The sequence below is a fragment of the Hyaena hyaena genome, unplaced genomic scaffold (assembly GCF_003009895.1).
Source record: "Hyaena hyaena isolate Hyena2069 unplaced genomic scaffold, ASM300989v1 scaffold_1946, whole genome shotgun sequence".
NCBI lineage: Eukaryota > Metazoa > Chordata > Mammalia > Carnivora > Hyaenidae > Hyaena > Hyaena hyaena.
In genome coordinates, this window is record NW_024082580.1 from 9,047 (window position 1) to 81,135 (window position 72,089).

The following is a 72,089-nucleotide window of genomic DNA, read 5'->3' on the forward strand; positions in this document are numbered from 1 at the left end:
GTTTGCTAGTTTTGCTCATATTTATGAATATAATTTCTCCAACATATCTTCTTGCTGATTATTGACTTTATGAATTTTATCTTATTTTTTTTTTACAAAAAATTTATTGTTTATTTTTCAGAGAGAGAGAGAGAGCATGAGTGGGGTAGGGACAGAGAGGGAGACATAGAATCTGAAGCAGGTTCCAGTCTCTGAGCCGTCACCACAGAGCCCAACACAGGGCTTGAACTCACAAACTGTGAAGGCATGACCTGAGCCAAAGTTGGAAGTTTAACCAACTGAGCCACCAAGGTGCTCCTGGCTTTATGAATTTTAAAAATCTGTCTATGTGCAGTAAGTCTTTAGTGAGTTTTTTTATTGGATAGTTATTACTTCTTTTTTTAAGTTTATTTATTTATTTAGAGAGAGACAGAGAGAGGGTAAGCATGGGAGAGGGACAGAGAGAAGAGAGACTGAATCCCAGGAAGGTTCTGCACTGTCAGTGCAGAGTCCAATGTGGAGCTCGAACCCACAAGCCATGAGATCATGACCTGAGCCGAAGTCGGACTCAACTGACTGAGTCACCCCGTTGCCCTAGATATTTATTATTTCTAATAACTTTTTGATTATTTATATATGTAAAATGGAAGAAAGTATACCAAAACTCTGTCCCTCCTGCTCAGATCCCTCTCATCTCTGTGGTGGCCCCAACACAGAGCGCCTCCAGAGGTCCCCTTTGCTCCTTACAGATCACAACTTGAAAACCAGAGAGGTGAACAATCAGATCATTTCCTAATAATGGTTAGCTTACCTCTTATTATACCTATATCTTCTATTCTTTCACATGATAGTCATTCAATATTTATTGACTTAATGAATGAAAAGTGAATGAATATTATGGTGTCTAGTACTTCCAAAGGTTATTAACAATGTTGAAACACATCTTCATCTTTTTTCTGACTTTAAAGTGAAAGCTTCTAGTGTCTCTTTATGAAATGTAGTTTTTTTGTTTGAAGTAGGTTTTTTTTTTAATGTTTATTTTTGAGAGTAAGAGAGACAGAGTGTGAGTGGGGAGGGGTAGAGAGAGAGAGAGAGAAAGGGAGACACAGAGTCCGAAGCAGGCTCAGGGCCTAATGTGGGGCTCGAACCCATGAACTGTGAGATCATGACCTGAGCTGAAGTCGGACACTCAACTGACTGAGCCACCCAGATGCCCCTGAAGTAGGTATTTTTTATTGCATTCCGGAATCTCATATTTTTATTCTATTAAAATTTGTGTAAGGAATGGGTACTAAACTTTATAAATGCTTTAGTGATATCTATAATCATGTTTTCTTATTAGATCATTCTTTTTAAAAAAATGTTTATTTTATTTATTTTGAGAGAGAAGAAAGAGAGAGAGAGCAGGGGATAGGCAGAGAGAAGAGAAAGAATTCCAAGCAGGCTCCATGCTGTCAGTGCAGAGTCCAATGCAGGGGCTCAAACTCACGAACCATGAGATCATAACTTCAACTGAAATCAAGAGGGACGCTTAATCGACAGCCCCATCCAGGTGCCCTCTTTGATCTTTCAACGTCATGAATTTCTTTATTATTGGGCTATCCTCATAGTCCCTGAAGTGAACTACTTGATCCTAGCATCTTGTTATTTGAATACATTGTTGGATTTGCAATGTCAATTCCTTACTTTTGTTTTTTGTTTTTTTTACTAAGTAATACTGCCTTCAATTTTCCTTTTATGAAATGCTTGTTTGTCAGATTTTGTTCAGTGGTCATCAACTCCAGCTGCCACTCATCAAAATCACCTCTAGTGACATTAAAGTACAGATACCTTAGTCCAGTAGAAACTGTCCTTCTCTAATTTGTAAGTTTCTGTTTTTATTTTTAACAACACTTTTGCTTTCCTTTTATTCCTTACTGCACGAGTAGCTTAGTTTACTAGCTTCAATCTTTCTTCTTAAAGAGAAAGCTGGACCCCATGGTGTTCTCTTAGTTGTTAGTTTCATGTTAAATGCAATGTAAATTTAATTTAATTTCCCTTTTGATTCAAGAGTCTCTTAGGAAAAAGCTTTAAAAGCTTCTGGAGATTTTAAAACAAGGAATTGTTTCTAATTCTGTTATTTATATTTTAGCTTTATTTCACTGTGATCCAAGAATGTGACCTTTGTAGATTCTACTTTTTTGGAATTTAATGAGGTTTTCTTTGTTCATAGAACATAGCAAATTTTTGTGAAAATTCAATAACTATTTAGAAAGATGATAATATGTTTTAAGGCTCATAATTCAATATATAAATATTAAATAAAGCTCAATAATTAAATTGTTAGTGTCCTTTATGCTTTGTTTCTTCCTTCCTTCCTCTGCCCTTCCCTCCTTCCTTCCTCCCTCCCTCTCTCCCTCCTTTCCTTCCTTCTTTACTTTACAAAGACTGGGAGGTACATTGTGGTCATTGATCACTATTTTATTTTTTATTTTTCTTGTTTTGTTTCTAATAAGCCTATGGAATGTTAAATTGACCCACGTGACTTTCAAAGCCTCCCATAATTCATTATCTTAATTTCCAGGTGTACAGAAAAATAAGTATAAAATAAATTAAAAAAAATAAAAATAAACTATGGCTCTGCAGTGTAACTTGATGCATAGAGGATAGAGGAGTTGTATCTGTCTTCATTATGGGCTTTCCACATAATTTTTATAAAGTGAGTCTTGTTATGTTTAATGACTAATAACTTTAAGCTAATCTGCTTTCATTTTTGTTTCAGTTTGCACCACACATTAGGTTGTTTGTTTATTTTTTAAAGTTTAGATGCTTCTTTACTCTTTGGCTTAATTCATATGAAAGAGGAATGAACAGTTATGCATTTACTTTGCCCCAGGAATCGCTGCATTACATTTTCACTGTCCAGACAATATAGTCAGACAAACATCTTCCACATACAGAAGAATTAAATAGTTCTTTCAGATAAAGAAACTCAAAGATCAGTTGTGGAGATACCTTGCATAATGGAGAGATGACTGATTATTGGATGATGTTAATCCTCAGACACCATGAACCAATTTTTACACAATTCTCAATCCCAGTACTGAAAATCTAAAAATCTATGAAATTTTTTAATGTAAACAGCTATTCAAGTGACTTTCCAGCTAAAAATCTGGAGGCAAGCCATTGCAAAAAAAAGATGTTGCAAAACAGTGTCTTCAACCTTTGAGAAGCTGTTCAGTTTAGAGTTTGCAATATCACACACAACAAAACTCAAAAACTTCTCATCTTTCATGACATATTAACAAAATTATTAAGAAAAACTAGGCTGGAATTACCAAAGATGTGAGGCCTGGTACACAGTTTGAAGGAGACATCCCCAATCAAGAATTCCAACCAAAAATCCCCCAAAATATAAAAACAAAAAAACCCACCCATGAATATAGAAGATAAGAATTCAAAATGTTAGGCATTTTAACTGCTTGATTGTGACTCTGACTTGCAATGTCACTCTGCATCCTGTTTAGGATATTTAAAAAATGCACCATTCCCCCCATCAGCCTGGATGGAAGGTTAAATTGACCACAAGACAGTCAAAACCTCCCTAATTGTGCATGCATTGCACATGCAATTTAGCTTGCAGCACACCATTTCACAGCTGAAAAGCAGCATTTGCTGTTCTGTATGTGTCTGTACGTACGTGTCAGTTCTAATACTTGCAGGTGCAGATTGGGCAAACAACCTTACTCCTGGGCTCTCTCTTTGTTGCTCTTTTTACGGACTTGATCTTCCTCGTGGCCACTGAGTGCCTTGGTGGTGGCTGCAGCAGGCAGGCAAGAAGCAGGTGTCTGGCCATGATCTATCTTTCTACTTTTCATCCTTTGGAAGAACTTTAATTTACGTGTGTTTGTTTTTATTACACCACATAGTTGAGTTTGGGATTTTGGCCAAATCTCAATCGTTTGCTTTCATTGGGCAAATATGCTCTTCTTAACATATTTTCGGCCAACATACTGTGTGTGGTCTTCTATCCTCTGTGGTCTTCTATCCTTTCACGATGCTTTAAATACTTCCTCTTGATTTCTTTTTAGTTTAGTTTCTTATTTTGTAATATGAGTCTGTGTTATTTTCCTCCTTGAACATTGGAAACTATTTTTAAAAGCTCTGGGGAAGTACTCTTAAGTGATTAAATGTTCCTAAACTTTTATTTTGGGTTCCTTAAGAAGTATTTTTGGTTACTGAATTGGCAAGCCTTCATGGTCCCAAATTTTCATTGATAAGCCACTGGCATTGTTAAACATTTTCTTAAGACTAAATAGCCCCTGCTTACCAAAAGTTATTTGTATTTCTTGAAATAAATTCAGCACTACACTTCTAAAATCTTGCATGCTGTGCTAAAGGTTACCGTATATGTTGCAAAATACTTTCAAAGATACCCTGTTTATTTATTTTTTTGACTGCTCATATCCATCCTTGTTATCAGTTCTTCCTTTTGCCTAAAATCGGAGTGGGTGGCTTCTATTTTGCTCTCTCACTGTTTCCATGAAAATGGTTAAAATCTTCTTCCCAGAGCTCGAGCTAGAGACTAAGTGAGGTAGGTGAATGCCCAGCAATTCAGAAGGCTGAGTAATGGGAGAGAAAACTTAGGCTGCAGGCAGTCCAAACTGAGATCTTCATCTTGGCCTGGCTTCTCTGGGTTCAGTGAGTCTGCAGAATCAGGAACTCCTTTTCCAGATCTGGTCCCCCACAGGAAACAACCCACTGACCATGTCAGCCTCCCCCCCCCCCCCCCCCCCCCCCCCCCCCCCCCGCCCCGTTAGCTTCTGCTGGCTATGATTGGAAAGTGTTTTGTCTCAAATGTGTTTTCTGTCTGGTTCATTAACAGTCCTGGTGCTGGCTGTCACCAGCACCAGAAGAAATGTCCCCAAAGCTTACTGACCCCATGTCCTTCAGGACTGGGGGTATTCTTCCAGTCTCTGCCCACTTCACAAATGGGGCATCATGGGCAACCCAGTTCTGCTAAGTGATGATGTAGAAACTTCCTCTGCACTCTGCTTATATCTCTTGCCTCAAAATGAAGAGAAGTAAGATGCCTTTCTTAAAAAATCTGGGCACCCACTTACAAACTCTGGAATTTTAGCTAAATGTTTACTGAATATATGGATTAAAAGGGTTACTTTGTTCAACACGAATTATTTTTCATTGCATGGGTCAGAATAATTACATGTTTTTAATGCTCTTCTGCCAGTTGGTTATCTAAGAGGGGCACGTGGCTCATTTTCCATTACTGATAAATCCCTTTTTAGTAGATTTACCTTGTATTCTTAGACTGGCCTGAAACTGACCTGGGGAACCCTACATACATTATTTTGGATGGGAAACTGCTGCCACAGAAGAAGTTGGGCTGGACTGGGAGGTAGTATAGTTAATAAGCCGTGGGGGCACATCACTTAGTCTCTATGATCCTGTTCCTCCTCTAGAAGATGAAATAACATCACTTGTGCTGTCTCCTAGAGAAAAGGACTTTTGTAAAGAATAAATGAGATGATATATAAGAAGACAATGTGTCAGGAATATAGCAAGACACTCTAGAGGGGCAAGCTTGCATCACTTTTTCTACCTGAAGTGGAAAGGACTGGAAGTTTCTTTCTCACAGATTTCACTCTTTTGAATAAGAGAAATGTGTTTTGGCTAAGAAAGAGACAAATAGGCAGACAACTCGGCCAATTCAATCCCTCCCTTTACAAAGCTTATGTTTTTTAAAAAATTTTAATGTTTTATTTATTTTTGAGAGAGAGAGAGAGACAGAGTATGAGCGAGGAAGGGGCAGAGATGGAGGGAGGCACAGAATCCGAAGCAGCCTCCAGGCTCTGAGCTGTCAGCACAGAGCTCGACATGAGGCTTGAACCCATGAACTATGAGACCATGACCTGAGCTGAAGTCTGACACTTAACTGACAGAGCCACCCACGTGCCCCTACAAAGCTTATGTTTTAGCAGCAGCACTGGGCAATATCCAAATACAAAAGCAAGATCAATGATGGGCATCATTAAGAAAAGTGAAAGAAAGAGCAAAATCTAAATGAAAAGTTGTTCAATGGATATAAAATTTTAGTCATGAAAGAGAAATAAGTTTCAGTGATCTGCTGTACAACATAGGGCCTAGAATTAACATTACTGCATAGTGCACTGTAAAAGTTTGTTGACAGTGTGGATCTCATGTTCAATGTTCTTACCATAAAAAGTGGGGACACGAAAAACTTTCTGAGGTGATGGATATATTTATTACTTTGTGGTGATGATTTAAGGGTATCTATATATCTAAACCCATCAAATTGTATACATTAAAGGAGTACAGTTTTAAAAAGTATCAATTATATTTCATTAAAGCTGTTAAAAAAAAAAGGTGGGAAGAAAGGCCAGAAAAGGACCAGATGGAAGGGGCACAATAGTACTATTGCAGATAATGTGGTCAGGAAAGATCCATTTTTATTTATTCTGAAGAATTAAAGCTTGTAATAAATAAATTCCCTGGCAAGAGCATAATGCTTGAAATTTCCAAAAAGACCTTCAGATACTATTTTTCTTTTTGCATTTTATAACAGCTTTTTGAGAAACACAACCTAGATACAATCCAAGTTCAAGAAGTTACCACAAGGAATCTCAGACCCAAATGGACAAATTTCAAAATGGTGAACATACATACCCATTTCATGTCTGGTGCTGGCCACACCTAAGCCATATTCCTCTAAAACATCCTTTACTGTCTTCATAGATTCATCGTAACTGGCAGCTAGGCCAAGGAAGTTATATGAGCCCATGTTGATCACATCTTTAATGATTCTTCCAGTAAACCTGCAGAGGGAAGAGCACAAAGGGCTTTCTCATTTAACATCATCTAGTGTTCCATAAAAGACTCTTACAAGGAGATCTTGGGTCTGGCCCAAATCATGTATTTTCTTTTTTCCTTTCTGACATGCATTGCTGTCCACACAAAGGGGTCCACCCTTCAAGGACAGTAACCCCCTAATGAAGCTGGGCAGAGTGTTGGAAAAAGGTATCCTAAGTCGTGGAGTATTACTTGGCCCTGAATGTCCTTGGGCATTTGCTTCTGTGACACTTGTACTCTTATTTATTACATTCCAGCAAGAACTTTCCAAGTGAGAAAGAGCCATGGTCATCACTTGTCAACAAAGCTGAAGAGGCTCTTCTGGGCTGGTTCTGTGTGTCCCACACCTTCTGACATAGGCTTTACTTGAACCATAATATGAAACAGCCACCTTGGCAACTGAATTACCGTGCCTCCCCCACTGGCATTATGAAGGCTTGCAAAGGGCTCTATGATGGAAGACCAGTGGCTTCCATGACTTGGTTTTTGTCAGATCTGTAATCTGGGGCCCACGCCAGGATTTCCTGGAAAGGAACTTTTTCAACCAAGCACCTCCAGAAGGCTGCCTCACCGAAACGTCCAGTTGTAGTCGTCCGACACCCTCTCCATCACATCAAACAGAGCCGCTGGGGCGCTGCAGATGGGCCGGTTCCAGTTGTCTCTGATTCTCATGTAGAGGTTTCTCGTGTAAAAATTCTCAAAGTTTTGATAAAGCGGCACAAAATCCTGTTGTAACAGAGGCAGAAGTTTACCTTTGGTCTCCTGCTTTTTGTATTTTATCTGCAACCGAAAGCTGGAAGACCCATGCAAAACTCCATCTGCAAACAGTTTTTGAGCAATGACCTATCAGGTGGTCCACAAATAACTCTGTGAGGTCTCCATCCCCAGAGAGCTTACATTTTAATGGGAAGAAGTAAAAAAAATGTGACACATAAAGGTAGTAAATATGACAGTGCAATACAAGTCCCAAAATGAGTGATGGAGACAATAAATCCCTGCAGGATTCCATCCAAAAGGTGACAATAGATGTTTATGTCAAATGAATTCAGCGGGGGGAAAAAAAGCAGTTGGAGGATAATTTGGTCTTAACTTTTTTTTTAATTTTTATTTATTTTTTTAATTTATTTTATTTTTACAAATAGTTTATTGTCAAATTAGTTTCCACATAACACTCAGTGCTCATCCCCACAAGTGCCCTCCTCCATGCCCATCCCTCCTCCCCCCCACATCCATCAGTCCTCAGTTTTTGTCAGCATTCAAGAGTCTCTCATGGTTTGCCTCTCTCCCTTTCCCCCACCATTTCCCCTCTTCTTCTCCCCCTTATTCCTCCGTCAAGTTCCTCCTAATCCTCCTATACATGCAAACATATGATATTTGTCCTTCTCTGCCTGACTTATTTCGCTCAGCATAACACCCTCAAGGTCCATCCATGTTGCTACACATGGCCTGATTTCATTGTTTCTCATTGCCATGTAGTATTCCATGGTATAGATAAACCACATCTTCTTGATCATTCATCAACAATCCAAACTCTATGGGATGCGGCAAAGGCAGTCCTAAGAGGAAAGTACATTGCTCTCCAGGCCTATTTCAAGAGATTAGAAAAAGCGCAAGTCCAAAATCTAACAGCTCACCTAAAGGAACTAGAGGCAGAGCAACAAGAACGCCCTAAACCCAGTAGAAGAAGAGAAATAGTAAAAATTAGAGCAGAAATAAACAACATAGAGACCAAAGAAACCATTGAACAGATCAATGAAACCAAGAGTTGGTTTTTTGAAAAAGTAAACAAAATTGACAAACCTCTAGCCAGGCTTATCAAAAAGAAAAGAGAGAACACCCAAATAGACAAAATTATGGATGAAAATGGACTTATTACAACCAACCCCTCAGAAATACAAGCAGTTATCAGGGAATACTATGAAAAATTATATGCCAACAAATTGGACAACTTAGAAGAAATGGACAAATTCCTAAACACACACTCACTACCAAAATTCACATGGTCTTAACTTTTTTGAACATGAATATCCCCACTCATGTTTTCAGATATGTGGATGAACTTGATTTTGGACCTACTGGCACAACTCTTGGCAGTTGGCTGGTTGTCATATAGCCGAGGGCTTAGAAACCTAGTCAATGAGAGTGTGGGGGCACTTGGCTTCTCCCACAGTTCAAGTACTAGCACTGTTTTGTTGTATAAAAGCTTATCCATGCCTAAGGAGTTTGCAATCTGGTTGAGGCTTAAAGCAAGACATATCTAACTTTTGGTCATCTAACTCCTAACAGTACAAAGAAAGCAGAAAATACAAAACTGTGGTCCAAGCCAAGTACTATGGGTGTTTGTTAAGATTAGAGCAAGAGTGAGAGAGAGAGAGAGACAGAGTGAGTCACATCTTGCTGGAGGAATGAAGTAGCTTTATGTAGGAGAGGTCTTGGAGCTGGGCACTGAAGGTGGAATGAGTGCTTTTGGGATGCTGGGAAAGGGCACTCAGGATGAATGGGTCTGTGCTGGACATGTAGGGTGTATTTGAGAAAAATGAAAAATAAAACATGAGACATCTTGTTACTCTGCTCAGAACCTATAATGGCTCCCACCTCACTCAGAGTCAAAGCCAAGGTCCTGAGGAGTCTGCTCCCTCTTACCTTCCTGATCCCATCTGCTACTATTCCCTGAGGTATGTTAAGCCTGCAATATCTAGTTGGGCACAGAAAGTGGGAACCTCAAGTGTCCTGATAAAGAACTCACACATTATCCTGGAGGCAATGGGGAACCACTGAATAACTGGGAGGGAGATTTCTTATTTTCCCATTCTCTTTGAGTTCTTTGCTCTCCTTTCCCAAATGGAATAGAGCTGATATCCTGAGAGAACCAGGTGGGTCAGGGATAAGGCTCTGTGGAAGACCTTATTGTGCTATTGATTTGGTCTGCTTATCTCCTGATCTGGTGCATCCCAGAGGAAAATATATAGAATCTGCAGGTTTTGATGGCTGGTGGTTGCATCCAAGCGACAGTCTTTTTTGTCATATCATTAGGTTTTCAGTGGCTATGGCATCATTGATAGGGGGAAATTGTGATTATCTGTAAGAAAGAACGTTTATAACCATATACTGGGGGACTATCTATTGCATGCAAATTTGGAGGAAGAGAAGGCAACTCTACTGGTTACATTTGTAAGTTGAAAATCTAATACCAAATGCATTTGTCCTCAAGTAGCTAAGTATCCTGATGGAGGTTATAATTATACCCTTTTATGTTCTAACAGGGAAATGAACATATTTTTGAGAGAAAACGAGATTATGCAATTTCAGAAAAATCTTTTCCAAATGATTTCCTCTCTTTTTCAAATTGTTTACTGACTTATGGATTATTATATCCCTAAATGTTATTTGTGTCCTCCTCTTTCTAACTTTTATTTCTCATTTGAAATGACATCATATAAATTCATCCTATCAAGAGAAAAGAGAGATGTAGGTCTGTAAGTACTATTTTTGGACTCTGGATGGGATTATAGTTTTAGATTTTTTTGAGAAATCTTACTAAAAATAAAGTTAACAGTTGGTTTAGGAGAACACTTGGCTTTAGGGAAGAAAAACCCAAATATTATGTCCATAGTATTTTGTTTTAAACATTTTTGAAATTTTAGGTAGAGAGAGAATGTAAGTGGGGCAGAAGGAGAGTGAGGAAAAATCCCAGGCAGACTCCATGCTCAGTGCAGGGCCTGATCCAGGGTTCAATCCCACGACCCTGGGGTCATGATCTGAACTGAAATAGAGAGTCGGATCTCAAGTGACTGAGCCACCCAGATGCCCCTTATGTCTACAATATTAAAACAAAATTAATTTCAACATAGAACCACAAGATGCACACATTACCAGGGCAGAGGGGACACAGAAATCATTGAGTTCAAATACCCATTTGACATGTGAGGAAAATCAGACCCAGTAAGGTGAGTGACTTGAATTCTGGCCAGCCTCTGGCTTTGTTTACTTTCTCAGGAGTCACTTCAGAGTGACTTCAGGTTGGCATCTACCCCACTTGTCCAAGCTTCCCTCCAAAACATCAGTGATAACAAAAACCATGACACACAAAATAGAAAGCTAAAACCAACAGATTGCCAGACCATGGAGAAATGTCCACTCATCATAAGCAACTTGGCATTAACTTGAAGAAACAACCTAGGGCTTTTCATCATTGATGCCTCGTAGAGCTATGCCATCATAGCCCCTTGAGGGAAGGTGGAAAAATACTCCACGCTGTCCAAACTTTCTGGCTCTTGGCTCAGAGATCCAAATTTTCCACTTGTGAGGAAATAGGCAGTCAACTCTTCATTGAGATAAATGCTCTGAGGGCAAGATACAGGGATTCTAACTTATTCTGTGGAGTCAGAGAAGACTTTCTATTTAGCAAGGAATGATCTTCACGTTCAATAGAATTTTTTTTAGAAATTAAGTACTTGAGGGGTGCCTGGGTGGCTGTCAGCTGGGCGTCTGACTTCAGATCAGGTCATGATCTCACAGTCTGTGAATTCGAGCCCTGTGTCAGGCTCTGTGCCGACAGCTCAGAGCCTGGAGCCTGCCTCAAATTCTATCTCCCTCTCTCTCAAGAATAAAATAAAAACATGTAAAAAGAAATAAATTAAGTACTTGAAACTTTTCTGTGAAAGGGATGGGCCAGTTTTTTAACCATCTAGAGCCATTTCTTTGTGGGTAGGGTGAGTGCTACCCCAGATCTGAAACACAAGCTCAGCAGTCTGTGTATTCCTGAGAGGGAACCACTTAGAATTCAAGGTCTGGTTCAGGGACAAATTGCCTTCTTTTGCAGCACCTATGAGGCTTCCTGCCTCACATGGGTGTATTTTCACCCCACCCCATTCCTTTGAGGTACCAGTGAGGTTTCTTCAGGAGCAGTCAACACCTTCCAAAGGTCAATGTCCTCTAGTCTCAGGTAAGCCTCCCACACATTTTCGCTATACCAGAAAATGAAACTGGACTAGATTATGCAAAAACAGGAGCATTGCAAGAGAACATATCTTTATCCATCTGTAGATTCAACTTGTCACTTGGTCTACTCACTATCTTTATTTTTCTTCCTGACACAAATGGCTACATGTGAGAGTGAAACTTGGGCCATAAGGACACGATCATTTTGGGGGCGTGGACTGTAGGAGGGTTGAACAAAATCTAAAAATGCAGTAGACACAAAATGTCTTTGTGTCCACTGAAATATGGCAATCTTTCTTTTTCCACCTTTAAGCTTGTAGGATACTTTATAACTTTCTGAGTGGTATACATATTTCTAACGAACTTTTATAGATAAATCAATGGAAAGTCAGAAAATATGTAAAGAGTCATGAGTGTAACTCCCGAAAACCTTTTCTGTAATAATTGAGAATGTACCTCAATAAAACAAACAATGAAATAACTAAGAAGGTAGCCAAAAAATGACAGGAAAAGTAGTAAGAAAGTAATGGGATATGGTTTAGCCCAAGTAGTTTTGTATATGCAGTATAGAGAAACACAGCCTAAAAATTAATACATGAATAATAACCTGGAAAATGGGTATGTGGGAGAAGGAAACATTATTAAATTCTTCACCTGGTCAGTGGAAGACTCAAGTTACTGAAAAACTACCTAAATTCTACATATATGTGTTAAATATTCAAAGAGAACCATTAAAAAATAGTAGGGAGATATACTATATACAACTTCTTAACAGTGACAAGGAGGAAAAAAATTCACAACAAAGAAAATTCAGTCAAATGTATCAAAAGTATGAAAGGAAAAGTATTTAAAATAAAAGTAAAAAAAATGGAAATTGTAATGTTACATATAGAGATGGCAGGAATAAGTTTAAACACATGAGTAATTAAAGTATTAGGTTTAACCATAGAGGCTTGCCAATGTCTATTTTTGACCTACAAAAACAAAAATTTCCTATGGTTCAAGAAAGTAATTGCTTATAGCTTATGTGACTTTATTTTTTTAAACACAGAAGCTTTCACATGTGTTTAAAAATAAATCTATATGCTGCTTATAAGAGACCTACATTTTCTGAAAATGATGATGACTGGAAATAATGAGATGGCTACTGAAGAAAAGGTAGATATATTTATACTAATACCAGACACATCAGAGTACAAAGAAAAGCATGATCGAGGGAACAAATCCACCAAGAACTGTGAGAGCCAGGGCTTATGTATCTGACAGTGACACTGAAATGCATAAGAAAGAGAAAGCTAACAAATCCATACCTACAGTGGAAGACATTAGCACACACTTCTCAGAAATTATAAACTTGAGTAGACAAAAAAAGAAGTTAACTCTAGATGATTCAAATAATATAATTAGCACGTTTGTTCTAATAACCTTGGAAGACAGTACACAGTTTTTCATGGTGCATATGCAAAGTTACAAGAAATTCCAACACAACTATCTGAGGAGCTGTGGCAGCTAAGGAGAGATATTCATTAAGGAAGTAGTATTTGATATGAAAATATGAAAACCTCAACAGTGCTCCTATATGCCATTAATAACTAATTAAAATGTGGGATAGAGAGGGGCTCCTGGGTGGCTCAGTCAGTTAAGTGTTCAACTTTTGAATCGGCTCATGTCATGATCTCGCCATCAAAATCTTGCAGGATGGAGCCCCAAGTCGGGCTCCACACTAAGCATGGGAACTCTCTCTCTCTGCCCCTTCTCTGCTCATGCTCTCTCCCAAAATAAATAAATAAAAATTAAAAAAATATGGGATAGAGAAAAATGATAGTATTCAAATAATACCACCATCAAAAAGTTGTACCCAAATAACGATCATAAGAGGAAATATAAGACCTTAGAATAAAGAAAATTATAAAATTTTATTAAGGGACATGAGAAATATCTAATAAATGGAGAGTCATATCATGTTTCTGAACGGGAAGACTAAATATTACTAAGATGTCAAATTTTATGTAGCTCACTTATACCTTTATATTTAATATTACCAATTAAAATGGCAAAAGTTTATTTAAAAAAAAATTCAATCCCTGAATTCTAATTCTAAAGTATACACAGAGAAAAAATCTCTAAGAATTACCTATAAACTTACAAATTTACCTAAAAGAATAGACAAATGGATCAATAATTCAAATCAGTGGGTAAAAAATAATTCAATTAATTATATCGAGACAATTTAAAACTCTTTTTTAAAAAATCCTCCTTCCTCACACAATACATAGAAATCAATTCTAAGTGAACTTATGGGCTAAAGCAAAATAAACACTGCAAATCATGAAAGTACTAAATGAAATTGTGGGAAAATTTGTTTTAACTTTACGATGGAAAAAATGTCTTCCTAAACATGATTAACTCTCCTTCCAAAAGAACAAAAACTAATAACAACACAGAGAAAAGAAATGTTTGATACATAGGACTTAAAAAATAAAACTGCATGTATGTTTAAATATAATACAGAAAAATTAGAAGCCAAGAAACAGAATTAGGAAAATATCTAAACTTGTTTAATATTGATATAAGGATATATAGAAAGAAGGATCAGTGAGAAAAAACAATTTAATAAAACTACAAACAAGGGATATTGAATAGGCAATTCTAGAGGAGTAAGTCTAAAGCACTAATAATCATGGGAAAAGCAGTTCAGTCTCACTGTTAATTGGGAAAATGCAAATTAAGACAAGAACAAAAAATGTTAACCTATGAGACTGGCAAAAGTAAAAAATGTGTTGATAACATCAATGTGGCAAGTTCTGGTGAGGAGGCAAGCACTCCTAGGTACTGCTGCCTGGAGTCTAGCTAGGCAAGCTGTTTTGAAAGGCAATTTGCCAATCTCTCAGAATTTAAAACGTACATTCCTTGAACCCAGAAAGCCACATCTAGGAATTATTCTCAAGTAAATACATATGCTGTTCATAGAAGAATTGTTTGAAATAATAAAATAATAAAAAAGTAATATAATCATATATCCACATTATGTAATACAATTATGCAAGTATTAAAAGGAATGAGGTAACCCTGGTACCGCTTGAGGTACTGGCATGTAAAGATCTCCAGACATATAGCCAGGTGAAAAAAAGTAAGTCATCCAACATTGTGTATGATAAGATTCCATTTATGTTAAGGAAAGGACAGAGTAAGTGCAAATGAACCTAGGTGTAATTACATGCATGAAAAAGAGAGGAAGGAGGCACAAAGAGATTGCTTTTGCTCATTATTTCCATAATAAAAAGGCAAGGAAAGAAAGACACAAGTTTGAGAAGGGGCTTTTCATTAGGGCTTGTCGTAACTCACCCATTTCACACATTGGCTTAGTACTAGTTGGTATAATATAGCAAAGCTCTACCTTATCAAAATCAATTAAATCTCCCTGCCTTCTATTTGTAGATGCCTTCTTGCAAAGGGAAGCAGAGAGGTCTATATTGTAAAAGAACTAAAAAAAGATTTAACTAACATTTAAATGATGTTACATTGTGTGTGTAATGTGTGTGTGTGTATACACATAAGTATATATACATATGCATTTGTTTGAATAAATGTTGACCTGACTATTCACTGCATGGGGTGTGTGATCTGATTTTAACTGATGGTCTTATTTCACAAAATATTTCTAGAACTATCATTTTGGAGCCAACCTATGGCACATGCTTCTCTACCAGTAGCAATTGTGAAAAATATTCAACCTTTGTGGGGGTGCATTTGCTTTTTAGAAGCAGCCAGAAGATATTTGGAACCAATCCTATCTGGGGAGATTGGGGATTTCACTGTCCAGCAATTTCTGTTACATTTAAAGCTATTGATATCTTAGCGATATTTAAATCAAGGAAGTGAGGGAGTGACCATTTGTATGTACAAGAAAGTCTGAGAAGCATTATTCTAAAACACTGGTTTCTAACTTGGCTGTACTTTAGAATCACCTGGGAAGCTTTTATGTACCCAACCAAGGTTGCACCACAAGCCAATTCAATCAGAATATTTGCGGGCAAAGCCCACGTATTAGAGGCTTTTAAAGCTTCTCAGGTGATTCCAAGGTGCATCCTAGGCCAAGAACCACCAGTCTAATATTACCATCTCGCAAGTTGCTGGTTAAAATGTTACATTCCCAGGGAAACCCCCATGAAAGTTCTCTGAGTTTGGACTCACCCAGGTCCAAACAGGAAGACCAGAGCTTGGGCCATCTGTGTGGTTTGGACAAAACTCATACCCAGTGACCTTAATGGAACCCATCCTTCAAATTATTCAGAAGAAAGTCTCTCTCAGTGAATCCTGCTATCATATCAGGATGCAAAAGGGCCAATTTTAATTTATGTGAACATTTGGAGATTTGTCTTAAAGTTCTTTACAGTTACAAATTGCTGAACACTGTTTCATGTGGGAGTAAAAATCTCTGGGGATGGGCCAGAAATGTCTGGGATTTACTTGTAGGGGCACCGGGGACTCTCTGGATCCAGTGTGAATATGGAATTGCATTGAAATGTTTTGTAACAGGCTAGCGCAGTATGGAGTGGGTCTTGTTGAACCTGTTATTGAAACATAAGGATTGAGAAACGGGGCTGTGCTTGAGGTTTTTCAAGTCTCTGATGTTCCTTGACATTCATTGGGTTTGATTTGCTGACATCCTCTTCTAGATTTTGCAAATTAAGTCATTGCATCATTGAGAAAGTGATTTATCCAGAGGTCTTTAATAAATTGTAATTTGCTGCTGAAGTGGTCTTTCGTTTAAAAAAAAATCAATGTGTCCCCAAAATGAAGAGTTAAAAGGAGTATTGTCCTTTTCCTTGCCAGTGTCTTCTTATTGTTAGTGGTGTCTGTCAGAGGTGCCAGGTGCCCTTGGGCCTGCGATTTTTTTAGTGCTCTTCTGGCAGAACATTTTTATTTTCTTATTCTTTTCACTTAGTTTGTACTAAGTGAATCAGTAATACTAAGTGAATTAGTAATGAAGTGATCTAGATAAGGGGATTATCAGAGCCTTCATGTTTTGGAGTGTTAGAGCTAGAAATCAAAAAGAAGAACACAAAAAGATTCTAAGTTTGGGGCATCAGTTTAGTTTGAAAGGATAGTTTGGTATGAGAGGAATCATCTCAGTGAGAGAGAAGATAGGGAAACTGGATTAATAAATTCTTGTGTTTAATTTTAAAAAAGAAAGAAATGGGATGAACATGTCAATTAGCTGAACCGTAGCAATCATTTTGCTATGTATATTTTAATTAAAATATCATGTTGTACACCTTAAATTTTTACAACATTTATTAAAAATAAAACAAATAAAAGGAATGCACATAGAGCGACGCCTGGGTGGCTAAGTCCCTTTAAGTGTCTGATTTTGGCTCAGGTCATGATCTCATGATTCATGTGATTGAGCCCCATGTTGGGCTCTGTGCCATGAGCACAGAGCCTACTTGGGATTCTCTCTCTCCCTGTCTCTCTGCCCCTCCCTGCTTTCTGTCTCTCAAAAACAAAAAAAAATAAATTAATAAATTAAATAAATAAATTACATTTTTTAAAAAGAATGTACATGGAGTAAAAGAGTGTAATCAGTGACCGGACATCTGCTTATGATCTTTCTGAAAAACATAACTACTATTCTCCACCACCACCTCATGGATGCGCTTTTCCCTGGTGTCATTTCGCTCTTGGTTGGTTGTTCTTATGGGACGATTTATTCTACACTCTCAGTGGCCAGAATGGAATATAATGCTCATGTCTGCTAGGAGAACCAGGAATCACTGGAAAGCAGCATGTTTCCAGCAAGAGACTTCAAGATGTGCCTCAGGTAGCTTATTAACAGCGCAAGAATCCTGTCAGAAGTACAGGCCTGGGGGAAATATTAAAAGGATAAAGGCCAGCCTAAAGGTAGGGTTTCTAGTTCCCAAGTCCCAGCAAAAAGAATATAGCTACTGCAGCCATTGTTACTCTGGAAGACTATAAATGTCTAAGGGAGCTCAAAAGGAAGGAACACATAGTAAAAAGTATGCCACGTGAAAGGTATATCCATCAAGGTGAATCAATTGACTGATGCTCTCTACCTCACAGAGATCTAACAGGAGGGAAATCATTTATTTCGTAAAGAAATACAAGGCAATGACTTTATGGGACGCATTGCCTCCCTCCTGGGAGGAGGTTGGAGCAGTCCTTGCAGCCATAGTGACTGACTGGTGTTGCACTACAGGCTGCTTGTGCTCAGTGTATCCCATTGTTCAGGACCACGCACGCCTTTGCCCGGTGCCGGGAGTGTTGGAGGCTGGCGGCTTGCTGCAGGAAGCTGCCTGGCTCAGGATCACATCCTTCTATGGTGGTTAGCTCCCATCTATCTTCTCTGAAGGCTCCACACCTTTCCCTCAGCAAGGAAGTGCCCTCCCACCTCCAGTGGGATCCCATAGGGATCCACTGAAGCCTTGGTTGACTATACAGGTGTTGCTTCCAAGATCACACCACAAAAACCTTTCTGCCCTCAACCCTCCATCTCAGAGTCTGCTTCCCTGAGAACCAAAGTGCATATATATATATATATATATATATATTCTGCTTGAAATGTAAGAAATGCTTTAGAAAGACCAAAGTAACTAGCCCTGATGGGTTGATAGAGCAAAAGTATTGGCACAGGTCAGAAAATAGATGGCAGAGCTGAAGCCTCAGTCTGACAAGGGATGCCACGCCTGAGCAATTTACATTTGACTCACCCTCCGTCCTAGTAATAATTCTGAAATGGTGCTAATTTATTGTGCACCAGTTACCTACAGCTTGGGAGCAGGTAGATTGGTGATAAGAGTTTCTAGAACAGACAGCTGGTGTCAGGGAGGGGCTGTGGGGAACCTTGGGAGAATGGCCAAGAGGAATCTGCTTTCTCATCTCAGTCTCCCATTTTATTATCAGCTCCTACTAGCTTTAAATGTTTCTATAGTCTTTGCCACTTAAGAACCTGTACATCCTTACAACTATATCTGTGGACATCTTTTTGCAACATAAAATCTTTCCACTGTGACGGGTGGGCCACTACTATTCTCATGTCTGACAAAATTAGAAATCTGAGATTACCCTGGTTTCTTCCCTTTATCCTATTTTCTATACCCATGGCCACCAGGTCTTGTTGATTCTACTTCCTAAATATCTTTATAATTCCCTTGTCTTTAATCCATCTACCTCTTCCCCAGTTTAAGCATAAACATCTCTTTCCTAAAGTATTACAAGGCTTTTTAAATTGTCACTTTGCTTCTAGTCTTGAATTGGAATTCCATCTCTTACATCTATTAAGTTCTCTAAAGTTCTTCATTTTCTTCTCTCCCTTCCTCTTTTTTCTCCATAGAACTTCTTTAGGAGATCTCATCTACTTCTGTGGCTTTGATGTTGACACACTCAAAATATCAAGATATGTTAAAGATCCCACAATATCCATCTAGGGCTTTTCTCTGAGAGTCTAGACCTTTAGATCTGCCAATTCTCAGCCTGTCAAAAAAAAATTGACCATTTTCCCTTCCAATTGGATCTTCCTTCTCTACTCTCCATTTCAATGAATGCCACGGAGTTCTTTATGCCCAGCTGTCTAAGACATAAACCTAGGTGTGGCCTTTGATTTGTCCAACTCCCTAATTCCCCAAGTTAAGCCAATCATCCCTAACTCCATCTTCTTTAACAACTCTTGGTCTTATCTCTTACCACCACTCCTAGTATAACTACTACCTTGGTCTTGCCCCAAGGTCTCATCTAGCTTTTTTTTAAAGCTGGATTTCTGCATCAGCCTCTTAACTAGTTTATTGGTCTGTGCCGTCCTCCTGCAATCCCTTCTTCATAAGCCAGTGAACATGGTCTTTCTAATCTGCAAATCTGCATTCCTCTGCCTGAATTCCTTCAATGCCTACCCATTGTTCTTATAATAAATATCTTTGGATTATAAAACCCCATTATAGTCTGGTCTCTACTTGCCTCCCAAACAATCTTTCTCCCCACATACTCCCACTGTCACTCACAATAGTCCAGTCATTGGAATTCCTCGGTTTCCTGAATGTACAATGCTTTCTCTTACCTCGTTCATGTCATGGTTTCTTTCCCTATGTTCTTTGCTTTAGATGTGTTCAAGTCTCCATCATGTGGAATGATCTCTGCCCATAATTATCATAGTATTTCCAAGCAATTTTTAGAAAAAAGGAATTCAGCGCATCATAAATTATTTGAACAGATTTAGAAAACATGTTAGGAAAATGCAGGCCCTTTGCAGATCTCTGAATATTTTCCAGATTGTCCTGATAGCTCTGTAGACTTCTGAGGGCTAACTATCAAAAGTATCTAGATTAGCGGTTCTAAATTGGAGTGTTTTTGCACTTCATGATGCGTTTGGCAATGTTAGCGGCATGTTTGACTGTCAAAGTGTGTGGTAGAATGCTAATTCACTGATATGAATAGAGGCCAGGGATACTGTTAAAAATTCTACAATGTACAAGGCAGCCTCTCACATCAAAGAACTATCCAATCCAAAATGTCAAATGGTACTATAGTTGAGAAACTTTGACATAAATGAACATTGAAATATGACATAAATTCATATTTCACTCGGGAACACTTTTCTATTCTAGCATAGAACATAAACAATACTCATCTTGCAACAAGAAGACCAGCATACCATCCTATCCAAATGGCCTTGCCCTTATATTTTGATTCTCTCATTTCTTTAAAATGGTATTTTAGGGGCCCCTGAGTGGCTCAGTTGGTTAAGCATCTGACTTTTGTTCAGGTCATGATCTCCCAGTCTATGAGTTCAAGTCCTGAGCTGGGCTCTGTGCTGACAGCTCAGAGCCTGGAGCCTGCTTTGGATTCTATGTATCCCTCTCTCTCAGCCCCTCCCCTGGCCACAATCTGCCTCTCTCTCCTTCAAAAATAAATAAACGTTTAAAAGTGGTATTTTAATACCTATCTCATGGGATTGTTAAAAAAATTAAATACAATAATGTCTGAGAAAACCCTTAGTTCAGTATCTGGTGAATAGTAGTTGTTCAATAAAATACTTAAGAAAAACACAAGTCCAACACATGGGGGTGTGGGACTTATGTGGTGGAGATGAACAGAATTTACCCTGAATGGTTTCTGAGTGCATCACTCTTTTTAAGATCTGTACATGTATCACCACTTCTGAGAACACTTAACAGAAGAATACGCATTGACAAAGATCCAAGGACGTACACATACATACTTTTTGTTCTTCTCGCTCTATGGCTGCATTGCACTTTTCTATTCCAGAATTCCTTAGAAAGTCTCTGAAATAGCCAAATAGGGTTCCAAGTCCATATCCCAAGTAAGTGAAAACCATAACATGAAGAGGTGCTTCCTCAAAGGATTCAACAATTGGCTTATGGTAAAAATGTGGTTTCCCATTTTGCTGAAAAAACAAAAGAAAATAGAAGGTTAGTTCTCTTCCATTGCAATAAAATATAATACTTAAAATTCTGGACTTTCAAACTTTTAAATTTTGAAGAACATGCTTGAGATCATAAAAAAATTGCTTAGAGAAAAGTGGAAATTGATAATTAAAGAGGGTAATCAAAAAGGTATATTTTATTTTACAACCCCCTAATAAAATAATTGATTCAGGCAAAAATTCTCAACAGATGCTAAATCCATTCTCAACAGATGCTAAATCCATTAAGGGAAACGTTAATGAGGAATATGGTTTTTGCAAGATGCCAAAGTATCACCCTGTAGTTACTCCCTAATCACAAATCTGAGGTTACTGCCTTGATCAGGTGATCAAATTACATCACCAAGGTTGGAACAAGAGCATCTGTGCTCTTATAAGAATGTAATACTCAATATACTAATGATTTAGCCTGAATTTAGTCAAACTTTTATATCTAATATCCATTTGACAAGAAATATCAGGGTAAGGGAATGTGGTCAATGACTTAATAAGGAAACAATCAGATAATCCACAATGTGCACAGCAAAGGAAATTAGCAACAAAATGAAAAGGCAACTGATGAAATAGTAGAAAGAATTTTCAAACCATATATACGACAAGGGGTTGATATCCAAAATAGATAAGGATCTCATACAACTAAAACCCCTCATAAACCATACTTAAAAATGGGCAAAGGAGGAGTGACTGGTGGCTCAGTTACTTAAGTGTCTGACTCTTGATTTTCAGCTCAGGTCATGATCTTGTGGTTCATGAGATCGAGCTCTGCATTGGGTTTCATGTGCTGACAGCGTGGAGACTGCTTAGGATTCTCTTTCTCCCTTTCTCTCTGCCACTCCCCCACTCATGATGCTCTCTGTCTTTCCAAATAAATAAACTTAAAAGAAATGAGCAAAGGACCTGAATAGACATTTTCCCAAAGAAGACATACAATTGGCCAATAAGTATATGAAAAGATGCTTAACATCACTAATCACTAGGGGGATGCAAATGAAAATTACAATGAGATACCATCTCACACCTATTAGAGTATGGGTACTATCAAAAAGAAAAAAATATAACAATTGTTGGTGAGGATGTGGAGAAAAAGCAACCCTTATACACTGTTGGTGGGAATATAAATTGGTAAACCAATATGAAAACATCCAGCCCATATGGAGGTTCCTCAAAAAATTTTTAAAAAGAGAATGACCACATGATCTAGCAATCCCACTTCTGGGTATATATCCATAGGAAATGAACTCAGTGTCTTGAAGAGGTATCTGCACCTTCAAGTTCATTCCATCATTATTCATGATAACAGGAACAATCTAAGTGTCTATAGATACATGAGTAGATAAAGACTAGAGTATTGTGGAATACCATTTAGCCACAGAAAGAAGGAAATCCTGCCATTTTCAACAACATAGGTAAACCTGGACTACATTATGTTAAATGAAATAAGCCAGAGATAGAAAGACAAATACTGTATGATCTCATTTATATGTGGAATCTAAAAAAGCTGTACTCACAGAAGCAGAGAGTAGAATGGTGGCTAGAAGGGGCAGGAAGTAGGGGAAAGGGGGAGGTGTTGGCTAAAGTACACAAATCTTCAGTTATAAGATGAATAAGTTTTGAGATCTAATGTACAGCTTGGTTACCACAGTTAATAATATTGCATAGTATATTTGAAATTTGATCAGGCAGTATATCTAAAGTGTTCTCATCACACACAGAAAAATGGTAACTAGGTGAGGTGACAGATGTATTAATTAGCTTGACTGTGGTAATAATTTCACAATGTTTACATATAGCAAATAAAATTGTACACCTTGAATGTATACAATTTTTATTTGTCAATTATACCTCAAAAAGCTGGAATAAAGAAGAAAGAAAGAAAAAGAATGGTCAGTGGTGGAGGGGACTTTAAGAGACACAACCCAGTGCAGTGCGTGTTCTTTCATCGGGTCGTATTTTGTTGTTGTTGTTGTTGTTGTAAAAACCTGGTAAAAAATACGTATTTTGAGCAACCATGTAAATCCAAGTGTGGACTGGATATGTATCTTATTAAGGAGTTATTATTAATTTTGTTAGGAACAACAGTAGTATTAGAGTTCTGTGGCAAAATGTTTTAAACTTTGTGGTAGATGCTGAAGTATTAGGGGAATGAAGTGTTATAACACCTGTAATTTCTTTCCAAAATTAAATATATATGAAGCAATTTTGGGAAAATGTTAATAACTATTGAGTTAGGTGGAGGTTATATGACTGTTTGTTATTTTTTAACTTTTGTGTGAGTTTAAATTTTTTATTGCAGAAAGTTATAGGAAGTATTTCTTGATATTAGATGTCAACATTCCAGTGGAAAGTACTTTTAGTACCAAACCATCCTGATTCCTGCTTAGTTGATTTGCATAAAGTAGCATAATAAATATTGGTTCAATAGATTAGTGAGTAAATTATTACTAAGAATAATATTTAATTACATTTTAGTCTTTAATAAATATTTATACATTCGTTCTTTCATTCAACAAATGAAATGATGTAATGCATAGATTCTGCATTTCTGAATGAGAAGTATTTTGACTACTTGGCATATATAACATTTAGTGACTTACAGGAAATTGTCAAATGTCTACTAATATTCAATGCATTAACTTAATTTACACATATATGTTTAAATGATGCATATATGACATCATGTTAATTAGAAACGTTCTTTTTGCTACTTTCATAATCTTTGTTGTAACTACAAGCACTGTCTGATTCCATCAACACAGTTTTCTAGAGCATGTCACCTTCCTTTCTTCTATGTTGTTTGAGCTACAAAATTTTGGGGCTCTCTATGTGACTTAGTCACTGAAAGTTTTATCCCAGGCCACAAAATATATGACAATCAAAAAGTCTATTTGTAGGGGCACATGGGTGGCTCAGTTGGTTGAGCATTCAACTCTTGATTTCAGCTCAGGTTGTGGGACTGAGCCCCGTGTCAGGTTCTGCACTGAGGATGGAACCTGCTTAAGATTCTCTCTCTCTCTCTCTCCCTCTCTCTCTCTCTCCCTCTCTCTCTCTCTCTGCCCCTCCCCCCACTTGTGTGTGCACTCTCTCTCAAATAATAATAATTTCAATAAGTATATCTGTAGATGAATATGTCATATCTCTACACAACTTGTTTTTAAAAAATCTTTTTATAATGACATTGAACACTTAATTTGTTACATCAAAACGCTATGACATATTATTCCTCCTTATTTATCCATTATATCAGTTACTTCTCTAGATACCCCAAACTAACATGGATGGATGTTGCTCTTATCTCATACGTCTTCCCCAAACATTACCTGGTGGTTTCAAATAATGACACTGTGAAAGCATTGCTTAATATGAGGTCTTGAATAAGAGGTTATAATCAATGCCTTGAATTTGGGATTACAGGTCATTCAATAGGTGCCTACTGTGAGCTGACTATATGCTAGGTTCTGGGGATTCAAAGATGAACTAAACAGACCAGGCCCCTGGCTCCTGACTTCTTGACTTCCTTCTCACTATGTCCTCACGTCAGTCCTGTAGGTTTGACGGACAGCTGATCTTACTGTTGCAGTGCCAGCCTTTGGCTCCTTTCCCTGGTTTTGTTCTGTGTTTGACCTTTGGGTTGAATCTGTCTCCTGAATTCAAAGAGACCTCCTGAATCAGTTAGGAACCATCTCCTGGTTCCTTCCACATCACTGGGACACACAATTAGCTTCCTTTCTTCCTGGATTTGTCAGATTCCAGAAAAAGGGACTGAGATCCTCATGAAGGAGGATTCAATAAACTTTTGTGACCTGTTGGTACATGGTCAAGAAAGAGGAAAATGAAAAGTTCCGTAAGGAGCATTATGGTATTGTTGATAAGAAGACAGAGGAAATTAGAAGGAAGTGCTGCTTATGGGGGAAGACAACACTGAGTTGGAGGTGGTTATGGCTCTCAGAAATGGGACTGTTTGACAGGCAGTTAGAGATGCAGGGAAAGAGAGAGGCCCTGGTTGAGACAGAGTCAACTACTATGAGGCACAATTTAAGTCATGATTGAAGGTGACTGTGATAAAGGACAAATTATAAAGAAAGAATAACACTAGGTTTGAGACAAAATTGGGGACCATAGGGAAAGAAGGGTGAATGAAAAGGGCCAAATACAGGTGGCTTCCAGAAAACTGATTTAGTCTGTTCACAAATTAACCACTTTGGTTGATTTCAAAGATGGCTAAGTTATGTAGCCCCATGTAAAAAAGAAAAACTTCCAGGCCATCCTGTGAGGATCAGCAGAAGATTTTCCCTTTTTCTGGCCCTTTTCTGGCCCTATATCCATTTCTGAGATCCACATGTGGTCAAATCAAGCAGCACGTTTTCCCTGAAATCCATGGGAACTTTCTTGCTTACTTTGGCTCTGAGGCAAACCTGCACTGCACACAACGGTCTGCCTAGATGCAAAAAACACTCTCAGTTGGGTGCACAGCCTGGGCTTGTGTAACTACCTTTTTTTTTTTTTTTTGCCCCTGTGACTTGTTCTGGAAGAAAGTTATAACACAAAGAAGAAATTTTCAACAATGCCCATCAACTCCAACCAGTATCTATTTTATTCTGTCTCATCTAACTTGATTTATGTAATTTAATTTAATTTAATGTAATCTTATTTGGCAGAGAGAAAATGGAAATATACAGGTCTTAACAGATGGAATGCAACTCATTTACTATATCCCTTTATTTAAGATTGGAGTCCATCATAGGTCTTGGGAAAGATTTCTCAGTCTAGGCTTGGATAGTTATTCTGAAATACAAGATTTTGTCTTTTCAAAGTAAATGAAGCATTAAAATCTTGCTTAATAAGTTTTCTGGCCAAAGGCTGATACAGCATGGTAGTCTGTAATGTGCTTTCTTTCTCTGTGCTACCTTTTCCTTCACAGCCTTGAAAAGAAATAGATCCTGAGCCACCTAGCCCAGAGCACCTGCTCATTTGGGACACTGTAACACCCTGAGGTTTGTTCACCCTGCATTCCTGTCACATCTGGAAATAAACAGGGTGTTGGGGCATGCTGGGAGGACCCACTTTTACAGATGATTAGTCTTCCACTCAAATTAGCAGGTCTTTTGCTGGCTGCCTATTTTAGACAGTTCTAGGCTAACAGTAGAGGGGATATGAACTCAACAAATATAGTCACTTTCTCTCAGAATTGTTAATGTTATGATGTATATGGGAGGTGGTATGGGGACAGGAAGGGGAGTGAACAAAAATGACCACAACATAAAGCAAAAAGTAAATGTCATAAAGGTGCCACAAATGGAGGGACCATATGACACTCGGGATCAGGGGTGGTTTCCTGAAAGAGGTGGAATTTGAGCCCAGTCTTGAAGAGCTGAATGGTGGAGAGCCCTTGGGTAACCATGGGACTGCCTGGGTACAAATCCTGGTACTTTCATTTGCTGACTGAATGATCTTGTGCAAGTTCCTTAATGTCCCTTGCCCTCAAATTCCCTAAGTGTACATGGAGCTAATGAGGGTTGTTTTGAAAACAAAATGAGATAATATATGCAAAATACCTGCCACAGAGTAAGTACTCATGAAATGTTAACGATTTTCATGAACTCTTCTGAATAGAGAAGAGAGATGAAACGTTAGCCTAAAACATTTAGGAAAAAAGGGAAAGAATATGCATAGAGCCCTGGCCAGTACCTCTACACAGGGAAAAGTGGGAGGAGAAGAAGAATCCTCCAGGAGACAGCAAGTGTGAGGGAGAAAGTGATGGGAAGTTCAAGAGAGAGGAAAAGTGTGGGGTTGGAACACTGGAGTTGAGGAAGACCATTGCATATGGGCTGGTGAAGGGGTGGGACAGACAGGAAGTGGTGGCATTAGGTACTAATAGTGACGGGAGCTACTTCTTTGGGAATAAAGAAACAGCATATTTAGGAATTGAAGAAATTACCCAATAGATTCAGGGTAACAGGAGATAAAGGGAAGAGACAGTGTAATTCCCAGAACAGGGCTCCTTAGGGGGATGGGCAGAAGAGCACATGTGACTATGTTGACCAGAATGATACTGAAGGTCTCAATAGCATTCCCTACACACCATCCTCAAAATTTTGGGGAAAAAATGCTGCAGGCTTTTGTTTTGCTCTAGGTTCTTGGAACGGGATAATAAAGGATGAGCAAATCTGGAATCAAGTTAATTCTGTAGATTAACTACCCACTCAGAAGCAAGCTTTTGTTCTTAGACTGAGGCAGCCCATGGAATTTGGCACATTCCATTATACTGGGTTGGTCCATGGAAAGCAAAGCCAAGATGAGAATGAAGAGACTGTCAGGTTTTGGTCATCAGGAGGGTAGGAAATTTGGGAGTAAGATAGTCTCTGGAATAACAAAATGCTAAGGAGAACTTCAAGCACTGGAGATAAAGGACAGGGGCATCTTCTTTTCTGAAATGGGATGTATACATAATTTCCCACATTATGAGAGTTGAGTAGGTAGTCCTGGGAGATCTCCTGGGTAGAAAACAAACTTCCAAGGATACAGCATTTTTAGGAATGAGTGTCTACCTCCATTGTAGTACCTAAGTTTTGAGCAGAAAAACAGAACCACTGTCAATGATATGGAATAATAGATAATTCTAGAGATGATGTTGTACTCGACTGTGGGAACTAGTTAAAAATCTATGGAAGGGGAGACCATTTCCACAATGGTGCCATGAAGAGCTTCCACAGTCTGTCTTAGCAGTAAAACAAACATAACTCATAAGAATTATAAAAATACAACCATTTAAGGTTCCTGGAAATGGTCTTACAGACATACAGCAGATGAAGAAATATTTGCTTACTTCTAGTGTGTGTGTGTGTTTAAATTATCATCCCTAAGGCAGTAAAATTCAAAGCAGCTCCTTCTTCAGTAGAATCCTTACTTTTACTCTAAAATATCTGAGTGTCGTATTAATTCCAAAGTTGCCATTTATTTCTCTTCTAAAATACTTTGGAATGTCAATTATACAAATGATACAGCCTTAAAGTTCACGAAAGCAGAATGATACAAAAATGATGACAGCACACAATTCTACCTTATTTGGAAGGTACTTTATGTCTGAAAGTTGTCTGGGGATATTAAGAAATGAGTATGTTAACCATAGTCTTATGTGTTTGGTAGATATAAATGTTTAGAAATGCTTTATGAAATTCATATGTCTCAGTTTAGTCTACTTCCCAACATCTCATCACAAATAAGTGAGACACTTCGGTTTAGAGTGTGTTACTTGATTCTATATGTATACAATCATGTTCAATTTGGGAATAAGCACCTTACTAATATTTTTATTTCTAATTTTTAAGACACCAGGTATAATTAATCATTTACTACTGGCAAACCCAAGGTTAAGATGTTCTACATGATAGAAGCCAAGTAGAAACCTCTTATCTAAGGTATTCCAAGGTATTCCTGGAATAAAGGAAACTGAGTTGCTCAGTCAACTCAAATTATTCAGACCACTGAGATATACTAACATATGATAACTTAGGTTAAAATTTGTGTTTTTCATACAGTCTTAAAACTCATCAAGCATCAAGTCTGCCTAAAAGATTTTGTTATTGTTGTTTTCTCCTATTTTGACACTGAACCAATCCTTATTGAGTGCCTATGTTACCAAATGGTCTGCCAGGAGACCAGATGTGCCCACAGATAGACTACAGGCTGACAGATGTTAACATAGGGAGATGTTCAGAGTGCTGTGGGGACTGGGAAAAAGATGTATCTAACTCCAACTGGAAGAGGTAGGTGAGGCTTCATGAATAAGAACACAGTTAACCAAGGGCTTGAAAGATGAGTGCAGGAAGGATAAGGGCAGTAGGAATGGATAGAAAGAAAGATCCCCAATGTAGAACTGAAAGCATCAAGGGAGATACTGATCGACCTTTCTCTTGGACCACTGCAATCACACCCTCCATGGTCTCCTTATTCCATCCTGACTCTTCAAATTTTCAGTGGCTTAAGTAACCTAGCTCTAAAATCCATTTATAGCAGCATTTCCAAAGTGCTCCCTAGAGATGGCCATTAACAAAAAGGGTTTTGGAAAAGCTACATACCTCTGTGTCTCTTATGTACTCGCAGTCTACAAAAGTTAGAATATAAGAGCCATCTTTCTTGTTCTTTAATGTTCTTCCCTATTGCTACCACACAGCTTCCCATGGTAGGTGCTAAAACTTGCTGATTAAATCAGCTTATTGAATGCTATTAAAATAATGGAGTGAAAAACCATTTAACTTTGGGAAATCCAGCATATATAAAATGCATTTTTTGCCTTTCATGTAAATTTACCTATGCCATAACACAACCTCTCTGGGGAAGTGATGTTTTTTAGCATGAAGCTAAGTGTCTAAGCAGAGAAATGACCTGCCTCAAGATCTCTGATATGCTTCAGCAACATTAAACTTTCATTTCACACCTTGATTTTTACCCCCTCAAAATCTTTTCTCATGAAGCCACTTTCCTATGATTTCTTCAGTTTTTACTCTTTTCTCTACTTGTCCTCTGCTGCCACCCTCCCTCATGTCCACTCCGCATACATATATACCCTCGGTCCAGAGTTTGAGACCCAGCTCTGGCTGCTTCACTTTGTAAAAGGATCCAGCCTCGATGTTCTCACTGCATAACACTGTCATTATACTCACTTCATCGTGTTACAATAATATTTTTAAAAGACAAGTCATTTAATAAAAGGACAGAAAACAAAGGATCACTTGCAAAATCAATAGCTTTCATTATCTTGCACTCAGGCCTTTCAAATATTTCAAATATTTTAACCCTGTTGTTTGTCCAATGTGGCAAAGACTGGCTGTTCACCAAACCAACCCATTTCTCTTTCCTCTTCCAACTGGGCTACATTTCCCATACCTACCCCCGTGTGACTGAGTAATGACCTATGTGAAATGGATAGAAGTGAAATGTGCCACATCCATGCTTGGCCCATAGAAAAGTCTATCTCATGATCCATCTCTTTCTCTATTTCCCCTACTGCTCTCTGAAGGTGATAGCCAAGGTGACCTTGAAGCCACATTTTGAAGATTGCAGAACTTGTGTTATCCTGGTTCTCTGAATAACTGTGTGAGCAAAGTCCACCACCTCTCCCTCCAGTTTCCTATAACTGTCAATTAGACTTACTACAAGTGAGAAATAAACTTCTATTAGGTTATGTCATTGAGAAGTAGAGGCTCTATTATTATGACATCTAGTCTTATACTATTGGAATTCTTTTAAATGTTGTTGTTGTTGTTGTTTTTAACCCTTGCTTAGATGTATTTGAGATAAGTCTAAGAACCAAATCACCTCCCTGAGGAAGCATGTGTATCAGGACCTATCTGGACTGACTAAAATTCAAATTTAAATATGAGGAAGCTTATGCCAGAAAGTTCACTGAGTCAAAGATTCAATTCTGGATTGATTGAGTATCTCTGTATGTCAGGCAGTACGAGATGGAAAAAAGGATATTACATGATTTAGGATTCAGTGACCACAGAAGTCAGAGAGACAAGGTTATAAACATGGAACTTTTTCAGGGGATAAGATTTTTATATATTAGCTACTCCAATCTTTTTTCCTAGCAATGAACAAATTCTGTTCTTGTTTGTTTTCCAGTGTCTTGGCTTTTCCCTTCCACCACCTGAGAAAGCAGCTAGTGAGTCAGGGCAGTCCATGAAGACTGCCATAGGCTTCCACAGAGTACACACTGGTTGGGAAATGAAAGGCAGAAAGAAAAGGAAGGATTGCTTAGAAGGGTGTAAAGAGTTAATAGCAGAGTACCCAATGAATATCTGCTGTAGAGATGAGTGAATGAGAGAGAGAGGGGGAGACAGAGACAGACAGAGACAGAGACAGACAGAGAGAGACAGACAGAGAGCTAAGATTGGGAATGGCTGGGAGAGGAGAGTAAGGCCTTCTGGGATAGGAGGACTAGCATGGGCACTTGCTGGGGGATGGAAACGAGAGGAATAGAATGTTGCATAGACTTCTGGCTGGACCTATTGGAGATGAGATGTATGGCATCCACTGATATCGAACGAGCCTTCTATGGCAAGGTAACCTAGACTTTCTGTCTTGGGTAGCAGTGAAAGAAAGGTGTGCCTTCACTGGGATGCCTCTTTATCAGGACTGCAGGAAGAATACAATACAGAGAGATTTGGAGGATACCCAGATCTAACCCGGGATGACAGCTGGAGGGGAGGCTCTAAAGTCAATTTGATATAATTCATTCAACTTTGAACAAAATGGCTGTTCTTCACCACCCTGCAGTGATTGTATTCTTCTGATACTGTTTACAACCAGCTGGCTTACTTGAAAAACACAGAGCTTTTATTAAGTTATCCTGATAAACCAAAGGAAACAAGGTACCAGTGATTTAATATTACTGAGAATCACTACCACCTATTATCTTCTTGATCAGTTATGTGTCATATAAGAAGAGTGCCTCTCTCTGAGGTGCTCAAAGATTTTGTGGCCATGATCTTATTTATTTACATGTTATTCTTAAGAGGGAGGTGGTGGATAACTGTAGTAGAATTAAAATTATCTTTACTTAATAATAGAGACATACAGCATTAAGCAACTTCCCCAAGGTTATAAGGCAGGACAGGTCAGGGAAAAGTTGAATTTCTCAGCTTTACAATAGCAAGGTTGAAGCAGAAAAACATGAAGTTAGACCTTTGAGACAGGATCTATAACTATAGGGCTGAATCCTTTCTATTTCTAGGTAAGTTCTGGTAGCTGCAAAAACTCTGTGGGAAGGCTGGCTACCATGTGCATGTACCAGTACTGGGCACTGGGAGAATCATTTAGGGAGTCTTTCTTATAGCCCCATCTTCACAGAGCTCACAGGCTAATGGGGAGATAAAATATGCGTAGAAAAATATATTATTTCAGGACTAGAAAGAAAGAAGCATTCAGTAGCAGCATCTAATCAAGTGTGTAGCAGTGGTAAAAAGCAAAAAGAGAGTCTTATAAGTCATCCCATATCTATACATTTGTTCATTCATTCACTCAACAAATTCTGCTGTGCTAGGTTCAGGTGACACTGTGGTGACCAAGAGGGTCACAGCCCCAGGCCTCATGGTCTATATGTGTGCTGTCCAATACAATACTCTCTGGCCACATGTGGCTGTTTACATTTAAACTTAAATAAATAAAGTTAAAGATTTAGGTCCTCAGTTGCACTAGCCACATTTCAAATGCTCGATGTGCTACCTTATGGAAGGGAGCAGATATACAACATTTCCATCACCAGACAAAATTCAGTTGTTCAGAGATTGGCCAGTTGTGGTCAGATTGGTCCCACCAACTACTTTTATAAATAAAGTTGTGTTGGAATACAACTATACCCATTTGTTTATGTATTGTCTATGGCTGCTTTCAGACCATAATGGAAGACTTAAGCAGTTGCGGCAGAGACTGTATGGCCCACAGAGCTGAAAAATATTTACTATCTGGCCCCTTACAGAAAAATTTTGCAAAATTTTGTTCTAGATGGAAATACAGATGCAGAACAAATACTTACTGAAAGGGAAATGCTGAATAAATAAGAGTGCTGTGGCATGGACAGACTGGGGATCTGACCTAGTTCAGGAAAAAGACCACCCTAAAGAAGACAGTGTTTAAAATGAGATCTGAATAATCAGTAGGAGTTTACCAGGCAAAATTCTCCCAGCGGAAGGAAGGGCCTGAAGAACTGTGGGGTGGGGGGTGTTTGGCAGGCATGGACAGCACAGTGAGGAGACAGGCATGGGTAACTGCCATTTCTGGGAGAGGAACTCATCCATTCTGTCTGCTGCTAGTACACCAATGACGTCTGATATGTAGTAGATATCCAATAAATATTTGATGAATGAATGAATGAATGAATGGCCCAGGGAGGTTATATAGAGCTCAAATATGGAGTTGAGGATTGCTGCTTCGATCCTAACAAGGTGGCCACTGATGAACTCATCACCATGGCTTAAGAACCTGATCAGGGGCACCTGGGTGGCTCAGTCAGTTAGGCAATTGGCTTGGGCTCAGGTCATGATCTCGTGGTTCATGGGTTCAAGCCCCATATCAGGCTCTGTGCTGACAGCTCAGAGCCTGGAGCCTGCTTCAGATTCTGTGTCTCCCTCTCTCTCTGCCCCGCCCCCCTCAGGCTCTGTCTCTGTCTCTCTCTCAAAAATAAAATAAAACATTAAAAAAAAAAGAAACTGATCAGATATGTGTTTTCCAAGGGGCCCTTGGAAACTGGGTGAAGAATGGATCTTTGGACCTACTCACAGGGATCTGTGGTCATGTGATTGTTAATTTTAAAGTCTTTCCCACATTCAGTGTGGAAGAAGATTTAATGAAGCAAACTTATTCAGTTGATTTTGAAAGTTTGAATTTATGACCAAAACCCAAAAGGAGTCTTTTAACCTGCATGAGAATGAACCAACAACACAGGTGTGCTTTGACACCAGGTGAGGTGTGCACTGTGGTATTTCTTTACCATGCCAGGCAGCCAGTGACTCATAGGTGAGTTATAACAAGGGTGGGGCTTTTCTAAGTGAACAAAATGTGGTTCTGGGAGTCATTTGGCTGAGCTCAGTGGATTGAACTTGGATTACAAACAATGGTTTTTCTCTTTGAAGCAAATTGAATCTATTTTTCTCTTGCACCTCAGTGTTGCTGAATTATGTATTTGAACTTCACCCAAAATTTCCTGTCCTGTGAAGCTAGACCAAACTGTGCCTAACATTCAACACTGTGAATAAGCAGAAGGTCCTGTCACCTAGAAAGAAAAAAACTTGCCGAGGATTCACTTGCTGTTCCTTCTCTATGTGTTTATTAGTATTTGGTTCATGGTTGCACATACCGATTCTCCTTGCTTCTCTCCTCCCTTTCTTTGCCGGTCACCCTATAAAACCACACATTTTGTGCATGTTAAGAGCAGTCTAGGAACCTGGTTTACCTTTTGCTTGTCTTTGAAGACAGAATGTGTCCTTAAAGAGATAATGGTTAGTTGAAAGTATATAGATTTACTGGCTGAAATCTTATGTTTCTGTGGAAGACGGCACATACCATTTTAGTTTCTGTGAAAACTTTTGCTCTGTGGAAAAATAAGTATACTGTTTCCAAACAACCAATTCACCAAGAATATGATGCCATTACAATTCATTTCTTTGCTTCCAAAAAGTCTGACAATAGCCATGGTCAAAGCTAATATTACCTGATTAATTTTTCTTATCATGTGACACATAATGTCACTTCTCCCAGAAAAAGTAACTTCTCCCAGAGCAAGGCTAATCTTGGCTAGTTTTTATCTGTACTCCTGAATCAACCAATTAATTAGATTCAGGCATTTTTAGCCATATCATAGTTTCTGAGCCCTGAGTAGTGAATTGGTGTAAGGCCTCAGTCATCTGGTTGGTATAAGGATTCTTTACACTTAACAATAATAACAACAACAAAAAATCCTGTGTTCATGATCTGCTTTTATCATGCTTTAAGTCAATTTCTCAGACCACCATGTGGAGTACTTCTGTTTTCAGTCTGTAGGCTCCTGATTCAGTGATCTTGCTAAGGACTGATCAGTGGCAGGGCACTTGGCTGGCTCAGTCAATAGAGCATGCTGTTAATCTTGGGGTCATGAGTTTGAACCCTATATTGGGGACAGAGTTTACTTTTTAGAAAAAGAAAGGAAAAGAATTGACCAATGGCAAGCATGGTCCCTTAAAGAAAAGACCAGCACCTCTTTCATCAACTAACAAACTAAATCCTGAGGTACATTAGTTGTTGGATTTTTCACAGTGCGCCAAATTATTTGCAAGAGTTGGTAAAAGGTGTTAGTGCCAAGAGCTTCTATGGGGTTTTGTTTTTGGTTCTATTATGTGAAAGGCAGTATTGTGTAGAGGTGCTAGAAACTAGCAGTATAGAGGTGTGTCTTGATCTGGATTGGCCATTTTGAGGTCTTGGGCAAGTGATGACACCTATTTGAGTCTCAGTAGCCTATTGAGAAATGTGTCACTAAGATTTAGAAAATGAGATAACATGCTTCTCTGAGATCTGAGATCAGTTCTGCTGTTCTTATTCAAGTGTTTGAGACAATCTGGAGCCTAATTTCTTTAAGAATAATTATTAAGTAGGTAACTGAGAAAACATGCTATGTTACAAGAACCCAAGAGCTCCTACCATGTTGTCAGTGTCATTGCCTTGGGCAAACTCAGAAAAGGAACTAAGAGATAAACTGACTAGAAACAAGTTGTTCATGATACTAAGTATTTGAAAATGAAGTTGAGGTTGATGAAGGGCTCAGAAGAAGGTACTTTTGAAGAAGACACATGCTATATAACATAAAGACATGAAGACAAAGGAAAGTATTTTAAAAGAAAGATTTATAGGAAGTTGTGCTATCTGATATACCAAGTAAAATCAGTTTGCTGCCCAAATATGGATATCTAAGGCAGAAATTAACAGTTTTCAAGGCTTTTAGAATCCCATGGACTTTTCTTTTTTAATATACTAAAACTGGTTCACAAAGATGCTCTTCTGAGTAAGCGTAATAACAAAAATATAGCTTTTTTTCATGAATTAAACTACTGAAGGACAGACATCCTGATTTTTCCACTTCCCACGTGTTTTTGCAAAGAGCAGTTGATGGAGTTGTATGCACCATATCAGGGCTGGGCCAGTCCTTTGAGACTTCCTTGAACTTTAGGGTCAGAATATCTAGAACTGTTGTTCACCTTTGTCCCCATCATCCATGTGGCTTTGGTGTCATTATTTTTCTGAGCCCTCATTTTTGAATCCCTATAATGGGCCAATAACAGTCATTCTGTCTAAATCACAGCACTGAGGTGAGGGTCCAATAAGATCTTGGATGTAGGTTGATTGTACAGTGATAAGGATATGGGTAGTTGAAGGTTAAAAAGGCAAAGAACTGGCTAAGTTTTTAAGAAATCAGGTCTTAATTTCAGATTCCCCAGAAACAGACCCTGCGTAAAGGATTAAAATGCAAGTTGCTTATTTAGAAGGTGACTCCAGGAAGCACTAATAGAGAAGGTGGATGAGACAGGGAAGGGAAGGAAACCAGTGAAGAGTGAGCTGTCAAGCCATTTACTACTGTGGGCAATTGGACCTCATTTCCAGATGGGGAAATTGAGGCACAGAGGGATCATGCCACTAGCCCAAGGTTACAGAGCTACCACCGTGAAGCTGGGATTCAAGCCTACACAGGGCCAATGGGAAGCCCTGCTCCCAATCTCTGTGTGATGATTCAGCTTATTAGGGCAGCAGGGCTGTGGGGTGTGGCAACAGGTTATGTGATGTTAGGGATCAGATGATCCTGGTTCCACTACTTCCCAGACAAGTGAGTGATTGTCTGATCTCTTCAAACCTTGAATCCTTATATGTGAAATTTGAAAGCCCGTTGTGAGGATTCACAGTACTATTGCCAAAAGCATAAACACATGGTAGGGGCAAAAAGCATAAACCTTAAGTTTTTTGTCATTCACTCTAATTAATACCGATTTCTCTGACATGGTGTTCTCAAATATGCAAAAAACAGAAGCTTTCTATGTGTGGCTTTTATTTTGGAAAACAGGAAAGGAGATACCTTTACTTCCTACATGAGACAAATGCAATTAAGTGATAACTTTAAAATCGAGGCTAAAGAATCTGAAATAGTAGATACCACTTTGAGTCATCAATACTGTGGTCTGTAAGTATTTGCTTTAACGGTGTGTGTGTGTGTGTGTGTGTGTGTGTGCAGGGTCCTCACACTGGTGTGATTTTGGAGGTAATCACTTAGCTTTGTTGACCTTCATTCCTCCATCTGTAAGAAGACAAGGGATGGAGTGGAATTGTAGGGATTTCTAAACTAAATCCCTTTCTTCCAGATGGATTATACTAAAATCTAAAACAGAAAATTGCTCTTGATCCTTTTGGAAGTCTATGTGTACAACAGGGGAGGTTCTCTAGACAGCCTTTTCTGTTGAGCCTTTCCTTTATTTAATGAGATGCCAATTTACACATACTTCTTTTTGAAGCTAGCATCCATCTTGGTAGTTCAAATGGAGGAATGAACATAGGGGTGATATTGTCCCCAGGCATGAGTGGACTGACCAGGGAACATGTAGACCCAGGCCTAAGAGCTAAGAATTCCTCTTCATCATTCAAAGGAACACGTAGAAAAACAACCCCACTAGCTTATGCATGTACAAGTAGTTTAGTTTGAGCACATACAGGCAGCACTATCTTGAACGCAGAGGCAGCAGATGTACGTAATGGAATATCCAACAATAGAAAAAACAAAGATTTCTTTTTCAGATTCCAAGTCAATTTTAGGAGGGAACAGACCTCTATGTGACCAGACAGAGACACATCAGAAACAACTAGGTAACATCTGTTAACATGACTTCATGGGCCTTGGACCAAAAACGTCCACCTTCTCAGAAGACTCCTGCCCCAAATTTTGCCCTTAAGAACGCTGACTTGTAAGCCATTGGGGAGTTTGGGATTTTTGAGCATTAGCTCCTTGTTTTACTGGGTGACACCACACCAATAAATCACCCATCTTCCTTCATGGTCAAAGCTCCCTTGCAATTTTCTTTGGCATGCTGCACACCAGGTGGATGAATTCTCATTTAGTTTGGTTATATTTTGACCAGAGATTAAACTCACCAATGTTAAATGGACAGTTTTATAACATCTTTCCACAGTCAAAACTATATTATTAAACTTTTTCTAATAAAAACAATCAAAAAGCAGTGTAGGTCAAAATTCACTAAGTGGTGTAATTTAGATTTGTGCATTTCATAATATATAGATTTTACCTCAAAAGAAGGGGCAAAATAACTATAGACAAATATTGAAGCCACATAATATGCATGCAGACAGGTTTGGGATGAAGTGTACTGATTCTACAACTTTCTTTGAAATGAATAAACATAAGAATTGATAGATGGATAGAGGGGTGGACTGATGGACAGACATGTAATAAAATAAATATAGTAAAATGTTAATTGTAGAATCTAGGTGGTAGGTATATGAGTATTTATAGTATAACTTCATTTTTATGTGATTTTGTAAATATTCACAATAAGACATTTGAGAAAAAGGCAATTTTTTTTCTAGTGAAAAAAGCACCTGGGGCCAGTCTGCACTAACTAGAGGTTTAATCTTAGGCAAGTTCACTTAATTTTTGTATGATCAGTTGACTCATCTAAAAAAAATGGGATAGGGTAAGAGTATCAAACTCATAAGGTATTTGTAAGGTTCTTAGCATGTGGTGTGATGGAAAAGTTTGTTAAATGAAACTTTAAAAATCATCTCATATACAGGGACATTGGTTGGCGAACAGATTATACTGATCTTAGGGACATTTGACCCTAAGAATACAAAGGTTTATTAAAACCAGATGACAGGCTTATACACCCTGAGGTATTTGTCATTTTTGCTCTAATCCAGGTAAATTTCATCTGCTACTAAGAGGTAACAGGAATCATCAGGATGGGTCAATCATATTTAGTTTATGTTTTCATTTCCTTCAAAAAGTTCCACTTGCTTAAAACATGTACCTGACCACAGGCTTAGTGTATATGTAATATCTGGATATCAGATATGGATCTGGATATGTAATATCAATATAAAAGCATGTAGCTACCTGGTAATGTAAAATAATATAGTGATTTGGTGATTTTTAAAAAGAGAACAGTGAATGGTAGTCATGTTCTCCATCAAGGGTTAGGAAATCTTTACATTAATCAGTAAGAAGTTTACACTGTGAAATTTACAAAGAAGCCTGTGTATCACATAAGTGGGACATTCCCTATCTTTTACATGTGAACAGTAAAGGCAATTTAAATAACAAACAAAATAAGCTGAAATGAGAGTTCTTACTAACAATCGATTAGCACAAATAGGTGGTCTTTATTCATTCCACTAATATTTTTAAGCACCTACAGGCTCTGGTCTAGGTGCTGGGGATTCAGTTATGAATAAGACAGAAATCCCTGCCCACATGGCATTTACATTCTAGATGTTGAGACAAACAAGAGATAGAAAATCAGTCAGTATGTATGTCTATGCATGCGCATGCATGAGAGCTTGTGTGTGTGTGTGTGTGTGTGTATAGACAGTGTTAAGGACTGAAGAAAACAGTAAGGGAAGGGAGGAAGTGAGAACATTTGCAAGTTTAGACAGAGTTGTGAGCTTACATCTCACAAAGAAGATAACATTCTGAGTGAGGACTTGAAGGTACAGAGGGTGCAGACATATGGACATCTGGGAAGTACATATGGGAAAGGAAGTGTGAATGTCCCCACATGGGAAGGTTCATGGCCTGCTTGCTCCAATGTGGCTGGGAAAGATTAAGTCCTGGGAAAAGAAGCAGGAGGTGAGTCAGAGAGGACCAAGTCATTGGGCCTTATGGCCATTTTAAGGATTTTGGCTTTTACTTTGAGTAAAAATTGAGCCATGGGCAGAGGAGTGACAGATTGGGCAGAGGAGTGACATCTCTGCATTTCATTTCAATGAGATCCCTCTGGCTGCTCTGTTGAGAACAGTCTTGCTGGTGGTGGTAGAAGAGAAGGGAGAGGCAGACGCAGAGTATGCTAGTTTTAAAATATGTCCATGAATTCTTTCCCATTGAGAATTGGTGAGGGGAGGTCCCTTGGACCAGGTGGGCTTGTTTGTGACTATTTCAGCCTATAGAGCAGGGTGGAAGTGAAACTGAATTCTGAGGCTAGATTATAAAAGATTTCTACTCCATTTACTACAAAACACTCTTAAAGCCCTCCCTGCCAAAGATGCCACACTGGAAATCCCTGCTTGTACTTTTTTTCCAGCCATTCCAGCCCAAATGTCAGACATGGAAGTGAAGAAGCCATGTTGGAGACCGATCCTTCCGGCCCAGGTATTCTGGATCCAGCCAGTAGAGTTATCCCAATTGAGGCCCCAGGCATCATGGAATAGGAAACACCTGTCCCATTGTGTAGTTTCTGAATTCTTGACCAGTAGAATCCATGAGTACAATCAAATGACTATTGTTTAATGCCAATATGTGTTGGGATGGATGGTTATGCAGCAATAGATAACTAGGGCATAGAGAGAAGAGATGAGTTTCCTGCAATAATCCAGGTGAGAAATAATGGTGGCTGAATTAGGATAGTTGCGGGGAGAGGTGAGAAGTAGATTCTGGATATACTGTGGAAGTAGGATCATGGATTTACTGACCGGCTGAATGTCAAATGAAAGAGAAAAGTCATGAATGATGCTTGGGTTTGAGCCACTGGAAGGACAGAGTTACCACTTACTGGGATGGGAAAGACTTTAAGGGGAGCAGATTTGAAGGTGGAGGGTAGGAGTCCCAGGAGCTCTGTTTTGGACATGGTAAGTTGGAGATGCCTTTTGATGATTCAAGTGAAAAGTAGGTGTTGGAAATGACATAGATACACACACACATACACAATCATAAGACAAGATCAGATCATTGTGAAAGAAACACAGTCAGAAAAGAGAAGGGGTGGAAGGACTGAGCCTTGGGTCACTCCATTTTTTAAAGGTCAGGGAGACAAAGAGAAACCAGGAGTGGAAACTACAGAGGAAAAATTAGTGATATAGGAGGGTTGTAATCTAGGAGCCAAGAGAAGAATGTGCTTTAAAGAGAAGGGGCTGATTACTTGGGTCAATCTACTGCTGACAGGCCAAGTAAAATGGGGACTGAGAAGGCACCATTGGATGATGGAATTTGAAGGTTTAAGACTATCATTTATTGAGCACCTATAATGTGCCAGGCACTATACTGAACATTCTTATAATAGCAGTAGAGGAGAAACAGATGGCTGTAAGCTAACTTCAATAGATAATAGCTATCATTTATTGAGTATCAATTGTATATCTGATAGTTACGGGGAGGCTTACATATGCTATCTCATTTAATCTTCACCATTGCCTTGTGGGGTATGGATCAGAGACATGAAGCTGCCCAGTGTATATAGCTAGTAAGGTTCAGAGCTGGGACTCAAACCCAGTTCTATTTGATGTTGAAGCTATGGGTGTTCCTGCTATCATTCCTCCTGAAGTGGTTTCCTGGGAAATCCTGAGGGGTGCTGAAGTGTGAAAAGCCACCAGAAAAGAAATATCTTTTTAACTTCAGGTTCAGTTTTGCTCAAGGTTCTTAGGGTGGATCTAAAAATGCTTTTATAGTAAAAAGAAAAAAAGTATGAATGCACTGTAGAGTAGCATGCAAAATTCTAAATTAATTTTCTAAGTAAATAAATAACATACGTGGGGCTTGTCACCCAAGTGGCTTTGGATCACATGTGTTTTTCTCTCTATGGTGTATCAACTTGTGAATTCCTTACCCTATCTTCCCTGGAGAGGTTGATTTGCTGGTTTTTCTGGTTATATCTGCTGTGAGAGCAGATATAGCCTAATTAATAGAGGCACTCCAGAGCTGAGGTTCTTAACCTGGGGATTTGAGAAAGTCAGGGAAGGTATGAATTCTCTACCTGGAAAACTTTGGGACTACAGACTTATAAATTTCTTCATAGGAAGTATCTAGCAACCTCTCAAAAGGATCCTTGACTTCCAATAGGCTGAGCCCCACATGGCAGCAAAAGAATAGTCAGGTATAACTTGTAGTTATGAGGATAATCATTATTTGCACATAACTTTTTCCTTGGGCAACTTTTGAAGGCCCAGTTATATCATACTTAGAGAACAATAATGGTGACTAGGTCCTATGATTGCATTGTCTCGCAAAAGGTTTGTGGGTCACTTCTTACAAAGCCTGAGGAATGAGCTTTGACCAGTAAAATATTGGCAGTTCTCTGACATTTTGACGAGCATCTTGTGACCTAATATTTGGTCAGGGAAATCACGTATATGTGGTTGGTCATAATTGTTCCTCAAACTTACACATGCCAGGACCAAGTGACAATATAACAACTCAGGAAAATGAAGATGTGAGTCTTCTCTATTGCTTTTTAAAAAATATAGTCTATATTAAGAAGAGCCAAATTCCCTGAGCCATTTTCCCAAATATATTTGAGGAAATAGCACTCAATTAATGACCTCTTATTTTTCTCATCCTATAGGTTATAGATTTGTGGCTGGTAGCAATGTCTCCTTGAAATCCATACTATTTGAATTTTTAAAGATTAGATGCCAATATTTAAAAATCAGGAGATTTCCTCCCCCCCCCACCCCCCGCCCCGGTGCCCACCCCTCCCGGGCACCTCTTCCCACCCCATTTGGATTTCCATCTTCTTTTGAAATTCTTGAGGCAGCAGGATTCAGATTGGCTATGTGATGGATAAAATAGACCAGGAACAATTCTGAATACTTCTCAGAACTATGCTCACAGTGTTGTTTTTCAAATGGTTAAACTAAATTGCAAATTTATTTCTAAATTAGTGGCAACAGCTCCTTCACACATGAATTTATAGGTTGGTATACTTTTTTTTTTCTTTACAAAGTGTTTATTTGAAATTTAGACAACATGCTTTATTTTAAACTGAAAACTTTAAACATTTCATTAATCGTAGACATTTTTGACTGCAAATATTTCTCACTATAATCACAGGTATATAATAAAGACTGGAAATAACTTTAGTAACATTAATCCTGTGTTATAAAATTTGCATTCTACAGATATAAAACCAAAGTGAAGTGGCATAGGCTTCTATACAATGCTGAACTTAGTGGAAACACAGAAAAGTAATTATTCTAGAAAAATATTTAAATATGCAATCCAGTGACCTATTTAAAATTACTTTGTTTATCTAAAAAGATAGCCAGTCTACTGTTGATCCTCTCAATCAAATGTCCCTTATGTACCAAGACAAGCTTAACATACCTCCTTCTCTCAAGGGACTGAGGTGTCCAGCTTCATATCCTAAAGTATGATGACCTTTCTGAGGTTTTAAGGCATGTCCTAGAGAATAGTATGTACTACAGTTCTATTATGTTCCATACGCACTCAGGGATTATGTACATTATGTCCTGTACTTTTTCAACAACCCCTTAAGATACATAATAATTCAAATAATATCTATGTATAACAACTATATTACAGATACTTTTAACTGTTCGCAATTTCCATAACACCTTCAAAAAACTAAAAGCATAAAGTTTCCACCCTTGTGAATCTTATGTGTTGGTGGTGGTAGGAAGAAGGACAAATGAGAACACAAACATAACAAATTATTAAAATACTAAATGTTATTTATAGGTGTTATTTTTAGAAAGATACATTGGATACTCAGAGCAGAACTCCTTTAGTTAGAAGATGATATTTTAATAAAAATCTAAAGGAGATGAGAGGCTGAATAATGCAAATATCTAGAGAAGAGCATCCCAACAAAAGGAAAAGCTCTTAGGGGAAGGATGCTAGGATTGTTTGAGACTATCCTGAAAGACAGTGTAACCTAAGATGAGGAAGCATAGGAAAGTGCCTCAGATGATAAAGAAAGAATGGGAAAGAGCTATCAGATCCCAAAATATTTGGGGTACTTTTAACAACGTTGGTTTACACTGTGAGTGAGATAAAAAGGCTTTGAGGTGATTTCTTTTTTTTTTTTATTCCTTTTTTTTAAGATGTACTTTATTTTATTTATTTTTCCAAATAGTTTATTGTCAAATTAGTTTCCACATAACACTCAGTGCTCATCCCCACTAGTGTCCTCCTCCATGCCAATCCCCCCTCCCCCCAACATCCATCAGTCCTCAGTTTTTGTCAGCATTCAAGAGTCTCTCATGGTTTGCCTCTCTCCCTTTCCCCCACCATTTCCGCCCTTCTTCTCCCCCTTGATCCTCCGTCAAGTTCCTCCTAATCCTCCTATACGTGCAAACATACAATATTTGTCCTTCTCTGCTTGACTTATTTCACTCAGCATAACACCCTCAAGGTCCATCCATGTTGCTACACATGGCCAGATTTCATTGTTTCTCATTGCCATGTAGTATTCCATGGTATAGATAAACCACATCTTCTGGATCCATTCGTCTGTTGATGGACACTTAGGCTCTTTCCATGTTTTAGCTATTGTGGAGAGTGCAGCTATGAACATTGGGGTACATGTGCTCCTATGCATCAGCATTTCTGTATCCCTTGGGTAAATTCCTAGCAGTGCTATTGCTGGGTCATAGAACAGTGTGGAGGTTCCTCAGGAAACTAACAATAGGTTGGTATACTTTAGAATTCCAGAAAAACTACATTAGTTCAGGCCTACTGAGACAAATATGACAATACTTAGTACAAAGTTTAAGTGTATTTAAAAATAAATGTAGTTGACTCTTTGTAAGTAATTAGATTAATATCAATCTGTTGCTAGCAGGATTTCCAAAGGGAGGATTTTTCTAGGAAACTTTAACAAATAGACAAAATTAATTTTAAGTGGCAGATATTAAATATGCTTAATTAAAAACATGTATTCTTTTAATTAATAAAAACATCTGCACCTTAGCACACACACTCCCCTGAGTCAGCTCTTTCTTCATTAGATAATGCAGTAAATTATAGGCCTCCTCAGGTTGCATAATTACACTTCAAATTTGGTAGCATCCAAATGATTGTGTTTTTGTATTGGTGATATTTGAGTTTATTGTATTTGGTATTTGGCTAGACCAGCCAGACACTCATCTTAAAGCATATAGCCATTATTTCAAAACACAAGCCAAACAAAACAAAAGTGTACAGTTTAGGGAAAGACATCTTTGCCACAGATTAAATGCAGTGGATGGCCCAGACAAACTCTTCCCTCAGAAGGCAAATGCCAGCACTTTAGCAAATGGTTATTAAGTGGGATTGCAAAGTGATTTTTCTGAGCATTTTAAAGAAATAGAATATTCACATGTTCATTTATCTACTGCTGCTTAACAAGCCGCAGTTAAAACCTTGTATATTTGCTCAAGAATCTATAATTTGGGCAGGGCTCAGTGGGAACCACACATCTCTACTGCATGAGGTATCAATAGGAGAAGATAGACACCAGGGCTGGAGGACCCACTTCCAAGATGGGTTACTCACACAGTAGACAAGCCTGTGCCCCATCTTAGCCAGGGGCATGGCAAGGATGCTTGGTTTCTCTCTACTTGGGCTTCTGATTGGGGCTGTTTGGGCTTCCTCCAAGCATGGTGGCTAGGTGCCAAGAGCAAGTGTTCTAAGAGGACTGGGTTCAAGCCACAGGCTTCTTGTAACTTAGTTTCAGAAGTTCCAGATTATCCCCTCTATCTCATGCTATGAGCCAAGTAAGTCATTAGGTCCAGCCAAGATTCAAACCTCTCAATGGGAAATGTCCCAAAGAATTTGCAACTATCCTCCATCTATCACATTACATGTCCAATATGTCACTATTATCAGGAAATGCCTTTTCAGGGCGACCATGTGCCCTGGATGAAAGCTTCTGAAAATCAAATTATTCCAGAGCTCCATGTGGGGCTCAGTCTGAGTCCATATTACTCAGAGTCACATGGATTAATTTTCTTTAAAATCAGAGTTGTTTAAAGTAAAAAATGGAGGTGGGGAGCCAATGCATTGATGTAGTGTATCCATAAGTGGACTATGTCACATAGTGAAAGCTCTGGCATATGTGAGTTTGGTGCCATTTTGTGATAAGCTCAAATTTTCATTAAGAACAATAAAAGTAGGGGCACCTGGGTGGCTCAGTCGGTTAAGCATCTGACTTCGGCTCAGGTCATGATCTTGAAGTTGGTGAATTCAAGTCCTATGTTGGGCTCTGTGCTGACCGCTCAGAGCCTGGAGCCTCTTCCGTATTCTGTGTCTCGCCCTCTCTCTGCCCCTCCAATGCTTATGCTCTGTCTCTCTCTGTCTTTCAGTAATAAATAAAAATGTTAAAAATTTTCAATAAAAATTTTTAAAAAGAACAATAAAAGTAAGCAAGCAAAACAATCCACACTACCTTTAACTCACATTGACTTTGCCCTTCAAGGCTGAGTTAAGTTAGCCTCTTTGCTGTAGAAGGAGGTATGAATCCCATTTCTATGAACATCTTGAGTTAGAGAGGCAGTGTAGACTAAGGACTTGGGTTCTATAATTGGACAAACCTAGTTTCCAAAGCTATACTTGGTACTTGTGAGCTGATGACCATGGTTAACTTACTTAAACTTTCTCTTTCCTCTAAGCTTCGATAGTGAAACTTTCTGTTTCCTTTATCAGACCTCTAAAATGGGTCTAATAATAATAGTATTTGCCTCAGAGGAATGTTGTGAGATGATGAATACAAAGCACTTACAATGCCTGGCATTTAGAAAGACCCAATACATGTTGGGGATTATCACAATGGTTACCTCCTAAGGTTACCTCCAAAGGTTATTAATTATAGGCCAACATGTATTAGGAGTGGGAGCATGATATTTTAGAGTATTTTTGATCACAGTGAAAGCATAAGCCTCTTTCTTTTCTTTGATAACATAGGCAACTGGAATTATTTTCAGTTCTTAAAGTAAAGATTTCTAAGCTTATTTTAATGGAAAGTAGATAATACCATGGGGTCCAGGGCAATGTACTGGAATAAAAAGAAGTTGGGCTGAGGGGTATGATCTAGAGTTTATGTCCCAGTTTTCTTCTAACTGGGGAAAATATTTATGTCCTCAGAGTCTCAATATCTCATGTATACAAACATGGCTCATAATATCCATTTGGCAGTATTATTATGGGAATTAAATGAGGCAGATTTTATACAAGGACCTGGCAAGTAGTAGTTACCAATAATCTTAGATACTTTTAATACTTATTACGCTTTTATTTTTCCTCTCCTCTCCTCTCCTCTCCTCTCCTCTCCTCTCCTCTCCTTCCCTTCCCTCCCCTCCCCCCTCTCTCCTCTCCTCTGCTCTCTCCTCTTCTTTCTCTTCTCTTTTCTCCCCTCTTTTTTGCTTCATGCCCAGTGCAGAGCCCAATGTGAGGCTTGAACTCATGACACTGAGACGCTGAGATTAAGACCTGAGCTGAGATCAAGACTCAGACACTTAACTGACTAGGCTACCTAGGCACTTACTGACCTTACAATTATTATTGAAGTGATCAAAATAATTAGATTATTCCAACTAAGTTTCAATTTGCTTTTGTACCTTACAGACACAACATGAGAAAATGATCTTTTTCTTTCCCTTCTCATGGAAACTGATTCTACTATATTCCTTTCCTTTCCTCACTACCCTGCTCTTCTCTTTCCATTTCTTAACTTTTGTATTTCCATTTGGACTTTCTTTATATCTTTGGCTATTTTTTTTCTTTGGTTTTGTATGCTTTTCTATATTGGCCTATACAAGTTTTTTTATATATTAAGAAATTTGCATTTTGTGATATGAATTGCAAACATTTTCCCAGTTTGTAACTTATCTTTTGATTATTTTATGGTGCTATTTTTGTTTTGTTGCCATGCAGAAAGAAATGTTTGATTTTTATGTAGTCAAATTTTCAACCTCTTTTATGGCTCCTGAGTATTATATTATCGCTATAGTTTCTATATGCAAATATTACTGAAAATGTATACTTTTAGCACTATTATGAATTAATTTTAACAATTGGATACAATATTTATATGTGTGTTCTATGTGCTAGTATAAAACCACTCTAATTCTTGCACTGCATAACATGGTTTATTAGTTGGTAGTGCTGGCTCCCTTTCAATATCATTCTTTTTCACAACTTTGTTATTTATTCTTGCTTGTTAATTTTTGTACATTAGTTTTAAAAGCTATTTGTCTGGTTCAAAAAATGTATGTTTTTTCATTTAGTGGGCTCATATAAAATTTATGGACTAATATAGACAGAAATAACATACTTTTCATCTTTGTCTTCTTATCCATGAGGATTGTATGCCTTCCTACTTATTCCAGTTTTCTCTTATGTACTTCAGCAGCATTTAAATGCTGTTGTTCAAAATTGATTTTCTCTTGAAATTAATTTTTACTTTATTTCTGACATCTATTCCCAAGTACAACATGTTTCTGATGCTATTGTAAATGGGGCTTTTACTTCAATTACATTTTTCAACTGATTTTTATTCATTGTTCTTTATGACATCTTTTTTTATACATAGTTTTAGATTTTTTTGTGTAGATAAAATTTACTAAAATTTTCTTCAGAGTTTCTACTTTTTCACTTTCTTTGAGTAAAAAGGGAGAGAATCATGGCAATGATATTCAGCCATGACATACATCTTTTATTTTCTCCATTGCCAGCCACAGTAGGAAGTTCTGCTTATGCTGCTTAAGAGCATAATCTAGTCTTCCATAATTAGGCCACAAGATAATCCATAAGCCCTGTTCTAGAAGTCAGCAGATATAAAACCCACACAGTCTGAGAAAACCACATCTGATCAAGCTAATTTTCTTCTCAAAACTGCCTCATTACAAATATATATGACTATACACTTTTGTTGCTCTATCTCTTGCATTCTGATTATTTCCTACTGCAAGCACTTATAGCTCAGTTTGAGGGCCTTCTCTGGTCATATATACTCAGGCTAGAAGAGCTATGGGGTTAATGCTCCTGAGAGCATCCCTCAATTGATGATGGACAGAAGTTCATTGATATAAACTTCTTTTACTTGTGACTTAGTTGGAACACCTTTGAGACATATTCTGCATCATCAATGAGTGGTCCCCCAAAAATCTGAGCCCTAGTTGCCCACAGTGGTAATCTGTTCATGAGTGTATTTGCTTCCTTGTCTTCTGTGTCTCACTTCACCATTATCTTAATTCCTGGGTTCACCTCTCAAATAAATTTGCGCTCAATCCTTATGTCTGGATATGTTTCTTGGGGTATGTAAATTAAAACAAAGGTATTTTATAATCTTATCCTGCCTACATTTATAGGCTTATTATCTGCTTGTCGCAATTAAACATCCTAAACTTAGTCCCATTAACCCAGCTTCCAAGGACCAAACACATCTTGATGTTTGTCGTGATGTTTTGTATCTTTTTAAGACCATTCCCTTTGTTAGAATGCCTTTTCGTGACTGTGATCCTGGCTTCTCTGCCTTTAAGAGTCAGGCCAATAGTGACTTCTTTGACTTCCCATCTTGGGTCAGATGTTCCCTCCTCTGTACTTCCAAATATGGGTCATATACCTCTGCTCTGATAGACTGTTTCCAAAGATGGTCACAAAAATTCCTCCAGTCCCCCACAAACTTTTGCAAGCTCACCCCATTAAGAAGCAGAGCCCATTTCCCTTCCCCTTGCATCTGGACTGGACTTGTGACTAACTTTAGAACAGAATGTGGCAGAAATGAGTGTAAGCCTTACAAGGCCTTGCCATTTCCATTTTCACTTTCTTCGAAGCCACCTTTTATGTAAAGAAGCTTGAGCTACCCTGTAGATATTGAGAGATGACACAGAGAGATTATCCTCGTGAAGGAGACACAAAGTGTCCCAGACAACAGTCAGTACCAAGGTCTCAATGGCTCCATATTGGATGCTCATTAAACACCATATGGAGCACAGACAGCCGTCCCTACCAAGACTTGCCTGAATTCCTAGCCCACAGAAATCAGCAGCAGTTGTTTAACATGATTGAATTTTGGGGTAATTGTTAGACAGCAATGGATAACCACAATATTTCCAATATCTATTATAGAACTTGTCCTTAAATACCATAATTACTTATTTACTTGTCTGTCACATTTGTGAGCTACTATAAATGGAGACAGACTATTTTCATCTTAATAGCTGTGACACCTGACATATGGAAATGCTTTACAATGGTAAACCTAGGAAAAAATGAGATTTATTAAGGATATCACAGAGAAACCTTGCCACACTGGAGATTTTTTTAAAAGGAAATAAGCACCAAAAAACAAAAGGTCCTAGAGAATGATTGGGAAAGACAAGAATGGATGAAAATTCAGAGCAATTGCAAGGGACCTACAAAATGTGTAGTTTATAAATTCCTCTAATAATTGGTGAGATTACTGACCCCTGTTTCAATCAATATGCAGCCTAGATGGGCCCCACAGTCATGAGTATTTACAAGGGCCTGTCAGGTAGCTATCACTCTGTGCAATTAAACTGTAACTCGTTGTTCTCACTCTCCAGAAGTTTACTGTAGCAGAAAAACAGATGTACCAGCACACTGTGGGCTTCAGGAGGATATGAAAAAGTGAGGAGAACAGAAGGCTCAGATTCAGTGGCTTTAGACCTAGGAAGGATTTCCATGAATCTGCTTCATATTTTCCCTTCAAGTAGCATTTATTGAGCACCAGCTTGGCATGGCACTCGCTCTCCCTCTTATGCTGAAGCCTTGCCAAACTGAGAGAAGTTTCTCACATGTTCCATACTCTGTCATGCCTCATAGCCTTTGCTCTCTTCTTCTTCCTTCCTGGCTTCCATGCCCTTCACCTAGCAATGCTTATATTCATCTCTGGAGCTCCTCTCACCTTCTTTTCCTCATTCAGTCCCCAGGAAGAAATCTCCCATTTACTCTGTCATTTCAAATATCTCCAGATTCAGTGTGAGTCTTCCCTGCTCTGCAAAGCCATCACTGATCACCGCAACCTTGGGTTTCCTAGAATGTAGTGGAAAGGGAACTGGTTTGGGAGCAACATGGATTTGGGTTCAAATCCTGGCTGTGCTGCTTGTGATTCTGCACAAGCTCTGTAATCTCTTATGTTTCCTCATCTGTAAATTGGGCCTGGTGCTACCACTTCACAGGGCTGTAATGAGGGCCTGGGAGATCTCTACATAAAGTGTTTAGCTGAGTCCTGGTATGTAGTGCACCAGTGATACATGCCATTTTTTCCCTCCTCTCTGAACTTCTGGTATTTAATACCTGCACCACTCATTTGTCCTCAAATCATAGTTGTTTTGTGACAGCTCTTGTCCTGTATCATCATTTAACTTAATGTTATTCCTTATTCAATTTTAAAATAAGCTTTCTCTTAATAGCTAAATTATAACTTAAAAAAATATCTTTATATGTCTCAAGAACAACAGATTCTTAATAAATATGGGGGCATGAATGAATTCACAGTGGGGTAAGCAGCTACCTCTTAGGGCTGTCTATATTACACTTTGTAAAGTACAGCATTCCAAGTCAAGAACTCACTTAATTAGAATAACTCTAATTTCCGGATATTTTTGTTTTCCAGGAAAGAAATGATTAGGGAAAAGTTCAACAGTTTTCTTTCACCCTGATCAGTGTAACAGAGGAAAATGAAGACCCCATCCCCTGAAAAGATAACTCGGAGGCAATGCAGTATTAAGAACAATGAAGACAGAAAGACGACTCTTCCAACTCCAGGGTTTTTGTTAATATACATGTATGACCACATCAGAAATAATGAGTGGACATGAAAGAGCAATTATGTGAAGAGTAATCCCCAATTAATTGTATGGGAATTAATTAAGTAAGCCAATAGGAAATATCAAGTTTGGATTAAGATATTAAGGGCCCTTCCATCATTTAGATGGATACACTCATGAGGAGGGAGAACAAATCCTCTGTGACTGACTCAGACTCCATCCGTCAAAAGTACGGGGTAGGATGACATATTATAAGTGAACGAATAAATGGACTTAGTCAGTGATGAAAACCAAGGGTCAGTGCACCCTCAGGACATATGAGGTTTAAAGAGAAGATAATACGAAATAGGGTGAAGTTCCAAAAAAGCTCCAGAAAGGATCTCTAGAAGTTTCCTAGATAAGAGTCTGCTCCCTTGCTAACCTTGAGTTTGGGACAGTGAGCTAAACTCCAGTGTGGGGCTGGCAAAGCCATGCTACACTGGAGCAAAGAGCAGGAGGGTTCTTGAGAGAGAGCCTCACGGTGATGCTCACATATATTTTTTTTTATGCCAAAGAACCTTTTGTTCAGAGTCTTGCAGAGCCCCACAGTACATAAAAGAAGCAGAGGTAGTGCCGTATGATTGCAAAGAAGCAAGAGGAGAAAGGGTGAGGGAATCTTGGAAGAAGCTGGTAGAATCTGGGATCCCGCTTCCTAGGACCTTATGCTTGGCAGAACGCGTTGGGAAGACCACTGGCCCAGGATATCTATAAACCTTTATGAATTGCTCTTGTCATCCGGCAAGGTTTTTGGCTATGATCCAGTTTGTTAAAGTCTTCCAAAGCAAAATGTACTAAAACTAGAGGCTGAAGATGATGTAGTAAACATGACTTCATTCCTCTCAAGGGGAAAACCTTACTACTTGTCTGCCTTACTACACTGAGATCTCAGCAGGGTTTATTCTTTCTGGAAATATTTTTCAAATAATAACTGAGACTCTCTGTGGAAGCTAATTTCAATTTACTAACACCTAAGTATATCTGAACCAACAGGTTCTGGATGGCTCTTCAGAATGAGCTGTTAGAAGAGACAAGAGCAGCCCTCATATTTCCTAAGAGAGCCCTTGATGTCCGAAGGTATTTTCAGTCTTACGGGACCGCTTAGTAATAAACATTGGGATCCTGAGTTCCATCCTAACTTAAGAGCGAATGTAATCATTGAGTTAAGTTTCAAACCTCAGACACTAGAAGGTAGTTAAATAATCTATTAAAGTAAAGAGACAGAAGAATGGCTTTGAAGGCCTTTCTGTCAAATGAGAGCCCTCAGGGTCATACTGGCTGAGAGTATAAGTAGGTCTGTAGTCAGTATTTCCAGCATGTCAGGGGCATGGAGCATCTTGGGTGGTTAGTAGTCTAAATCAACATTTACTGACAAATAGATGGCAGATACTATTATGACTGGCCTCATGGGAAACGTAGGAATTAAATGTTTTCTCTTCACACTGTAGTATGTTTCAGATACTCAGCACAGAGGCCACACCTGAGGTTTTTGGTGGACACTTCGAAGCCGAAGGTCATGCCTATTGTTAAGAGAGGGACACATTTTGGGAACACAGCCTTTTCACACATGCTCCAGGCTCCAGAGTGGCCCTTCCCATCCATGTCTTTCAACTGGAAGCATGAATTTAATTCACCAAGAGGGGTAGACCAGCCCCCAGCCTGCTTTTCCTGTCCTGTGATCTTAGAACAATCTGACCTTTTCCCTGGGTGGATGCTGGTTCCTAGGGGAGGGATGTGTCATGCAGGGCTCCAGGGGTTCCCTGCCCAGCTCCACATTTCCTAAGAGTGAAGCCACCTGTTTGGCTATGCTAATTTGCTCCTGATGTCAGGGAGCTCACCCCTGCTGCTTCAGCAGAGGGCATCACTGTGAGAAGGAGGGAAAGGTACCTTTTCACAGGTACCTTATATACCTAGGATCCCTCTTTGAATGTCCTCATAACATTTTCTTAAGTTCCTCTTCCTCTTCAGTCTATCCCCATCAAACATTCTGTCAGAGCAAAAGCCAAAAACGGGAGGGGGGGAGAGGAGTATCAAATGGGAAAACAATGAAAGCCTGTTTGGCTCCTGTGTGCAGCCCGCAACAATAAGCGACACTTTCTGAAGTGTCTCAGAAAGGAATGCCTGTGATGTTCTTTCAAAGAAGGACTCTGGCCCCGAATCAAGCTGTAAGCCGTGACAATGCTCCACTAAACACCAAAGAGAATTCGCCTTTCAGCCAGAGAGGCATTTCGCATGTACTGGGGGAAAATGCCACCCACACCACGTCACCTCAGCACATTTACTGTCAGCCCTGTGACTGTTGGGTGGACAGAAACTCAGCTCAGCAGTCTGCGCCCTCAGAACTCTGTCCCCTAAGATGTGCTCACGGGAAAGCGCAAGTATCTGCGCGAGTTTAAGGCTCTCGGGTCCTCTCTCTCGGACAGAAAGACATTCTCCCTTTCATCCCCACCTAAACTTTCCGCGTAGCCAAGTATTTGAAATTAGCTGAAGTGTCAAAACACTTCGGGAAAAGGCCTTTCAGTCGGGATAACTAAACACTGCCTGGGAAAGTTCAAGTCCTTCGGAGGAACGGCGGGGGGGTGGGGATCGCCTCTTACCTGGGCTTCTTTCACGATCCCATTTTTCGCGCAGTTTCCACTTTGCAGGCTGCCGCTCTGTTTCCTGTGATTGTGCAGATCCCCGTTCCAGACGGCACCACCTCCAGGATTAGCCATTTGCGAGAAAGGATGGGATCCAGCCGGTTTTCGTCCAGAGGTTCTAGGCAGGCTTTAGTTTTGAAGTTGGTCAGGGGATGCGAGGCAGCACTTTGGGCTGAGTCCCTGAAGGAATCCAACCGATCAGGCTTTCCAGAGGAAGAGCAACAGCCTATCTTTGGGGCAGATCTTTGAAACGAAAAACAAGTGGTTACCTTTACACTCCTCAGCTCAGACTGTGACCTTCAGGACCACAAACCTGCTTCCGAAACTGCAAAGGAGATTGCCCATGTTGTCCCCTTGGGGGGGCTGAAGAAATCTGGAGACTGCAAAACCCAGAGGCAAACTGCGAGGAGGCGGGCTGGGGGGGTGGAGCATCTTTTAAAGACACACACACACACACACACACACACACGCAGCACAGTCAAGGTCTCCTATGTGCAGTCAGTTTCGAATTTACGTCTACCCCCACCTCTCCCTCCTGCATCTAATTACAACTTTTGGTTATAGACCAAGCTCAGAGTCAGCATTCTTTTTTCCATAAGACAACACAGCAGTGGTTGTCTGGGCCAGCAAGAGGGAAAGGAGAATGGGAAGTTACTGTTTCACCAGCAGGGAGGTTTTTAGCTGGTTCATGGATGGCAGTGGTCTCTGCCACTGAACTTTACACTTCAAAATGGTTAAAATGGTAAATTTTGTGTAATGTGGGTTTTACCATAATACAAAAATGGCAATAATAATAATAATAATAATAATATTCAGAACCCATCTGATGTTAAAGCCAGTGATAACGTGAGAGGTATAAGTTCATCAAGAATTCCAGTAACACAAATCTGGAAGACAGAATATTTGGTTTCTGGTTAAGGCTGTGTTACTTTATCACGTGACTTCAGGAAAGCCATTAACCTTCTTTTTGCCTCAGTTTCTTCACCCGTAAAAAGAGACAAAACATTTTAGATGGGTCAGTGTCCAAGGGGGTAGAAGGAAAAGAAAAGTGTGGCCTGGATTTGTTACTGACACAGGTGTTGTGAGGCAGATGGTGACTGCAGTGTCACAGTCCTGCATACCTCTGGTTTACTCATTAACTCTATTCTCTCTATGCATTAGTTACCAGGGGGCTGTTTTCTCCTACCATCAATTGGCATTGTGGTTTGTTGGACAGTGTCATTTACAGCCTGTTCAGTCCTCAAGCCCACTGTCATGGTTGCCCTGAATGGAGACTTCTTTAACATCAGGCACTTAGGAAAAACAAAAACAAAAACAAACAAACAAAAAAAAGAGCCATTTATTGGATCAATGGACAAAAACAAAGACATACACAAGCAAAAAAACAAAAAAACAAAAAAACAAAAAAATACAAACCAAACAAACAAATAACCCAGAAAAACAGAAATGGTCCCTGTTGTCAGAACCTCATTTCTTGGTTCTCAACTCTCAAGGGTTGGGTTTGTTTCCCCCCAGTAAGATGTGGCTTATGGAGGAGGTGATAGTAATGCTTCTTCTAGCCATGGTTTGCATGCGAGGGTTGCCAATTTTCCACCCCAGGGAGAGCTATAGGAATAAGGTAAGGTCTTAGGCCAAATGATGAGATAGGCCTAATGCCAAGTGTGCCCACACTTTGTTTCTCACTCTCAGACTTTCTATTGCATCTCTCCCAACCTTTGTTATCAGAGCAGAGCTAGCTTTTCTCTGGCGTCTTTCTTCCATGACTGTTACACTGGAAGTGGTTATTTTTTGTTTTGGCTAATTTCCTTCTAGACTTATGCAAAAGGGAGATGAAAAGGGAGGATGGGACGCTGATAACTGGTGGCCTGACTGCCCCAGCTTACTTAGTGAGACAGGTTGAAGGGGTACCTGGATGGCTTAGTTGGTTCGGCATCTGACTCTTGATTTTGGCTCAGGTTTATGGGATCTAGCCCCACATCCGCATTTGTACTGACAGTGTGGAGACTTCTTGGGATTCTCTCTCTCCCTCTCTCTCCGCCCCTCCTCTGCATGCCTGCTCTCTCAAACTAAATAAACACTTTTCTTTTTTAAAGAAAGACAGGTTGAAGGCATGGTGTTGTTTTGACTCAGCTCTAATGATCCATACAAGGTTAATTTTGGAATAAAAATTTTGAGATAAAACTAACTAAATTCTGTACATTAGATGTTTCTATCATTCTTCCTCTTTCTTTTCTTCTTCCTTGTCCTTCCCTTTCATCTTTCGAATTTCCGTTTCCTTTCTTCCTACCCTTCCTCCTCTTCCTTTTTCTTTTTGTTTTTATTTTCTTTTTACAACAGGACAAAAACCATATATAAAGAATGTATCTCAAAACAGAACTGAAATCTGCATCACTTTGTTTTCTCCCTACCCTCAATTACCAACGTTAGATAATCACACATCAACCTTCGGGAAATATCTACTACATGTTCCTACTCTTGAAACTTTCCCACTTTACTTGCCATATTGGAATATGTGAATTCCAATATGCACAAAATCATATTAAGACAGCAACCATTTGGCATCAGGCACTGTGGATGTGCGTAATCATGATGGCTCTTCGTGTCTCCAGGCAAAATAAGTGGGGAGGTCTATTTGAATTGCATTGTAGCTTTGATTTTTAAAGACATTTATTGTTAGGTCTGAATCTTTGTGTTCTCCTAAATTCATATGTTGGAATCATGACCCAAGGTTATGGTATTAGGGAGTGGGGTGGTTGGGATGGGATTAGGTCAAGTTGGGAGAGTCTTCATAAATGAGATTCGTGCTTTTAAAAAGAGGTCTCAGAGAGCTCCCTTGCCTCTTCAGCCATGTGAGGTTACAGTGAAAAGACAGCCATGTAAGAAGCAGATTCTCACCAGACACCACATTTTCCAGGTGCCTTGATCTTGGACTTCTATCCTCCAGAACTGTGAGAAAAAAACTTTTGTTCTAAGCTACTCAGTTTATGATATCTTGTTATAGCAGCCCGAACATACTAAAACCTCAGTCGACACTAAATGCCAATTGAATGTTGGGTATGATTCGGTGTCTCTGAATAACTAAGTGAACTTCAGATCAACCAGGAAATTTAATAAGTATTTCAATAGCTGCTAAGTATCTGGTTATTTACTATGCCTTTCCATACGACAATGAACAAGATAAACAGTCTCCACCTTCACAGAGCCAAGAGTTAGCAGCACAGCACTTACATATCTTTTCAAGATAGCTGATTAGTGAAAGTAAAAAAAAAAAAAAAACCCTGCTCATTAGTGTATTAAAGGCAAAGATGAAATTAGTTACCCGTGGCCTTGTGGTGTTCTCTGAAGGGGGTCTTGGGCCCAGATGTCTACTTCTAGAAGTAGGCAAGAAAGAGATGTTCAGAGGCTTGATAATATAATCTGAAAATGTTGGCAGAAAAGGGAAGAAATGAGCAAAGCAAATGGTCAGAATTGTACAGTGTCTAGAAATCTATTCTTTCTCTGTGACTCGGTCTTTGCTTCTGTAATGGAGAGTGACGCTAATGCCAGAACTAAAGCTCCAACATGTTAAGTGACTTTCCAAAGCCACAAGGGTATGTGGCAGAAGCAGGCCATGAACTCCTGGGCTAGAATCTCTGGGTCTGGAGAATGTCCCCATTCCCATGCACCATGGTATCTCTCCTTCAGCTGCTGTCTGGAGAATCATCAACCACTACGAAGAGAAATAACAAAAATTATTATGGGTTGAGACAATTTATTGAATTGCCCAAATAATAAATACATTTTTAATTTGCCTTCCTGATCCATGAAAATCCTGTCTATTAAATAAATGCAAAGATCGAATGACATCTCTATACCTCCTGGGATGTGATAGTCTGGGATACCTCTACAGAAAAATATTTAAATGTCTAAAGAATTCAGTCTAGAAAAGTCTCAGGGCAGGGATAATTCAGATCCAAAGGTTTTCTAATCAATAGGTTGTAAACACCATGACACCAGAAAGCCAGGTATCAGTGTTACAGATGTCAGGTGTCAGTTTCAAAACACTGACTAACAGAACAACAATACTATTTTAAATTAGATAAAACTCTTTTTATTGATGACTACTACCCCAAAGTCAGCAGCAGTGGAGTTATTCTGATTTTCTCCTTGACATAATCCCCTAGGAGTGGTGTCTACCTGAGTTTTTGTGGCAGCAGTTACCTCCAGAATGCCTGTAGCAAAAAACAGGGAGTTCCTCCATCCCCCGGCCGTGGATGTCTGGACTCTTTGGTGATGAAACAAAAACATCTGTTAAAGAAAACCCCAAACTTATTAGGCTAAATGAAATAAGTCAGAAAGAGAAACATTAATACCATATAATGTCACTTGTATGTGGAACCTAAAAAATAAAACAAATGGATAAATAAACAAAAAGCAGAAACAGACCCATAAATACAGAGAACAATCTGTTGGTTGCCAGAGGGGATGGGAGGTTGGGAGAAGAGCAGAATGTGTGAAGGGGAGTGGGAGGTACAGGCTTCCAGTTATGGAATGAATACATCATGGGGATGAAATGTACAGCATAAAGAATATAGTCGATGATAGTATAGCAGCATTGTATGGTGACAAGTGGCAGGTACACTTGTGGTGAGCAAAGAATAAAGCATAACGATGTTGAATCACTATTTGGTACACTTGAAACTAATGTAACATTGTGTGTCAACAATACTTCAATAACTCCCCTCTCAAAATTTTCAGAACTGAGACTCTCAAAACATAAAACTAGTTACTTCTCAGAAGTACTGCAGAGCCTTTATAATAACCCAGCTATTCCAGATGTTTAGAGATAAATTTCTCACAGGTGCTGACTTTGGGTGAAATGTACCTAATTTTGTTAATCAAAAACGTTTTAAATTTCTGTCACTAGAGAATTTTTAGTTTCTTTAGGGAATTCTTTGCACAAAGAAATGATGAGTTACTTAAGTGGATTTTAAGCTAGTATTTGGCATATTAAATTACAAATTGAAAACCTAGTTAAGTTCAATCTATGCATCTCGTTAGGATTTTTGTATAAAATAAGAAAACTACTTTTGTGATTATTAATTCATTAATATTTGACTGATATATGTTGAGTAGGCTAAATTCTCCTGAAGCAAACAGTGCTTTTTATAAACTTAGTTAATGCAGTGCCTTAAAATATTTAAAACTTAGTTAATTAAATGCCTTTAAAATTTAAAACATAAAAACACTTGACTGTATTTTATTTTTAAACACTTCAAATGACTACTGGGGAAATTTCTAGCCTTAATAAGCAAAACACTGCCAAACAAAAAAATGACTTAAATAAATTTAACAAATGTAAATAAATTTACATGGCAAATCAAGTTCTCAATATCCCAATGGTGTCTGAACTGGTTGGTATGCTGTTACATATCCTAACTTAAAATTACAAGACTTCCATGTTGAAAATATCTTAAATATTATAAATGTTTAGTTCATTCACACACATACATTATTCCTAAATTTAACAGGCAAGCATTAACACTATGAATTTGATTTTCTTTATCATCTCCATATTAATTTCAATATTCCCAGGATTCAAAATACAATCACACAACTTTAGGGAAAACATGTACTTTCTTGGTGAGGTTGAGGTTCCTGGTAGTGGTCCTAAGGGTAAAGAGAATTGACAGAGGTGTGAGGGCACCAAGGGCCATGGATTCTGGGAGGGCTGAACCAGAGCCCCAGTGATGGGCTAGCCCCATATTTTTCCATCTTGTCAACAGAGAGCCCCGAGTTCAATTACAAGGCTTCTGGGGGCTTATTTGGGAATAACGAATTCTGTAACTCTCTTTACTGTCACATTGTTTCCTGCAATGTTTTTACATTTTCTCTCTCTCTGTCTCTCTCTCTCTTTTTTTAATCAGAAGTCGGGGGGGGGGGCCTTGGTGTCTCAGTTGGTTAAGTGTTGGGTGGCTCAGTTGGTTAAGTGTCTGACCTTGGTTTTGGCTCAGGTCATATCTCACAGTTGGTGGGTTAGAGTCCCGCATTGGGCTCTATGCTGATGCATGGGGTCTGCTTGGGATTCTCTCCCTCCCTCTCTCTCTGTCCCTCCTCTGCTCACTCTCTTTCTCTCTCAAAATAAATAATAAAACTTAAAAATATCGGAAGTCATTTTACAACATCTTGAGGGCTCTTGCTTCTTTTCATTACATGTACTATTATTTGAGAAATTTTATTAAATTGACCAAATAATGTATTTTTATTTTGCCTTCCTAATCTATGTTGGGCATTCAGGCCCAGATTTTTAGTCATTCCAGTGATCTGGTTTTTACATGTTGCCATGCTACAGAAATCAAGCTCCATCTTTAGCTCATACAGTGTAAGTTCAGAGCATGGAACACAGCAGAACTGTAATAATCAAATCATTAAGTTCTTAAGGTCATGGACAGCTTCCATTCTCATTGTCAAGTTTCTGTGGACAGAAGTAACTAGACTGAATAGAAACCAAATTTGGGTAATAATCTGGATTTAAAAAATTACATCTCTGAGATAACTTTATTTTAATTACAATTGCTTTTTTTATTTTAAAAGTAGAATGTTACAAATTACTGAGGAGTTCTATTGACTTGCATTCTTGATAAAACTTTACTTTGTTATGCCTTTAATGGTTGAAATAAGATGGATGATATATATGTGAAAACTCATTCATCCCATATTGAAGCAGGTTTCTAGTAATAAACTCTTGAGATGTGTCTATTAGATGCAGTTCAATCAAATTTCTCTTAAATTATTCATGACTGCCTAAAATGAGCCAGTCACTGTGCTTAGCTCTCAAGAAACAAAGATGAATCTGACATAGTCCCTGCCCTCAAAGAACAGTGAGCAAGGGGGATCTATTCTAATGTGTGGGGAGAATCAAGAACTAGGGAGCCCAGGTGAGGGAACAACTAATTTTTCCCAGTGTGGAAAACCACACATCAGAGGCAGGATTTGAACTAGGCCTTGGTACATGAATAAGTGAGTATCAGGAGACAAGATGGGGAATGAATGTTTCAGGCAGAGGGAGTGGCATGAAAGCATAAATTTGAGGCTTGTGTGAGAAAATATGTGACAAAAGAGTCATGTAACAATGGGGATAGACAGGTCAACTGTTTCTAAGTGAGGAAGTGAAATCGGGGAACCTTTCCAAATTGCAGGTGGGATATAAGGAGTTCATAGTGCATGTGGAGAGGATGTAGGCAGGTGGTTGTAGGAAAATTCCCAGACCTCTTGATTGACCTTGGCCCCCAAGTGGCTGGGAGGAAATGCAGACATTTTAAGTGAGCCCCAAGTAAGGCTGGGAAGTGACTGTGAGAGTGAGGTAGACTTTGCAAGGCTCCCAGGGCATCACTGAGGCTGTCAATGGGTGCTTGGAGGTGTAGGGAGGGACCCCAGCAGTGTCTTAGTGAGACCAGTCAGCACCAAGCAGCCTAGTCGTGTGTAGAATTGTGCCACAGAACACCCAGCACACCATTTGAGGAGGTGCCATGCCTCACTGTTGTAGGGAACAAGACTGGATACATTACACGGTGGGCGGGCCGCACAAACCCACGAGAGTGGAGATATGGCCCCTCTCTTTCTACTCCCTCCATAGTGGCCTTCTGTGTGAGGAGCCTCAGAATAAGAAAGAGAGAGACCGAGGGAAAATATACTACATGTGATCGAATATTAAATCTGAATTGACCAAGAAGTTATTTGTAATTCTCTGAGAAAACCCAGAATGTGACCACACCAGTTTGTCTGCTATGAGGTAGAAATTGTGACTCTTAATGAAATTTAGTGTTCACATCTCTGGGGTTTGTGCACCATTGTGATTGGGAAAGTAGTGAATAATTCATTATTTATCATATCTATCACCACAGGCCTTTGCCTGGAAGTAGATCAAATCCAATGAGGCAGAGGCAGTTCGTACCTCATTCATATTCTCTTGGCATCCCCTGTGGGCCCTGCCAGCCAGTTCCACATGTGCCAGCTGCCTCCTGTATCTCAGCTCTATGATGCACAGGTTCTCTGACCCTGGGGTGTGATGTGCTTGTGCAGTATGGCTAGCTAGCCATTGTGGGAATTCACATCCCTGGGAGCAACCCTCAACCAATGAAGGACAAGAGCTTGTGCATAGATGCCCATGTTCTTTTCTTCTCTATGGGATGATTCTGAGGTGTGTTCATAGTCTTTCAAGACTCCCCAGTAGGATTGAGTTTCCCCCCACCCCTGATACCTCCGGCAGTAAGCTTCTTGAAAACACTCGTTACTATCTTTCCTCCCTTCTTTGTTTTATTTATCCAGCCTTGGTGGAAACACCCTCCAAATAAATGCTTGTCTCAGAGTCTGTTTGGGGGAACCTAAACAAAGACAAATGAGCCCCAGTTAGTCCACCAGATCTGTTGATCAGAGACCAAATTGTGCCTTTTGAATGATCAATATTGGAGTGCCCTGAAGATTGAGAGAGACGACATATGGAAAAACTCAATATGGTTCTTGAGTAAACCCTCAGTAAACCTGAGAGAGACAAGAAACCTGCACTCTTGTGTCTCCCACAGGAATGATTTGTGGGGCTTATATAAGAAGAGAGTCTCTATAATCCTAGTTGGGGAAGGAAAGTCATGAAGTTGAGTTATAGTATCAAAAAAGCACTAAACATTTGAATGAAGAATGAGCTCAGAAAAGTCTCTGAGAATGTGTTTTTTTATGTTTGTTTGTTTTTTTTTTTATCATTTTTGAGAGAGAGAGAGAGTACAAGTGGGGAATGGGCAGAGAGAAAAGGAGACACAGAATTCGAAGCAGGCTTTAGGCTCTGAGCTGTCAGCCCAGAGCCCAATGTGGGGCTCACAAACTGAGATCATGACCTGAGCCAAAGTCGGTCGCTTGACTGACTGAGCCACTCAGGCACCCAGAAAATGAGTTTTACCTGCATGAAAAGTAACACTGACCTAGCTTTTCTTTAAAGCTTTGATAGAAAAAAAAAAAAAACATTTTATTTCTAGCTATCCTGGGAAGATAAATGGAAATTATAGGCTCATTATCTTTATTAGTTTTCTACCGCTATAGTAACAAATTTTCATAAACTTGTCTGTAACCACACAAATTCATCATCTCACAGCTCTGTAAGTCAAGGGCCTGATGTAGGTCTTACCGGGCTAATATCAATGTATGATCAGGATTGCATTCTTTCCTGGAGGCTTTAGAAGAAGCTGTTTCTTTGGCTTTTCTACCTTCTTGAGGTCACCCTTATTCCATGGCTTACAGCCTCCTTCCTCTCTCTGCAAAAGCAGCAATTTTGTATCTCTCTCACCTTTCTTCAGTTGTCCATCTCTGACTGAGCACAGCTGGGAAAGGTTGTCTGCTTTCCAGAAATCACATGATTAGATTGTGATCATCTGGATAATCCAAGATAATCTCAGAACAACCTCAATTACATCTGCAAAATCCCTTTTGCCATGTAAGGTAGCATATTCAGTTTCCAGGGATTAGGGTATGGACATCTTTGGAAAGAAGTTCATGATTCTGCCTACTAGAGTACCTATTACTAATAATTTAAAATATATGAAGAGTCACAGAAGGTCACTTTATTTAGTTTATTCCCACCTTTTTATTTTCAGCTGAAGACTTTTTTTTTTTATTTAAATTCTAGTTAGTTAACATACAGTACAATATTGGTTTCAAGAGTAGAATTCAGTAATCCATCACTTACATACAGAACCTAGGGCTCATCACAAGTGTCCTCCTTAATACCCATCACCCATCTAGCCTATCTCCCATCCACCACCCTTCATCAACCTTCAGTTTGTTCTGTATCATTAAAAATTTCTTGTGGTTTGTTTCCCTCTCTTCTCTTCCCCCACTCCCCTCCTCAGCTTCCCATATGTTCATCTGTGTTGTTTCTTAAATTCCATATGTGATATCATATGGTATTTGTCTTTCTCTGACTGACTTAATTCACTAGTTCTATATACATGGAATATTACTCAGCCATCAAATAGTTTATTCCTCTTTTTTAAAAAGGAATATTGGGGGGCCTGTGTGGCTCAGTTGGTTAAGCAACCAACTTCGGCCCAGATCATGATCTCACTGTTTATGGTTTTGAGCCCTACAGAGGACTCTGTGCTGACAGCTCAGAGCCTGGAGCCTGTTTCGAATTCTTTGTCTCCCTGTCTCTCTGCCCCTCCCCCACTCATGCTGTGTCTCAAAAATAAATAAACTATTAAAAATTTTTTAAAAAATAAAAAAGGAATATAGCAAATGTGTATTTGTGAAGGCTTTTTTGAGTTTATTTCTCAAGTTAAATATCCCAAACTTTTCATAGCAATTTTTATTGCAGCCTTATTTATTTAGACAAAAGAATACTACATGTACAACTCAATGAATTTTCAAAAAGTGAATGCCTCTAGGAATCACCACCCAGACCAAGAAATAAGACGATCTAGACTTCACAGTCTTCTCATGCCCTGCCCCACTCATTACTCTCTTCTCCCCAAAAGAGCACACTAGGTTGATTTTTGCCACCATAAATCAGTTTTCCCTTTTAATCTTAAATAAACAGAACTATACTGAATATGTTCTTTTTTATGTGGCTTCTGTCACTCAATTATTGTGTTTTAGAGAGTTTTCCCCGTTGAATGTGTAGTAGCAACTTGTTGATCTTGACTGGTGTGTCATATTCCACCTTATAAACTTACCATGCTTTATTTATCCATTCTATTGTAGATATTGGATTGTTCCTAGTTTTGTTATTGCTACTGTAAATTTTCTAGTATATATATCTTTTGGTAACCATATATACACACTAATGTTGAATATGTATCTAGGAATGGAAACACTGGGACATAAAGTGTACATGCATTTACTTTTGAAGATACTGACAAACAGTTTTCCAAGTGTTTGTACCATGAGCATTCCAGCTTGTCAACAACACTTGGTATAGTCAGTCTTTTAAACATTTTAAACATTCTGGTGTGTAGTTGTATCTCATGGTGGTTTGTTTTGTTGTTTTCATTTGTTTAAAGATGGAACTTACACATAGTGAAATGTACAAATCCAAAGGTACAATCGAATGAATTTTATCAAATCTTATAAAACTTTGTTTGAATTTTAAGACCCCAAGTTGTTGCATTGTGATTTTTCCTACCCAGACAATTTTGGAGGAATTAAATCTCCTGTGGCTGAAGAGGAAAGACTGTATTTACCCCATGTTCCTAACCCATTCCTTCTTGTGTCAGACATAATACTCAGGCCGAAGCAGGCACTCACTTGGGTCTGTGGACTGTTGGATTGACTAAGTACGTGTTAGTCACCTGAGAAGCTATTACCTACTTCCCGAAAGGACACTTGTCCAGGAAAAGGAAAGGCAGAGCCTCAGCCTGTGAGTATCAGCAACAGTACATAGTAGCCTAGCAGCAAGAGAGTTTGCCTGCTTGGCTCCAAGCTCTTGTTGCTGCTGCCAAAACCACAAGTATGTGATAAGAATTAAGCCAAGAACGTTCCAACTTCAAACCAGTCTCTTTTCCTCCTTCTCCTTCTCTGTCTCCTTCTCCATCTCCTTCTTCTCCTTTACCACCTTGTTCTTCTCCTTCTTCTTCTTCTTCTTCTTCTTCTTCTTCGTCTTCGTCTTCTTCTTCTTTTCTCTTCTCTCTCTCTTTCTTTCTCTCTCACTCCCTCTCTCTCTTTTCTTTTGGCTCTTACCACATTCTTGTATAAGTTATGTAGAGGCACCTGGGTGGCTTAGTCGGTTAAGCGTCCGACTTTTGCTTAGGTCATGATCTCGCGGTTCGTGGGTTCGAGTCCCGCGTCGGGCTCTGTGCTGACTGCTGGCTCAGAGCCTGGAGCCCGTTTCAATCTGTGACTCCCTCTCTCTCTGACCCTCCCCTGCTCACGCTGTCTCTCTCTCTCTCCTAGGAAAAAAAAAAAGTTATGTACAACTAGGTATTTATGTCATGATTAAAACATATTCTTCTCCATGCCCCTAGCATACACAGGTCCTGATGCTTCATACTTAATTTGTTATAGGAGATGTACCATGAAGTTTTAACTTGTATGAAAGTAAACAAGGTGGAAAAAAAAACAGTTGGCTTGTATAAGCCTGGCCTAGATGTTCTCTGTCTAATGAAACAGTCTCAATTTTCATTTCAATAATATGTGTCTGATGAAGGCTGGATGGTGTGGATAACTGGCTCTGCTGGGATTAGGCAATTTAATTTCTCTGAAGCTTCTTTATTTCCATCTATAAAAGATAATAACAGCTTTCTAAGGCTGTCATAAGGATGATATGAGAGAACATTGGAAAGCACATTGTACAAAAGTTTAGAGTCTCTCTTACTCCTTTTTCCATGAACATAGTTAGTGATGATGTAATGACATTTATGGAGTTAAGAAGAAATGTTCCATAATCACAAGCCAGAAGTTTGATTGGTGTAAGATCACCCATCAAGAAAGTTCAGTAGCAGTGACTGCAACTTCAAATCATCCTGATCCTCATACAATTTCTACCCAAGAAACCAAGAAGGGAGCCAGATATTGGTATAGATTACATTACCCAGTTCATGTGTGATGTCCACACTGAAGTGATCCCAGGCTCTGTCATCTCAGACCATGTCTTCCAAAGCCACTATGGTCATCACATTTTTTGGTCAAAGGAGAAAGGTCACAGAGCAGTGCCTGAGGGAGGATGTTATGGAATAGGTGTGGAAGTGGAACATATGCTTCTTGCTATTTCCACTGATGCAACTCAGCCATCTGGCCATGCTTACCTGCAAGGGAGGTTGGGAAATGCCATCTAGCTTTATGTCTGGGAAGAAAAGAAGAATGTAGATTTTGAAAACCATTAGCCACCTCAGGCACAGAGAGCTGATAGCTTGATGCAAGGTAAACTTTCCCACATTCATGAGAATATAATTGTAGCCACATCACTGTGGCAGCAATGTAGGTAAAAATTAGAGGTTGTCAAAAAATATTCATAAAGTGCTTTTAGTCCTGTTTAAATAAAACTTATTTCTAGGTTTCTTTTTATGTTTATTTATTTATTTTTAGAAAGAAATACAGAAAGAGTGGAGGAGGGTCAGAGAGAGAAAGAGAGAATCCCACAGAATTCACGCTGTCAGTGCAGAGTCTGATATGGGGCTTAAATTCATGAACTGTGAGATCATGACCTGAGCTGAAACCAAGAGTCAGACACCCAACCAACTATGACACCCCAGCGTCCCATATTTCTGGTTTTCTTAAATGCAAAGACTCAGTGGGAGGCATTTACGTAGCCTGACTCTCAATTTGCTGGGCAGTTTACTTGGATTCCTAAGTGTGACTGGGTCATTTTATATCCCTGCTGTGCATGGTCTTGTTAAAACCCACCTCATTCCAGACAGTTGAAGGGTAAACTCATTCTGGGGTGGTCTGACACTGGAAGTAACACCTGAGATGATTCTAAGCTTCCAAGTTTAATTCTCTAAGCTTCCAAGAGGCTTATGGGTGAGACTTTCTGATATTGACAACAAGAGGCTCAGCACTATGGATCCTAGCTGATGATGAGCTCTGGAGCTGCTGGGGAGCTGAATCTTTCTAAGCACAGCAATTGTAAATATAACACACATAAAATCACAGCCCACAAGTCAGCTGTGCAAAAAAAATGTAACTTTTTTAGAACTTAATCTTGAGGACCCACTCCCCTCCCATCAGGTGGTTGACATAATATCAGCCCATTAGTCTAGTTATGGGGGACATTCATAAACTCAGCTTTTTCCAGAAATAGCAGACTTGAAGAATGACCCTCACCATCTTTGGTCATTGACATGTGCTACAGAACATCTTCTCATTCTGCCCTTCTGCCCCCTTCAGCTCCAGGGGATTTCTCTGTCCTTTCTCCGTGCCCTGTAGGAAGACAAAGGAGCCAATCAGCTCTTTCTGTGACAGGCTATATCCCCCAGGACATCCTTCTCTTCTCAGACTTGCTGCTGTTACTCATGTGAGTGACAAAAGATTGTGTTCCCCAAGGTCTTCCCTTTTGGAATACAAAAGTCCAGAGCAGGTTATTTTTATTCATCTCCATACTATTCTTGAACTTCTTCCTTCTGGCTCAACGAGAATAGAGTAGCTGAAACAGCTAGGTAAGGAAGAGAGTGAATGCTCCTCAATTACTTTATTAGAATAATATTCTACAACAATAATTCACCTGCTCACCTATATTCTTCAAGACATATAGACACATACATACAAAGAAAGAAAGCAAACATAGTGTCCCCCTATGGCATTTGAAATGGATGTGTGCGAGCTTAGACATTTCAAATTGTTTCCTTTCAGCTATATATACACACACATATATATACATACACATATACATATCCAGGCACACACATATATGCACATACACTGTAGACAATTTTGTAAGAAAAATTGTCCACAATTCAAAGATGGGCAAGGGAAATAACAAAATGTCCTTTCAGGTGGAGAGCAGGACAAAGTCCAGTGAATTCTCAGGGGGTCATCTGATTCTGTAAGAGCGTGCACCTTTTGATTGATTTTCTGTTAACTATTTTACAGTTCCATAGAGATAAAAGTTAATGTGTAGAGAATTGATAACAACACTAATGATTCTTGTGGATAGCAATGCAAATGACTTTTGATTGGTAAAGATACAATTGGCTTCTGCCAATATGAAAAGATATCCCCAAACATTAATTGCCTTGTCTTAGAGACTACTATCCAGTTTTATGCTTATTAGAATATTAATGTCTGCATTCTTGTCTTTCTCTCTATATTTATTGACTTCTAAATGTATTCATATGTTTTTCAAATTCTCCTTTGGCCCCGTCTTAATATATTACTGTTGATTAATGTACATCCATTTATTTTTTTAATCTGTTTTCTAATGTTTATTTTTGAGAAAGCAAGTTAGTAGGTGAGGGGCAGAGAGAGAGGAAGACAGAGGATCTGAAGCAAGTTCTGTGCTGACAGTAGAGAGCCTGATGTGGGGCTCGAACTCACAAGCTGTGAGATTATGACCTGAGCCAAAATTAGATGCTTAACTGACTGAGCTACCCAGGTGCCCTCCATTACTTTGATCTATTTTAAAATCAAAATAGCTCAGGACTGTACAGTCCTCCTCTAAAATTAAAAATACTAGGAGAAGTTACAGTACTCATTTTAACCCTTTTCAAGAAAAAACAAGATGTTAACTTTGTAGATTTAAATACAATGCAACATTTGGTGAGATGTAAAAATTGACCAGGTAATAACTTTTGTATCCTTACTTTATAAAGAGTGACCTGTAGGACGTTGGATAATCAACATCAGTTGCGACAAGGGATATACAATTTGAGTATCATATAGCTAACAGTGGCTAACAATCACCAATCCATCTGTGAAGTCAAGACATGGATAGATAAAATTAAAAATGCCCATAAGATTAAAAGATCTAAGCAATATCACAATTAATTAGTAATTTGAGATCAAATAAACTATACTTCTCCAGCAGTAAAAACTATGGTCATCATGTTGTATATTGGAGGAAAGAGAAGAGCATAGGAGAAAATGTTCTACAAAAATATATTGCCATTTGCAACAATACTGATGAACCTGGAAGGCACTATGCTAAGTGAAATAAATCAGACAAAGAAAGACAAATATTATATAATCTTACTTATATGTGGAATCTAAACAAACAAAAACACTTGTGGAAAAAGAGATCGGATTTGTGGTTACCAGAGATGGTGAGGGAATGGAGTATTGGAGGAAGGTGATTAAAAGGCACAAACTTCTACTCTATGCTAACTAATTTGGATATAAATGAAAATATTAATTAATAAAAAAGGACACACGTCAAGTTACAAGATAAATAAGTAGTAAAATGTAATGTACCACCAGATGACCTTAGCTTTCACAGCTGTATGATATATAGGATGGTTGTTAAAAGAGTAAATCCTATGACTTCTTACCAAAGGAATTGTTTTCCTTTTTCTGCTTTTTCTTTTTATCATATCTATATGAGACAATAGATGCTAACTACACTTATTGTAGTAATCATTTCACAATATATGTAATTCAAGCCATCATGGTGTACATCTTAAGCTTATATTGTAATGTATATCAATTATATGTTAATAAAACTGGGGAAAAAGATATTGTTTTATATCAGCTTGGTATATGGATACAGAATTGATCAATCAGTTCATCTTTTATTATTTTCCCTTTCCCCTCTTCTTCAAACCAAACGGTGTGATTCAAAGTTGAATGGTACCATTCCTGGGGTACTTTTTATAATTTTTATAAGAATTCTTGCTTTCTTCAGACTGGCTTCTCTTGATTTTTATTTCTGCCCTGAACTCATGATTCATGATATTTTGCAAAGCTGCCATAAACAGTTTTTTTGAATTTCCATACAGTACAGATATGAGTAGATCTAAGAGCAGGACTAACCACCTACTTTGCAGGCCCAATACAAAAATGGAAGTATGGACCCTTTGTTTAAACAAGAAACAGAATATTGCCAGCACTCCAGAATCTTCCTTACGCTTCCCCAGCTGTTACTTTCCAAGGGTAACCATTACCCCCACTTCCAATAGCATAGATTAATTTGGCCTCTTTTTGACTTTATATTAGTGGAATCATGAAGAACATATTCCTTTTTGTCTGAATTCTTTTGCTCAACATTGTGATTGTAAGATGTTCCCATATTCGTGTATGTAATTGTAATTACTTTGCTTTCATTTCTGGATAATATTCATTTTATAGAACCTTAAAATTGTTACCACTAGTATCATAGTTGGTTTCCTTTTGCCCCAGATCTTTTCTATGACATTGGAACACATGCACACACACATTTTGGTGAATTCAGCCTACTCTGAATGGAGGTGGGGAAGGTGGGGTTGTATATTAACTGGGTTTTGACCTTTGCATAGAGTGTTGGTTGCCCAGTAACTACGATGTGTTAAATCACCAGAAGATATTGGTGGACACATTTAATCACATCATCTTCTTTTCTAAATGGCTACTTTTTTCCTTCGTATGCATAAGCTAGTGCATGAAACTATAGCTGGTGGCATACCAAATCTATATTCAACCTGTTTTTCCAGTTCTGGGAACCTGACAACTTTCTCTCATTCCATTTCCAACTAGTTGGTTTCTAGTTCTTGCCATATTGGTATAATGATAAGTATGAAGAAATCACGCATACAGAATGACAGATGGAAAAATTCACGGAAATGAACCACGAATAAGATGTGCATCAACTACATCTTGGTTTGAATGCTCAGGAATATTCATCAAATATTTTCCACCAATGTTTTTGAAGTTTCCAAGACTTAACTTTATTCTTTTTATTTCCTCACTTAGCAGTGTTATTAACATGTAATTCACATACCATATAGTTCACTCATGTAATGGGTACAAGTAAATGATTTTTACTACAATTCTAAAGTAGTGCAATCACCACCACAGTCTCAGAACATTTTCATTACCCTAAAAGGAAACCCTATACCATCAGCAGTCACTCCTCATTTTCCTCCAGTCTCCTCTGCCCTGTTTGTGCCCAGATACACAACCATTAGTCTACTTTTTTTTTTTAATTTAATGTTTATTTATCCTTGAGAGAGTGAGAGAGACACAGAATGAGCAGGGAAGGAGCAGAGCGAGAGAGGGACACAGAATCTGAAACAGGCTCCAGGCTCTAAGCTGTCAGCACAGAGCCCGACACGTGGCTCTAACCCACGAACTGTGAGATTATGACCTGAGCCGAAGTCAGACGCTCAACTGACTGAGCCACCCAGGCGCCCCACCACCAGTCTACTTTTTGTCCCTATTGTTTTACCTTTACCTTTTATGGACATTTGATATAAATGGAATACACGATATATGTTCTTTTGTCAATGGCTTCTTTCACTACATCACTGCTTTTTATGGTTGAATAATATTCCATT

The 72,089-nt window shown here is 38.8% G+C and overlaps 1 protein-coding gene across 1 annotated transcript; it reads right to left on the reverse strand.

Annotated features, from left to right (window-relative positions):
* Nucleotides 1-6,663: 6,663 nt before the first annotated feature.
* On the reverse strand, nt 6,664-54,575 carry LOC120227023 (serine palmitoyltransferase 3-like; the record flags this gene model as incomplete). The annotated part of the gene is made up of 4 exons (XM_039225170.1): nt 54,127-54,575; nt 21,020-21,205; nt 7,418-7,572; nt 6,664-6,812 (listed from the first exon to the last, which is right to left on the reverse strand). Coding segments are annotated over exons 1-4 (607 nt in total), but the record flags the coding sequence as incomplete, so codon positions are not given.
* Nucleotides 54,576-72,089: the final 17,514 nt, after the last annotated feature.